The 62,038-nt window shown below is 35.0% G+C and overlaps 3 protein-coding genes across 3 annotated transcripts; 2 read left to right on the top strand and 1 right to left on the bottom strand.

Annotated features, from left to right (window-relative positions):
- Positions 1-4,021: 4,021 nt before the first annotated feature.
- LOC120635827 lies at positions 4,022-5,065 on the top strand. Its single transcript, XM_039906995.1, has 3 exons — positions 4,022-4,121; positions 4,546-4,634; positions 4,839-5,065. Exons 1-3 carry the CDS (start codon positions 4,040-4,042, stop codon positions 5,031-5,033), a joined length of 366 nt encoding a protein of 121 aa, XP_039762929.1. The 5' UTR covers positions 4,022-4,039; the 3' UTR covers positions 5,034-5,065.
- A 4,240-nt stretch (positions 5,066-9,305) lies between these two features.
- On the top strand, positions 9,306-12,640 carry LOC120635559. The gene is made up of 2 exons (XM_039906573.1): positions 9,306-9,465; positions 12,399-12,640. Exons 1-2 carry the CDS (start codon positions 9,306-9,308, stop codon positions 12,575-12,577), a joined length of 339 nt encoding a protein of 112 aa, XP_039762507.1. The 3' UTR covers positions 12,578-12,640.
- Positions 12,641-24,383: 11,743 nt separating this feature from the next.
- On the bottom strand, positions 24,384-61,837 carry LOC120635558. Its single transcript, XM_039906572.1, has 17 exons — positions 61,413-61,837; positions 58,623-58,885; positions 57,572-57,807; positions 53,765-53,928; positions 51,900-52,156; positions 51,008-51,243; positions 50,509-50,675; positions 48,826-49,007; positions 48,476-48,684; positions 40,387-41,245; positions 39,995-40,290; positions 37,288-37,908; positions 36,937-37,242; positions 35,081-35,196; positions 32,476-32,700; positions 28,410-28,542; positions 24,384-25,846 (listed from the first exon to the last, which is right to left on the bottom strand). Exons 1-17 carry the CDS (start codon positions 61,523-61,525, stop codon positions 25,634-25,636), a joined length of 4,596 nt encoding a protein of 1,531 aa, XP_039762506.1. The 5' UTR covers positions 61,526-61,837; the 3' UTR covers positions 24,384-25,633.
- Between the last annotated feature and the right edge of the window lie 201 nt (positions 61,838-62,038).

The following is a 62,038-nucleotide window of genomic DNA, read 5'->3' as shown; positions in this document are numbered from 1 at the left end:
TTTTTCATAGGGAAAAGGCAAAGGTATATCACCGTACAGCCATTGACAGCTATCAAACAAGGGCGGGAACAAAACTTAAAAAAATCATAATCGGAAGCAAGAGTTCTCTACAATTATTGTTTTATTTGTTTTTTGATTAAGTTTTATTAGTAAAATAATATTCAATTTATTATTATTAGTCATCTAAGTCTTACTTAAATGCCATATATACTTATATTAATTTATTTCTATATTACTTTACAAAAAACTGTCCGAATTAAGGAAATTTAATTTGTAATGTAATTTAATTTGTGAAATTTAAAATGTAATCAGTAATTCATATCGATTAAGGCGCTGATTGCTAAATGAGGTTGATAAGAACATTATATGTTAATAATCTCGTTATTTGTTGTTTTACAATTTGATTTGTCCCCTTCAGGACAGGCAAAGATCATTGACCATACAGCCTATGCAGTCGTATACAGTTCTTTACAGCGGAAAAAAGATATATTATTTTTGATCATATTTCTGACTAAATGTTTGTCCGCTCTACAAGATTAAGTAAAATATTATATGTAAACAAAATAACCTCTAAAAAAATTTTATTACGTTTTTTTTAGTTATTTATAAAAATGTTATCTTTACTAATATTATAAATGCATAAGTGTTTTTCTTTGTACTTTTTGATTTTTGGAATAAAGTTAGTTAAAAAGGACGGAGATTAAAATAGGTTACTTTTAATTCCAGAAAAAACATTATTAGATTTTAAAAAAAACCGTAATAAACGCGGACAAACAACTTACTTCAATAGCTACTATCGTTTTTTATTTAAATAACGTTCCTTAAGTGTTACCATGAATTTGAGTTTTAATTTCAAGTTTATAAGTTCGATTTTCCGATGACGTCAGTTTTTCGATACTCGAAAGCGACAGGCGATCATAAAAATCTCGTGCTGGGTTCTTTATATTTAATTTATTATATTATTTGTAAATAAAACTTAAACATATTAGTACCGGTGCTTAATTTTGCTTTAATTACGTTTTTATTTAAATTAGTTTCTTATATACTTTTTTATTTTACCTACCTACTGCAACACAGAGAAGGTGACCACAATAACGCAACGTACATTTTGATTATTTTAAATGTTTTGAATTTCGACTCCGCTTTCCATCTGTCTATCCTCTCTCATGACGTTATTATAGATAGTTAATGGTACGGAACTCTTCGTTTGCAAGCCCGACTCTCATTTAGCTGGTTTTTTATATTTGTATGTTTCTGTATGAATTATTGTGGTCAGTCATGTTTATTATTATTATTTTAAGTTACGAGTATAGTATTATTTTATTTAAGGTAGATATTATGGCCGCATCTCATATAAAAGTTCTCGACATATTAAATTCAACTAATACATGGTTAATTTGGCAACAGTGAACCGTCTAACCTATCCAATGTCTACTATTCATTGTTAAAAAATAATACTTTAAAAAAAAAAAGAATTTACTTAGAAATACGTTCAGAAATCAGGTATGCGTACGTTTAGAAATTTGTAAAGAACCGAATTAAATGCAACTGTAGAACTTTATTGCACACAACTCACTAATATAAAATGAAAATAATATAATTGAATATGAGAGATCTGAAATAATGATGTTCTTTTCACAATGTTTGCTGTGAAAAAGGATAGCAACATTTTTAGTAGTAAATTTTTTTTATATGTATGCACGATTCTGTATGTTAATTCTAAAATATTTAATTCATATTATAAATAATAAAAAAAACCCTGATTGATGATCTTCTTAGTCTATTTTAAGGTTTAATTGTATAGATTTGTAAAATATATGTATTAATGGAAATAAACTGTTTTACGTGATGACATTCTTATAGATTAGTTCTTGAAGTATATTTATGACGGATTCTATATTAAGTTTATTTTTGTATGTTAAATCATTGCGAACAATCGATTTTTTTATATATAAACATAATTTAATTTAAATTTAAATCTAACTATGATTATAGCTTATAAGTGGTGTACATGTAAACGAGATGGAGTAAAAATAATCAAATAATTTTAATTTGTTAATTATCAGAACAGTACAGTGAATAACTCACTACAAGTTAGCCAGTGGCGTGCATAAAGGTATTGCAGATGATATAAAATGAAGAAAATTTCCAGTTAGAGTTAAAAGACTTAAGGCTATGCAGTGTAAGAGTTATAAAAAGCCTACCCGTAAGTATTTATAGCTCGTCCTTAGTGGCGTGCACATCATACATGCACAAAAGCACTGCCTACCCTAAAATTGATATATAATTCGTATGGGAGGAGGATTTTTGACGTTTTATGAAATTTTCCTGCTGTATGCATACCCTGGTAGGAAACCCAGTGCACGTACTGGAGATTTTCTTCAATTTATTTCATCTGAATACCTGATGCATATATATACCCTGATTGGTTTCTACGCGACATCGTACCGAAACGCTAAATCGCTTGGCAGGTCGTCTTCGTCGGTTTGCATGTCTAAAGTCTTTGTTTTTAAAGGAGAATGCCGCAACACGGTTTCGTTTGGTGCCTCATTCAAATTAGTATCAAAAATTAAGTTTTTATTTTAAAGAAAACCTCTCAAATACCAAGCCATAACTTCGACGATTCAAAAATCTTTTAATGAAATAGATTAGTGGTTCTAATATATTGTGAACAGTATCATCAATAGGTAGGTACAATAACCGCGTGTGTCAAAAATAACCTTAATTCACGAACTTCATTTGCATGTAACACTGAAATCCGGCGAACTAGAGTTTTAATGTTTTTGGTTATGTATTGTATTTATTAAACCCTTCAAAATGAGATAAATTCCAAGAAGGCACCTTATAAGTACTATGTGAAACCAAATCCCATACTACATCCGGCATTCTCCTTTATATATGAATGTACAGCCTACGTCTACGTCTGCATCAATTTCCTCCATAGAGATACAACTGTTCCATTACAACACGGTTCGTTGCCTCATCTGGTGTCAGAAGGGCTGGCTAATTTTTTGCGCAAAGAATCAGCCTGGCTGTTCAGCAGGGAAATGCAGCCAGCATTCTTGGCACTATTCCACGCGGGCATGAACCTTTACATTTACAGTAATTAGTTGAGTTATAAGTTTAATGGTAACATTGACAATGTATAAACTGTCATTATTCAAATGACAGCTCAAAAAATACATGCACGCCACTTATACGCCCAGATGAATGTGTAAAGAATTATTGTAATTATGAAAATGTACTGATTTAAAAATAAAGATATTTTGAAATACCTATAGTATGTTTTTCTTTCCCCCATCATCATAAAAAACTCACATTCTTAAATAAGTATAATATTACTTGGCTGAACTGTAACAAATTATATTACTGCTGCCAAGATATATTACAGTATCTACGATGTTGTAAAACTTTTGTTTCACAGCTTTTTCTTGGGCGCAACTATGGCAACACACGCAAATCTGTAAACTGTACGAAATTGACAGGTGTTAAAAATAAAGCACCACCGCAATAATCCACCACTAGAACGATTGTAAAAAAGATAACATTAATCTTAGTTTTTTCAATTTAGTTAGGTTTGTGTACAACATTATTTGCAGCAATGTTCTCATTTAAACAAAATTACAAAAACGTTTATATGCAAATGTGATTTTGTTATGATAGGATCGTTAATTGTTTTCTTTTGTACGTAATTTTTGTAATTTTCTTATTACGGTCCTGAATACTATTACGATTATTATATCGATTTCAATTATAATCCTGATTTCTATCATTATGAATACTATCCTAATATTTCCTTGCATGCCCCATGAATTTTGCTCGATTTATAGGCGGTCGGTCAACTTAAAAAAAAAAAAACTTTGGTTCGTGGTTTTATAACAATGTTTTGACTTAAACCAAATATTAATAAAAGATTCAATTTGTAATTTTCTAGTCGTGAATAATCGATTAATCATCGCATTTTTTTACACCTAATTAAATACGAAAGGATAGTTGTTTAAGTCTCGACAGGTTCTTCATAGTTTTGCTGAAACTCAGAATGGGTAAAAATTTATTGTTTTTTTTATTTTCAATAGCTTTTGTGTCGTGTGGTTACGATTATAGCTGTGATTATGAATTTGGTAATCTATTTTTTTTTTACTGTTTATAGTTTAAGAAAATATTTGAATATGGACTACATATTGTCGGTCTGAAATAAAATATTTTAACGGTCTTTTTTTTTTAAATATTATTAAGGTCTAACGACATCCCTTGCGCTGCGTTGTGTGTTGTGTGTGAGCATAACTTGGAAGTACTAGATTCGATTCCCGGCGCGGCCAATTTGGGAATTTGTACTTTCTTAATTTTCTCTGGTCTGGCAGGTTGACGGCTTTGGCCGTTGCTAGTTAGCGGCTCGTCTTTTTCGGTAGACCCACCCTTACGGTAGATCGGAGATTCGATACGATGCCGCGTAGAAACTGATTCGGTATGTTTAATATAACTGCCATACTGCCTAACAGGTTAACCCGCTACCGTATTAGATTATGAGAATTTTTAACTTTTTAGGTGACCCCTCATGGAATTACTCCCAAGTGTTTCACGACAGAAATCATGTTATATCATCCGGAACGACGCATAAGAATATTTATTTGACGGTAAGTTTTGTTTTTACTAGACAGGACAGGACAGACAGGACATGACGGGCAGACAGGAAGGACAGACAGACAGGACAGCCAGGACAAGACAGACAGGACAGGGCAGGACTGGACTGGACTATATGATGTTAGGGCTGTATCTAATTTCTGTATATTAAGGCCTCCGATTATCACCATCAATTTTATGTTTTTTTTACGTTCCAGGATAGCAGTCTGATGATAAGCTTCGTTTGCGTAAACTTGATCCGGGCTAAGCCGAAGGCGGCAAAAGTGTCTTTTGCGAGTTTGTTCAAACGTATATCCATAGAACTGTCGAAGCCGCATAAGCACGAAATAACAGTTCATGTACTGGCGATGCATCACGGATACCTACGCAAAGTTCGACTATACAACGTGTAACAAAGTCAAAGTCAAAGTTAAAAATATCTTTATTCAAGTAGGCCCGGCCCATACGTGGCACTTTTGATGCGTACATTACATGAGAATTGCACGGTAGTGAGATGATGGCGATAACCATATTCGTAAACTTAAAACTAAAGCTACGAGGGTTCCACACGCGTCCTGGTCTAAGAAGAAGCTAACAGCAAAGTTAGCTGGGTGTTTTTTTTTTGTTATCACCATCTTACATTGTCATTTAAAATTATTAGTAGAGCAACCTGGTTAGAGCAATCGTTCACACCCAAGCTTTTTTATCGATTACGTAGTCCTTTATACTATTATACGGAATTATAAAACACTATTGAACGGTGCATAAGTATATTTCAAAAGGAATCACCCTGTAAAAATATCAAATGAAAGAAGCATATTTATTTTTCCATATAAACTAATTCAAAACATTCTAAGTTTTTACTTATGACAACCCTATTGAAGTTAAAAGACCGACACGCGCATAGTACCTATGCTACGCGACGCATACCTAATAAAGTGTCTGGCTTTGGACACTTGATTTTACTTTTGCATGTGATTTAAGGGCTGTATCTGATTTCTTTCAGTAAAAACTATGGCAGTTTACTCAAAAACTACTACTTTCGGTTTCACAGATAAGTTTCAGATACAGCAAATAATGTAACTTCTTAACGTAACTTATGATGAGACTGAAAACCTTATTCAATAATACATACAATCACACCCTCACCCACACCCACACCCACATACACATACGCGCACGCACACACTCATATTTAATTTTTTAAGTACAATTAATTATATATATTTTGACCGCCGATTGGCGCAGTTTGCAACACCCCTGCTTTCTGAGCCCGAGGCCGTGGATTCGATTCCCACTACTGGAAAATGTTTGTGTGATGAGCATGAATGTTTTTCAGTGTCTGAGTGTTAAAATGTATATTCTATGTATTTATGTATATAATTCATAAAAATATTCATCAGGCATCTTAGTACCCATAACACAAGCTACGCTTACTTTGGGGCTAGATGGCGATGTGTGTTTTATCGAAGTATATTTATTTATTTATTATATAAAAAGAAAAACTTATGGATGTATTTATGTAAATGTACAGAAAGAGAAAAAAAAATTTAAAGTACTCAGTATCGCTAAGCCTTGAATGAGGCGTTTGCTGCTGTCCGCTGAGGAGTTCTGTCCTCTATCTCCAACCGCAATTTGGACAAAATTAAACACATATTATAACCTCTATAGTACAAAAATAATTATTTAAATAGGTTATAATTTGTCGGAGTTATAGTATAAATCGTCAAACACTTTCATCCCCTCTCCCAAAGGAACCGAGATTAATGTCGGAATAAAAAGTATCCTATATTACTTCTAACACTTCCAAGAATATGTGTACAAAGTTTCATGAGGATCGGTTAAGTAGTTTTTGCGTGATAGCGTAACAAACAAACTTACATTCACATTTATAATATTAGTAGGGATAGGGATAAGGATTATTAACTCTAAAGCCTCCGAAGTATTATTTCGGTTTTCTAATACAAAAAGACCCTTGACTTTCAATATATTTTACATTATTCTACTAATGAAGCCATATCATTTGATACCGATATATTTTTTTTTGTTCCATTTATTTTAATTTCACGCCAGAACGTCACATTTGCAACACCAGAAAAAAGGAACACAGTTATAGTAATTAGAAATCAATCTATTCTTTTCTCTTCTGGGACACCAGGGATCGAGCCCGGTACCTCCCACCTAAAGCCATAACCGCGCAAGGGAGGTCGTCAAAATCTGACGTCTTTATGATGACAAAAAAAATACGCAAAAACTTAATATGTAATAAACGATCAACGATAATTAAAAATAGGCATCGTTAATTCGAAATACAATGTGTGTGTTATTTAATTACAAATGAATTTATAGTGTGAAATACGTTATGTTTTCATTAGTTCAGCATGAATCTAACGTTTTTTATAATTGGTAAGTCTAACTTAAAACTCTAAACTATTTCAATATTTATAATATTTATGTATCTTTTATTCGTAACTAGCTGTTGCCCGCGACTTTGTATGCGTTTGGTTTTGTTTTTTTTGATGTGGCGTTCAATTTAGTTGCAGTTCTGAAAACATTTGAAGTATTCAGTGTCGCTAAGCCTTAAATGTGGGTTTTGCTGTTGTCCGCTGAGGAGTTCTGTTCTCTATCTCCAACCACATTCAGATCCACACAAAGTTTGGGCAAAATTAAACACATAATATGACCTCTATAGTACAAAAATAATTATTTAAATCGGTTATAATTTGTCGGAGTTATCGTGTAAAATCGTCAAACACTTTCATCCCCTCTCCTAAAGGAACCGAGCTTAATGTCGGGATAAAAAGTATCCTTTATTACTTCTAACACTTCCAAGAACATGTGTGACAAAGTTCGTCATGAGGATATTCATGACGCTTTCAAGCAAAAACTACTTAACCGATGTTAAGTAGTTTTTGCGTGAAAGCGTAACAAACAAACTTACATTGACATTTATAATATTAGTAATAATAGGGATACGGAAGGGATTATTTGCGTCTACAGTTTTAATAAAGGCCGTAGTCAACCACGATGGCCCGGTGTGCATTGGTGGACTTATTACTCACAAGCTACCAAACGAAAACTTTTGGTAGCTTGTAAGTAATCATTTCTTTTTTTTTTAGATGTTATGTTGTTTACGTGTATTGCACACCCATGGAAACAATACATCGAAGACTTTTTTTTTTGTTGTTTAAATTAGATAAAGTTTTCTAAATGAATAAAAAAAAATCCTCGAGAAAACGAAGGTTCGCGCGTAAGCTACTGCAATAATATTTCCAGGTCTAGCGACACTTCATCTCGCCAGCTGTCACGTGCTCCGACAAGTACGTAAGAGCGACAACCGCTCCAACGTCGACGCGGTAATCCACAAAGTGGTACCAGCGAAAAAGTACGAAAAGATCGAAAACACCGCCCGCAAGCACTTCAAAGACTACAATAAGTTTAAAATCAAATCTCAAACTAGTGTCAATGACTTGGAGAGTTTTGTGCTTGCGATCAAAACTAATGGTGGGTAAACCAAAAAGAGGTATTTTGGAACAATTTCTATACCGATTCCAAAATAGCTCATTTTGACACTTATTTTTTTTAATATTCCAATACAAGTTAGCCCTTGATTGCAATCTCACCTGGTGGTAAGTGATGATGCAGTCTAAGATGGTAGCGGGCCAACCTATGAGAGTGTATGGGAATCCCTAATCGGTTTCTACGCGGCATCACACCGGACCACTAAATCGCTTAGCGGCATGTCTTTGTCGGTCGGGGGGTAACAAGCCAAAGCCTCCCACCAGACCAGACCACAGTAAATACAGAAATCATAAACTCCCAAATGCCCCTGCCGGAGTCGAACCCTGGACTTCCGACTCAAATTCACAGCGCTCACCGTTGCACCAGGGAGGTCGTCAAAATACGAAAAGGTGTTTGAATAAACAGAACGCTATTCTTTATTAATTTAGATTTATCAAGAAAACATTAAATTTCGATTTCAAAAAACGTGAAATCAAATTTTAAAAAAAATAGAGAATCTAAAACACCCATGTAACAATACGCTCTACCCAAATAGTTGAGTAGTTTAATCCTGAATGTTTTATATTTTTAGTTTGCGTAACTTTTATTAAACATTTAGACACCTGGCATTGGTAAATCTGTGTAAAGCCAGCCAACTGTGCCTCGCTGCGGTGTTTTCGAAGACGTTTTAGATTTTATTTAGTTTCACATAGTTTATTTTGCCCGCAAATCAATTAAAATTAATATGGCTATTATTATATTTCCGATAGACATTATTATAATTTTAAATGTTTTTTCTTGTATTGTGTGCAAATTTCAATAGCTTGGTAGAACAAATTGTTCATACCCAAGTTTTTTATCCTCTGTGCTATAGGATATCTAAAAACGACTCTTCGTGTCTATGAATTCTAAAGTAAAGGTATTTAGGTACTATAAAAATGCCTTTATCATCATCCTAAACTTATTACCAACTAACCGTGTATAGTCGTATTTTTAATTATTTCTAATTAAAAATACGACTATACAGGGCACGGTTCTCTCTCAAGGCGGTCGAAATAAATGACTTTTTTTTATTACCTAACTAGCCCAGTAACACATTCTTAATTTTATGAAACTTTATTAAATTAATAATGTAAACACTAGTGTTTACAATCACTAACCTTACCATCAATAACCAGTTATTGATGGTAAACTGTTATCCAGATGACAAGAAAAATTATGGCCGCCGGGAGAATAATAAAGTTGACAATGTTTGGACTAATATCAAAGACGTTGTGATGAATTTTATAGAGCCAGACGTCAACCGTCCCAACTTGAGATCGCGAGCGGAGAAGTACAATAAAAGTAAGTACGTTATTGGGGTACATTGCTGAGCACGTTAATTTTTCCTTATCTCTTTTATAATATAAGCAATCTTTCCATAACTTTTTAGTGCAAAGTTTTTATGAATAAGTTAATATATGATTTCAAAAATAAAAAAAGCACTCACCTATATAAAGAAAATACCATTCTATTTATTTATTTATTTAACAAAACAACTTAACGTTACTTGCTCCAGTTACTTGCACAGTTACGCGCGCCAGTTACTCGCACCAGTGACTCGCTCCAGTGACTTGCTCTAGTTACTCGCTCAAGTTACTAGCGCCAGTACACGCTCCAGTTACTCGCGCCAGTTACTCGCTCCAGTAGTCGCTCCAGTCACCCGCCCCAGTCACTCGCGCCAGTTACTCGCTCCAGTACTCGCTCCTGTCAATCGCTCCAGTCACTCGCTCAAGTTACTCGCTCAAGTTAATCGCTCAAGTTACTCGCTCCAGTAACTCGATCAAGTTACTCGCTCCAGTAACACGCTCCAGTTACTCGCTCAAGTTACTCGCTCAAGTTACTCGCTAAAGTTACTCGCTCAAGTTACTCGCTCCAGTAACTCGCTCAAGTTACTCGCTCCAGTTACTCGCTCCAGTAACTCGCTCCAGTGACTCGCTCCAATAACTCGCTCCAGTTACTCGCTCCAGTTACTTGCCCAGTTACTCGCTCAAATTATTCACTTTAGTTACTCGCTCCAGTAACTCGCTCAAGTTACTCACTCCAGTGACTCGCTCCAGTTACTTGCCCAGTTACTCGCTCCAGTACTTGCTCCAGTCACTCGCTCCACTTACTCGCTCAAGTTACTCGCTCTTACTCGCTCAATTTACTCGGTCCAGTTACTCGCTCCAGTTACTGGCCCAGTTACTCGCTCAAGTTACTCGCTCCAGTTAATACTCGGTTGCAATAATGATAAAAAACCGATCTGCATCAGAAAAATCTTTGAAGCTAGTTGAATTTTTGAAAGATTATTTGAATTTTATATATTATTAAAAAAAAGTCCTCAAACATTAACAACAAGATCCGGCACTAAAATTGCTGGAGTTTTTATGGAATGTAAACAATATTTGACGCAGTGGGCAGCGACCCTGCTTTCTGAGTCCAAGGCCGTGGGTTCGATTCCCACAACGGGAAAATGTTTGTGTGATAAACATAAGTGTTTTTCAGTGTCTGGGTGTTTATATGTATATTATAAGTATTTTATTTATATTTATAAGTATTTTACATAGGTAAAATAAAGAATATTTTTATGAATAGTCATAAAAATATTCTTCAGTCATCTTAGTACGCATAACACAAGCTTACTTTAGGGCTAGATGGCGATCTGTGTATAAATATTAAATAAATAAATAAATATATTGTACTGTATTTATAATACAAATAAATAAATAAATATATTTATTTATTTGTATTTATATTTCATATTTCAGTTACCATAAGCCATAATAATAATATTACAATTAAATTAAAGCTGTAATAATCTTAGTAGTAATAGTAATAAAGTAAAATTACATAATTGTATTATTTGTATTCATGTCCATGATAATAAAAGCCTTTTGTTAAACTTTATCTAATTTAACTTAATTTAACCAGTTTCTGTAAAGTTGCAGTAGATCATTTTCCGAAAAATAAGGTATTTAAGAAGTTTTACTTTTTACGTGTGTACACTAGTACACGCACACATATTTTTTTTTATATGCACAACTTGCAGTATGTTATCCTTTCGTTTTCCTTATCCTAAGGTTGCCTGGAAGAGATCGCTACAAAGCGATAAGGCCGCCTTTTGTATACTTCTTCTGTATGTTATTTTTTTTATACTTCTTCTGTATTTTTATTTGTGTGCAAATAAAGAGTGTAAATTAATTAATTAATCAAATAAGCGAGTCGCTGGGAGCCGCTGGAAATAATCGATCCTAGGTCATGGAATTTTAAACGCTCTACATAAGACCTATGCTCAGAAGTGAACGTCCATCGGTTGATTTGATGAATCATCATTATAAAGAAGTTTCTTATAATCAAGCTATAGCTTTTCTTTTCCACTCCAAGTGAATCCTTGATTGCAATCTTCCTTGGAGCATGGTAGTAGTACCCCTAATCGGTTTCCAGGCGACATCGCACCGGAACACTAAATCGCTTAGCGTAGGTACGGTAGTAACTAGCCACGGGCGGAATCCCACGAGAGCAGACCAGAGAAAATCTTAATATATATAAATCTCCTGTCACGATGTTTGTCCGCGATGGACTCCTAAACTACTTAACCGATTTTAAATTAAATTGGCACACCGTGAGCAGTCTGGTCCAACTTAAGAGATAGGATAGCTTAGATCTTTAATTATAGTTGCAATTTTATTCTATTGCAAATTATTTGTCTATAATTAATTGACAGTCACATGACAGTCATACTACTATACTCATTTAAGGCTTAGCGATACTGAATACTTTAAAAACAAAATCAAACGCAGACGAAGTCGCAGGCAACAGCTAGTAAATTATAAATTCCCAAATTGCTCTACCGGGAATCGAACACGGGACCTCCTGATATCTTCTTCTTCTTCTGGGCAGTTTCCGCACTTAAGCGCTTCGCTTGTTGTACGTGAAATTTCCCATTGTTGCTCGCTACTCCAGCCATCCAAGCTCGTTCTAGAATTCCAGCATGCCGCCCAGGTTGCTGAGGACTTCTGGGTTAGTGGCTGGTGATCCCAGGTAGATCTCGCGTTGCTCTGTCACGCCCGTGCACTCCAGCATCACGTGCGTAGGTGTTTCATTCTTCTCCATGCATGCTCTGCAAAGAGGGCTGTCGGTGACACCTATAATGGAAAGATGTCTGTTTAAGGAGCTATGTCCTGTTATGAATCCCACCACCTTCCTAAGTTCACACCTCCTGATATATTCACAGGGTCAAAAAACCATTTTTCCAGAACCGGAGTTGATCCAATTAAAAGGCAGCAATGAGAAACCCTCGCTGATGTACGAAATAGAAAGTGCTTCGGTCCTCGACAGCCTTCAGGATGTACTAGGTTCGCAGAAAGCGAGAAGATATTCAGACAACATCGCGCGCGCAGCCGCATATGTGTATCGCTTGATAAAGGAAGCCTAAATTGCTAGAAATAAACTAATGTAATTGTTTTTTAAACTACTACAAGTTTAGGTGCAATCCCACCTGGTGGATTTTTTTATTAAGTAACTAGCCTCTGCTTATTTTTATCTCAATAAAAGGTTATTATTAATATACTAAAATCATAATCCGGCTTATCCACGACTGACGGCTCAATGAGAGCAGGAATATCTAAGGTGGCAAAACCCCTTTGATCGTGTCGACAAAAGATTGTCTTGATAATGAAATAGACTCCATTTTAAGGAAGGAATAATATTTCATGCCTAAAAATTAATATTCTTTGATTGTTTTACATCTGCCGGTCCTGTGAGGCTTTTTTTTTATTACTCAGTTAATTATTTTTTATTACTACAAACCATACGAATATAACGATATTTATAATTGCTGCCATTCACACCTAATGTTACGTGCTTTCTACATACTAGATTGTGAAAAAACTTTGTGCTTTAGACCTCACGACTGAGTAAAATTCCTTTAGCCCCATCAATATTTATTTATTTATTTATTCCCATCTTACATTTTTGTCATTACAGGAAATCCTAATACGAAAAATTTTTAGTAATAATTATTATAAGTGTGTAAATTTTATAGTTTTAGTTTATCTATGTGTATAGGAAGAACAGCCTGGCCGATGTATCAAATCGCAGAAGCAGGGCTGTACTTTTTCAAAAATATCTCAAGTATCTTACGAAACTGTTAATTATAAGCATATAAAATAAGATAATGTAAGAAAACTAAATTAATAAAAAAAAATACGACAATGCAGCATGTTATGTAAATTTTAATAATATATATAATATGTATGTATATATTATACATGTTTATACACAATATAATACATAATTTTAACTATTTCCTATTTATACTTAAACATGTTTCAAAATACATATACAATGTCTAAATGAAAACCGAAATAATGGTTCAAGCTATTGAGGTACATTATTTACTGTGTCTGAGTCTTCTGAAATTGAAATTGAATCTGTGTGAAATTGAAACGCTAATAGTTCTTGAGTAAATCATTGACATCGTTTTATTCAGATACAGCCCTAAAATTAAATGCATAAGTCAAATCAAATGACTCCTGTCACTTTATAAGGTATGTCGCGTAGCGTAGGTACTACGCTAGTGTCGGTCTTTTATCTTAAACAGGGTTGCCATACGTAAACATTTAGAATGTTTTGTATTAGTTGGTACGGAATAATAAATATGTTTCTTTTGATTTAATATTTTTACTGGGTGGTTGCTTATGCACCTTTTGACAGTATTTCATAATTCAGTTAGTCGTGTAAAAAATATACAGTAAAATACAACGTAACTCTCTTGCTACCTTCCCTAACTTATATCTCCATCTCAACTTCCGTTCGCATCGCCCGATCACACTTTTCGTAACGCTCCGCAAAAAAAAAAAATTTGAAAAATAGAAAACCACCGACTTTAAATATAGTTTATATACATTATTCTACCAGTCTAGCCCTTTCATTTCACTTTGCAATCAAAAAATCAACATCAAAATCGGTTCATCCGTGTGCTATGCCACAGACAAGGCAAGACGAGACGTATATATATACGTACCCTTACGTTCCCCATTAATCCCCGTCGTTTTTGCGTCGGAGATTAATTAAAACATACGTTATGCCCCAAAACATTAAGACTACTTTTCAATGCTCTAATTTAAAGTGAGATCGTGTAAGGGCGCGTTGAGCTCTTATTGGGTGAACCAAAACCATGAAACTGTCGTTCACCTTCACCGAACGCTTTCTTTGAGCTATATATACTATGTACATAGATTTAGTTTTCACCTCTATCGAAAATAAAATGAAAAAAAATAAAAAAATGCTTTATTGTCATATAGAAAAACAAAAAAGAATGATAACTACTTAAACATAACACAGAATATATACAAACTTTGTTTTATTTTGCACAAATAATAAGTGTACCTAGATTCTGAACTTAGTTGAGACTGTGTCTCGGAAAAATTTCCAAAGATTGCCCCGCATGTTTTTATACGCTACAAACCTACGCTTTGGTTATCATTTAAAAGACGTTTATGTGAATTGTAAACGTAAACTCACATAAAATAACCATAACAAAATACACTAAATTTTTATTTGAAAATATGTTACGCTGGACGCAAACATTTTACTTTTTATTTGTATACGCAAGTAAGTACTAATTAATTTTATTTAAATACTAGGGATCCTACGCGACTTCATCTGCGTATAGGGCAACCTTAAATGACAGACATGCTGTCGCGGACTTTTTTTTAGAAATTTAAAGGGAGTACAACTTTGTCATACACGATTTTAACCGTTTACGCAACGCACGCAGCGGAATCTCTCAAAAGGAAGGAAGGCGTAAAAACCCCGATTTTGACATATTCTTCATTGGTGCTATGCTTCTATAGGTCTTAGCGTGATGATTCAAGCTTTGATTTGAGCCTTTCAAGTTTTTTTTATGTTTTAAATCGGACCAGTTAGTTCCAGAGATCATAGCGTTAAAGTAAACAAAAAAGGAAAAAAAAAAACACCCGGCTAAGTTTGTTGTGGGCTTCTTCTTAGACCAGGACGCGTTTGGAACCCTCGTAGCTCTAGTTTTAAGTTTACGAATGTGGTTATCGCTTTCATCTCACTACCTATTATGTACGCATCAAAAGTGCCACCTATTCTATTCTTGAATAAAGATATTTTTCATTTTGACTTTGACTTTCACATCGCCATGTAGCTCCAAAGTAAGCGTAGCTTGTGTTATGGGTACTAAGATGACTTATGAATATTTTTATGAATAATATACATACATACTAATCGGTTCTACGCGACATCGTATCGGAACACAAAATCGCTTAGCTGCACGTCACACAAAATACTCAGTCCTATAAAAGAAGATACCAGTGTCAGAAGTAAGATAGTAATGTGGTTATGAAGATGATTTCGAAATTCCAGGTTCAACCCTAAAAATGGGACAAACCAAACTGAGCGGCGTAAATATAAAAATGCCAAATAATACCGGCGTTCCAGTTAAATATTTAGACAAACAAGACAATTTTGGAGATTCCAACGGTAAAACTTCATTCATCGTCATTAGTATATTCATTGCTGGACTAAAAAGGCCAACGATCATCATTACTTCAACCGATTGACGTTCAATGCTGGACATTGGCCTTTTGTATCGAGTTCCAACATCCACGTTCCTGGGCCGCTGGTTTCCAGCTGCAGGCAGGTATACAGACTGAAACACTACTGAATAATTGATCATGTTTCATTTTATTTAACAACTTACATACCGCGGTTTTGACGCACACTCTCTCTTCAATAATAATAATCCCAATGGGATTCATCTCCCACAAGATAAAAAAAAAATGAATGAAACCGCAGGTTTACATAAAAATTATAAAGTATCACAAAGTAACCTATTACATAGAGATTCTTATCTAGGAACAACAGATGTTCAAAGAAAAGATAACACAACGCAAAACCAACTAGAAACAGACGGTTTACAAAGAAATTACAATATAACGCGGAGTAAAATAGAAATTGAAGATTTACACAAAAAGGAAAACACAACACAGGGTAAAATAGTAACAGCAGATTTACACGAAAATTATAAAATAACACAAAGAAACGCAGAAACAGCAGACTTACACAAAAGAGAGAACGTAACATGGAGTAAAATGGAAACAGCAAAGAGAAATGAGAATGTAACGCAGAGCAACGACGGAGCTCCTGAATTACATAAAATTTATAACTTAAATCAAAGTAAAGCAGAAACAGAACAGTTACACAGAAATAATAAAGTAACGCAAAGTAACGCAGAGTCCGTAGATTTACATAGAAGAGAGATCGTAATTGTAAGAGCTGGTGTGCTGGAGTCTCTAAGAGTTCATAATATGACGCATGTTACTTATCGTGACGCGTGGAAATTTGGCTTAGGACGTATGGTTCAAGAACTAACAGGTGGTGCAAAAGGCTTTTTAAAAAAAATATTTGGAAAGTAATATTAATCTGTATTCCGTAGAAATAAATTAAAGTGTATGTAAGTGTTAGATTCAGTACTAAGGCGAGCGCGTATCCCTGCAAAAAATATTGGGCAAAGCAGTTGTGACACAACGTAACTATTTTAATGGTAATAAATCAAAAACCAAACATTATGATTTTTACTAAAAAAAAACTTGATTACTTTTTTCACAAATCACGTTGGAACTATGTGTTTTCCTGGGATAAAACGTAATCTATTTTACTTTCCGTCCGTTCAACTTAATCTATGTGAAAATTCAAGTTGATTAGTGAGAGCGTGCAGAAAGGACAAACAAAATAGCAAATAAATACATTATAGCATTTATAGTATTCAATTTTCATAATAAAAAAAGCTTTATTAAAAAATTGCAATATTAGCTATTTCCCCTCAGATTGAAAGGACATCGGTCAAAATAAGCACCAGTTTCTTGAGTAAAATACAATAGAATATTTTTAGTTGCTGGAATGTGTTTTGCTCTTATAATTTTTTGTGTTTACATTCGAACAATTAAACTGAACGCATGCATTTTTTTAATTAAATTAATATTAGTAAAATTAATTCTAGTTTTCATAGGTAATTAAAATAAAATAATAATTCTTCTAATAACAAAAATAAATAAATCATTAGATCCATGTCAAGTATAGTTAAAAGTAAGTATAGAATCATATTGTGTCAGCCATATTCTAAAACTTTTAATGTTGTCTGATGTCTGGTGATATTAATAAATTTGGCAGCGCTGGGCAACTCTGGAGGAGGCCTTGATCTTGAAAATCAGTTTTTCATAACAAAACTAAGTTTTTATATTGTTCTTTTTTATTATTTTTTACTAGTGGGAATCTGAATGGATGACTTCAAATTAAAATAAAATAAAATACCTACCCGGTATCTTGTCTTATTGGTATATTTAAAGTTTTTTATATAATGTCAGTGTATAGTCAGTACAGTACGTGCAAAAATTTAAACATTAGAAGTAAAAATAAACTTACAGTGCAATATACTAGGTTACATAAAATTCATAATTCGTTAAAAGGAAATTACATAAAATTCTACTTTGAACTTTTTATGAGACAACTTGGAGATGTCTCATAAAAAGAGATGGTGATAACAACAATTTGATTGTTGTCGGCTTCTTCTTAGACCAGGACGCGTTTGGAACCCTCATAACTTTAGTTTTGAGTTTACGAATATGGTTATCGCCACCATCTCACAATAATTACTTCGACCCCGACGGATTAAAAAAAAAATTTGTGTGTGATTTTGTTTTGCTAACTCTTTGAATTTCACCTACCTTTTTTATGACACTGAATATTATGAAATTGTTCACAGCAAACGCAATTATGCTCGCAAAATATGAGGTATCACATAAAATAGACCAGTCAAAGTTGAGTAAAATAGAAACAGCAGAATTACATAGAAAAAATAATGTAACGCAGATCGATTCGGCGCTTAGAAAAGACAACTCAACGCAAACTAAAATAAAAACAGTAGAATTACACTGCAAATACAATGTAACGAGTAAAATGAAAACAGACAAATTACAAAGTAAAGATGACGTCAAGAGTAAAATAGAAACAGCAACTTTGCTAAGAAAAATCAACGCAACGCAGATGAAAATAGTAAAAGCGAATATCTGGGATCATCTTTGGGACAATCCCATATTAAAACTCCTAAGATTGCATAATATTACTCACTCAAGATACCGTACGGCCTGGATGTATGGCATTAAGTTAACGACCAAAGAGATCTCGGGTGGCGCGATAGACTTCGTGACGAAAGGAAAAATATTTTCTTTAATTAAGAGATTATTTTAAAATGGAGATTTTGGTATGTCAATAAAATTTAATCAGATAAATGTTCTATTAAGTGTATAATAATTATAATCAATTATTAAAGTCCGTCGCGCTCTGGCTTCTTCGTCTAATTGGAACCCCCCCGTTTGTTCAGGGATGATTCCAAGTACCGTGGTCGATGGGGCGTGCGCTGTTTGGGATGCGACCTGCATTGATACGTTGGCAGTTTCTCACTTACCGATTACGTCCCAAAAAGCGGGTGCAGCTGCAGAATATACTCCGTTTAGCGCCGTAAATACTCCGTTGTTTGTAAAGACTACATTTTTGCGACGATTGCTTTTGAGACTTTGGGCCAAAAATTTGTCTTGACGTCTGGTGACCTAAGAGCCGGCGCTTATTTAGGCCAACGTTTAAGTCTAGCAATTCGAAGGGGCAATCATCAGTTTGGTTACCATGCCCAAAAGTGACCAGTTAGTCTTATTTATTTATTCATAAGACACACCAGCAATTAATTGTAACTATGTATATTCATAAAAAAGAAAAAATAATGTGTTAGAATTACAAATTCTGTCCAGTGCCATTACAATAATCGATTATAGGTGTATACAGCATTATCGTTGTTATCTCCGGTCACAATTTAAAAAAAAAATTAAAAACTTTAATAAGTATTTAACTAAAGATTATTAAAAATAATAATGTAAATTTGAATTAAGCTATTATAACAGATTGATTAGTATCTAATATTAAATTAAAATTTATAATTAAGATTATTTATATTTAATTATATCTTAAGTAAATATTATTCATTATAACACACACAATGATATTGTGCGGATTGGTGGACTCCACACGTCTTCGAGAACATTATGTAGAACTCTCAGGCATGCAGGTTTCCTCACGATGTTTATCTTCACCGTTGAAGCAAGTGATGTTTTAATTACTTAAAACGCACATAACTTAGAAAAGTTATATATGCATGCTGGGATTCGAACTCGGCCCCCCGAAAGTGAAGTCGAGCTCCTACCCAATGCGCTATATCCGCTTTGTTTGTTTGTTTGTTTTAAGTCTTTATTGCACACACACATTTTATATAAATTAAACACAAATACAGAAGAAACTTAAAAAAAATTGACGTTAGGAAAAAAAACGAAGGAACCGCTTTATTTTATTTATACCACAAAACCTTGAATTTCTTATATTTTATATAAATATTTTTTTTTGATACAGTAAATGCTTTCGAACTTATCTTTGGCCAGTTTCTCAAAATAAGTCACCATGCCCTTTGATAGTAAAAATAATTGATATGAATAAAATCTTTGAACTTAAACAAAAAGTGATTATATTATCTATACCAAATATAATAAGGTAATCAAAGTTCAACTTAAAAAATATTTAACCCTGTGACTGTGTATTTGTGTCTTTCTCAAGTTATTTATCTCAAACAGTTGATAGAGATTTAGGTACCCTCTTTCACATTGGATGTAACAAATAAAACGAAGCTATTAAAGATTATTTTCAACATTTTTTTTATCAAAATACACTTAAAACGTACATTTAGTATAATAAACATTATTACATAAAATAGGTCGATCATTATAATAACTCTTCATAGTAAAATAAAACATTCATATAATACAAAATAGAGACTATAAATGCAAAGTTTAATATAAAAATTAAACAACCGTGTTAGGAAAACTCTGAACGTAGTTAATAGCATAAAATATTTATTGCATTTTACACAATTATAATGAAAATGTGGAGATTCGTAGAAGAACCAAAGTTACCGACATAGCTCAACGAGTCGCGAAGCTTAAGTGGCAATGGGCCGGGCACATAGTTCGGAGAAAGGATGGACGTTGGAGTCCCAAGGTGCTGGAATGGCAGCCCCGTACTGGTAAGCGCAGCGTTGGTCGACCCCCAACGAGGTGGACAGACGACATTAAGCGCGTCGCAGGTAGCCGTTGGATCCAAGCGGCTCAAAATCGTGGAACTTGGAACTCCCTACAAAAGACCTATGTCCAGCAGTGGACGTCTATCGGTTGATGTGATGATGATGATGATGATAATGAAAATAATAGAAAAATTGTGTTTTGCAAGTAATTACGTTGCTTTCTTAGTTTATTTTCTACACACACAGATAAGTACATACATTTTTATAATTCTTATTAGTTTTTTTTACCTACCTTGGAGGAATTATCAATTTTATAAATAATAAAATGCATATAAAAATTGTTTCAAACATGTCACATTGTAATATGGACCTTTGAAAAAGTAGATCGAAACTGCAACGTTTCCTACTAGATGACGCTACAGTCGCTATAAGACTGATGTGAAAGGCATATACTTTGGCTAATCTCTGTAAAGCCAGAAGAGAGAAAAAAAAAAAAAAGGCATATACTAATTTCGGCATCGACGGTAGGAGAGCCGTAGCTTAATTGGTGAAAGCGCTCAGGCCGCGATTGCCCGAGAGGCGCAGGTTCAAATCCTGTCGGTTCCGAAAATTTTTATATGCATTTTAAAATTTATAAAAAAGTACATAAATTATTCACTTTTCGAATACTAATATTTAATAAGCTAGTTCACGATGAAATTTAAATCTTAGAGCTTGAACTATCAGTAATTCTATTGCTACAAACATTGATAAGAACATTATTTTTTTTTGATTGGAGCAAAAATATTTTGTCCAATCAGAACGCACCACACATAAGCATGTAACAGCTTCAGCTAATAAATAACGTTTTATTCGTCATTAATCCTTCCTACCGGTAACGGACAGTCAAAGAGAATATAAACATAACGATGACAATGTTAGTATATATGTTTTGTGTGCTTTTTTAATTGGCCGTGCCTATATTTTTTTTTAAACTTGAGTATTTTTAAAACTAAATTAATAGTATATTTTACGGTGTTTTCGTGTTATATTTTAATTAGATCACAACAGTTCATCTATGATTCTTAGTTTTAATAAAATAACTTACTTAAAGCATGTCACACCAGTGGATATAAAACAATTGTCTGATCAAACAGTAAAATCGTTTAAATAAGTAATAGACTTAAGGATGTAAGGTACCTCCCATTCCTTTCTTTTATCTCTTAACTTCGATCTCTTTTCTCCTTATCTCATACCAAGACTATCTTATAGTCTATTTCCTAAAATATATTCTATAATTTCTAACATCATTTTTTTTTTCTTAATCGTAATAACAATAAAATGTAAAACCTTTTTTTTTTATTACTTTAAAGCTCCTAAATCTAGGCCATGCGTACTAAACGTAATATGACATTTGCGTATCAATAAAATATAATTGTTTTGTAAGATCAATAACTTATTTAATTTTAATTATTATATTTACAACTTTTGTTTTTACTTTAATTTGTGATTTGTCTCTTTCTGTCGATGGTAAAATATTTATTTAAGTACGAAATAGTATACATAATAAGTTAATCCATTTTATTTTTTCTTTTAATGTCATGTATTTTAGTACCCAAAGAAATGTCGAAGTCTTTACGAGATCTTTACAAGTGAGAGAGGCTGCAAAATAAACATTCAATAAGTTAGTTAAAATTCACCCATTACTGGCCCGCTACAAGGCACGGTTCTCCTCCCACAATGAAAAGGGTTTAAGGCCGTAGTCCACCACGCTGGCCCAATGCGGGTAGGTGGACTTAACACACCTTTGAGAACATTATGGAGAACTCTCAGGCATGCCGGTTTCCTCACGATGTTTTTCTTCACCGTTGAAGCAAGTCATATTTCAATTGATTAAAACGCACATAACTTAGAAAAGTTAGAGGTGCGTGCCGGGATTCGAACACGGCCCCCCAGAAGTGAAGTCGAAATCTTACCCACTATACTATCACTGCTTTCAGACTTTTCTAGTAATAATACTAACATTTAGTTCTTACAGTTGATAGTTGGCCTATAACGGTATACGTGGTGATCTGTGGCGATGGTTCAGATCGTACGTAAGAAATCGCAGTCAGAAAGTTTTTGTTAATGGTCATGTCTCGAAGACGGCTGTGATAACTTCTGGTGTTCCACAAGGGTCTATTCTTGGGCCTCTTTTATTCATTATATTTATAAATGATATACATAAATGTTTCAAAAACAGTAAAATACTCCTTTACGCAGATGACCTTAAAATATTTAAAACTATTGAAATGACAGAGGATCATAGCCTTCTTCAAGCCGATCTTAATAGATTCACAGCATATTGTACAGACAATACGCATCTAGTACAGCGAGGTTACTATACATTTGATGAATTCCTCAATGACAAGGTAGAATGGAAGCAGCCAGCCTCGCTCTCATCTCCCGCAAGATAGCAAAATGATTGTAAATGTTGATGTTGGAAAAGAGCAACTACTGAGTTTCTTGCCGGCTCTTCTCGGTAGAATCTGCTTTCCGAACCGGTGGTAGAGTCACACAAACATGCATACTTGACGTTTCAAAAGTGCTTATAAAGTAGGCCTACTTGAAATAAATGAATTTGAATTTGAATAAATTAAATTTAAGCCTGAACAAATGTAAACATATAACTTTTACTAAAAAAAATATTAGTAGCAATTTTACGTATTTACTTTGTGGAGTTAGTCTGGAAAAAGTTGATTTAATTAAAGACCTAGGAATAACCTTGGACAGTAAACTACACCTAGATTCACATGTCATAAATATTATAAATAAAGCTTATAAAATGTACGGTTTTATAATGAGAGCTAGTAATAATTTTAAACGAGCCACAACGTATATACACCTGTATAAGACATTAGTACGTTCACAAATAGAATACGCCGTTTGTATCTGGAACCCTTATTATGACAAATATAATAAGAGCCTTGAGACTGTGCAAAAAAAATTTTTACGCAGATTGCATTACAAACGTACTAAGAGTTACCTCTCGTATGACCAACTGCTTAAAAAGTATAACCTACTTGACCTTAAGTCTAGACGAAAACAACTGGAAGCGATGCTCTTATATGACTTGTGTCATAATAAATATGACTGTATTACCTTAACCCGAAAACTTTGTTATAGAATACCATTTAGAACTCCAATACGAAAGAATCGAATGCATCAGCTTTTTGCTACTACTATGTGTCGCACCAATGCAGGCAAGCGTTCTCCATTATTTAGAATGACACAATCATATAACGAGAACTTTAATAATATAGACATTTTTTCTACGCGAATAGGCGCCTTAAGAAGGCGGTCATAGATCGTTTAAAATAGTCTATTTCTATCCTATCGAAATTTAATTTTAAATTAAATTTATATACCAGTATTCCGGGTGATAATCAATTATTGTTACAGGCAAAGTTTTGCGATCACAGGGTATTCATAAATAATATTACAGATCTCCTTCTTATATTTTTTTTTGTTTGTATTTTTGTAGAAAATGTTGCAACAATAATGTTTTATTAGCTTTTGAATAAGCCCCATTAACAAATATTTCTTGTAATATGTGGTTTACGCAGTTGACGCCGCAGTGAGTAATTATTTGTACTATGGATACCATTGTGTAATGTGATACTGTGATGTTGTTTGTGAACCCAAATAAATAAATAAATAAATAGCAAATACTACAAAACTAAAGTATATCCACTTAACTTAAAACTCTAAGCACGAATTATTAAAATAGTTAATAGTAATTTTTTACATCAATGTAATATTTGGCATATTGAGCGCTTTAAATCGAAATATATCGAATTATAAAATAATTTATGGCAACGTGAATTTTGAACCTCTTGCTTGCGGTATTTTTATTCTAACAATGCCCTTTTTATTTATTTAATTATCATAGGTAGGTACATGTACAAGTAAAGTAACGTAAATTAATTATAACTATTATACAAAAAAAAAGTTTACCTCACATCTTATATTGGTGTGTATGTAATGGTGCAATTTAAAATCTACTGTCCCTGATTTAGGTTAAAACCTGTATTTATTGTTTATTATATATTTATCATTATTTATTTGCATTTATAGCATTGTTGATTTTCTTTGTAATTTTTTGGGACAAATACTTTAAAAATAATCGTTTTTATCTATTCTAAATTATAGAAGAGAATGTAATATTAACAGGTACAGTTTGTGAGTTACTGAGATGGTCATGGGTAATCTCAGGAACTACAGAGACGATTCTGAAAATTCTTTCACCAATGTAAAGCCACATTATTTATGATTGCCACAGGCTATATATTAACCTTAAAACTGTAAAAACTTTTCACGGTAGTCAGAATTGTAAAGTAACCCGGAGAAAAAACGGTAGAAAGAAAATGTTTCTTACGAACGCTGCCTTAACGGTGAGAGACATATAATTGAGTTATTAAAATACTAGTATATACTAAAAATTTATGTTAAATTGTAAAATGTAAATTTTTGATGTTGGAAAAGAGCAACTGCTGAGTTTCTTGCCGGCTTCATCTCGGTAGAATCTGCCTTCCGGACCGGTGGTAGAGTCACTACGAACAGACAGATTGGAGTGCTTATAGGCCTAATGGCCTACTTGAAATAAATGAATTTTAAATTTGAATTTGAGTTTATTTGTAGTTTTTTTTTTTTTTTTAAATATAGTTTTGTGAATATTTTTGTCAATCTGCGGGCCGATGGCCTTTTTTTTTGTATTTATGACATTTTATACCAATGCATTTTTTTTTAAACCTTTAATAGTAAATATTTTAATGTAAATAATAGTTATAGCCTTTTTATTTAGTCCATTCCTCTTTATTTTTTAATATGGCGCTTGTGAATCATGCCATCGTAGTTTTGTTATGTCTTGCCGCAGAGACATTTGTAAGGTGTCCTTTTGTTTTTTTTTTTTAATAAATGTCTATACTTAATTATTTTAAAAAGTAAGTTTTCTTTTTTTTTTCTTTTCTCGGATATTGAATGCAACGTTGGCCTGTTTTTTTACAGTTCTTTCATCTAATAGTAAGTATTTTAATGTAGTTAATAGTAACAGCTTTTTCATTATTTAATATGGCGTTTGTGAAACGGCATAACTGTCAGTTACGAATTTTAAATTTGAATTTGAATTTACGCAGATTTGGAAGGTGTCTTTTTTTTTTTTTTTATAAACATCTATAATTATTATTTTAAAAAGTATGACTTTTTTTTTCTTTTCGAGGACATTGAAGGCCTGTTTTTTTACACTTAAAGCAATTCTTTGAACATCAAATAGTGATTATTTATTAATGTACATAATGGTGATAGTGTTTTCATTTAGTCCATACCTCTTTATTTTTTAATATGGCGTCTTTGGAATCTATTGCTATGGAGGTTTAGAACGTCTTCGTTGCAATCGGCGTAACTGTCAGCAGTGGCGTTTTCAAGCAGTATGCCATCATAATTCTTCTTGTGTCGCTTGCTGCACAGATGTTCAGTAATAATATGCTCTTTATTCACCACTTCCACGTTGCAAATAACACAGTTTAGCGTAGATTCGTTCACCTGTAAAATTACGAGATATAATATCAATAATCGGGAGATAATAAATAGTTTTAAACCCCCGATGCATAAACAACGGGGTTTTATAAGTTTGACGTGACGAGTGCGTGCGTGCGTGCGTGCGTGCGTGTCTGTCGTATTTCCCGGACACATTAACCGATTTAGATATAGTATTCTTTTTTTTTTTTTGGATGGTGTCGCAATTGTTACCAACTACTCGGATGTTTGATCAAAATGGGCTTAGACGGCCGCTGGCACAAAATGGGAGTTTACTTATTGTTATCACAATTTTCTCAATATGGGTACCTGACGAGTGCGTGCGTGCGTGCGTGTGTGCTTGCGTGCGTGCGTGCGTGCGTGCGTGTCTGTCGTATTTCCCGGACACATTAACCGATTTAGATATAGTATTCTTTTTTTTTGGATGGTGTCGCAATTGTTACCAACTACTCGTATGATCGATCAAAATGGGCTTAGACGGCCGCTGGCACAAAATGGGAGTCTACTTATTTTTTTCATAAATTCCTCAATATGGGTACCTGTAGAATACTATACTCAAAAAAACTGGAATTCGCCATTTCGTGGTGGCGGCCATTTTGGATTTGAAATTTAATTTTTATAATTTATAGAAATTATATTTAGATATACTACAGAAAAGAGCTGTGCGATCGATATATAAACTTATATAACACCAATCCCTTCGTGACAAATTTAAAGAAATAGTTATACTTTTAGTAGCTTCGCAATATGTTGATAATATCTATAAATGTAATGTTGGTTTGTGTACGCTTCAAAAACTCATAAAGTTCAGCACCGATCGAGCTGAAATTTTAGCATGATATATAATACGCATGAAGGATTGTTTTTATCTATTTTTCTCAACCATTCAATCACAATGTGTCACAGCGAAGCGTGACAGGGTACAGCTAGTAATATTATAATTACAAATGTTTCGTTTATTACGGTTTTTATATCTTTTTAAACGAAACATTTGTAATTATAAACAAAAAGACGATATAAACAATCGACATACTAGAAACGGACTTAAATTAGTGATATCTGCATATCGTCTGAGAAAAGTAAAGTATTGCTACAATAACATGATACCGAAGATAATATTAGATCTACCTTTAGCTAAGTTTGCAACAAAAAATAAAGAATATATTAATAAGATGAATACCTGAACGACAAGGCTGCTTGCAATCAGGCAACCCCGCTCTCAACTCTCCTAAGATACAAAAATAATCTTTCTCAAACTATAAAATGATGTTGGAAAAGAGCAATCTGCTGAGTTTCTCTCAATAAGTTCAAAGTTTATATAAAACGTAAGCTTATAGAAAAATTCTAATATAATATTAAGGATATATTCAAAATTCATTTATTTCAAGTAGGCCCAATATAAGCACTTTTGAAACGTCAAGTCTGTCCGTTAGTAGTGACTCTACCACCGGTTCGGAAGGCAGATTCTACCGAGAAGAAGCCGGCAAGAAACTCAGCAGTTGCTCTTTTCCAACATCAACAATTTACATTTTACATTCTAATATTCATTTCCTACCTTGTGAGAGCTGAAAGCGGAGCCGGATGCTTCCAAGCAACCTTGTCATTAAGAATGAATGATATGAATTGCTCTAACTTCATAGCTTAACATTAACTCGACTGTGAGATGGTGATAACAAAAAAATACCTGGATAAGTTTGTTGTGAGCTCTTCTAAGACCAGGGCGTGTTTGGAAACCTCCTAGATTTAGTTTTAAGTTAATGAATGCAGTTATCACCATCACTAACATTAGTGCAATATGTTAAATGTATGAACGCTTCATAAGTGCCTGCGTAAAGGTCTACATTAATAAAACTTTTTCTTGAATTTGCACTGTTTCGTAATTCGGTTACCAATTGTTAAACTGCCATACTTCCTAACAGTTAGCCCGACATCATTTTAGGATGCATCATCGTTTACCACCAGGCAGTGGCGTGCATAGAGGGTATGCACAGGGTATGCAGATGATATAAAATTAAGAAAATCACCAGTACGAGTTATAAATACTTAAGGGTAGGGTTTTATAACTCTTTCTGGAGATTTTCTTCATTTTATATCATAATAAACTTAAACCTAAACTTTTTTTTTTTCTCCTCCCAAATAAAAGTTTATTTGGGAGGGCTTATTTGGGAGGAGAAAAAAAATACAACAGCAATTAACATATAAAGCACACGTTACACCAAAACTTATCATTGACAACTTAAACTATATAAAAAAAAATCTTAGAATTAAGTAACAAAATAAACTTATTTTTTTTATTTATTTTACGGCCTTGGATTCAAGTCCATTAAGGCCTTTCAAAAAAAAAAAACCTTAAATAAGCGAAAAACAATCAAATATAGTTCCATGTTGGCAGTGACATATCTGTGGTGTTGTTTCTCCCAAACAGAGTATCGCCTCAGCGTTATGCTGTATCTGCATACCCTGTGCATAACGTCTGTGCACGCCACTGGCACCAGGTGAAGTTGCAGACTTGCAGGGGAATAAAAAAAAAGGGGATCAAGATGGTATATGTTTAAATAAACTGTGGTACCTTCCGAATCAGCTGCGGCAGATGATTAACTTCGAAATGGTCGAGGTGTCCCCGGTGAATCTCGCTACCGATATGGGCGCTCAGTTCGTAACCTCTGACGTCACTCACACACAACATACACCGGTTGCCGCCCCTGAACACACACACAATCGTACTTTTAGATCAATAATAATGTACCAGATATGCAGTGGAAGCGGTGATAGCCCAGTAGTTAGGACTGGACTTGCGGGGGGCCGAGTTCGAATCCCGGTACGCAGATGTAACTTTTCTAAGTTATGTCCGTTTCAAGCAATTATTATTGGACGGCCGATTGGCGCAGTGGGCAGCGGCCCTGCTTTCTGCGTCCGAGGCCGTGGGTTCGATTCCCACAACTGGACAATATTTGTGTGATGAACATGAATGTTTTTCAGTGTCTGGGTGTTTATCTGTATATTATAAGTATTTGTGTATATTATTCATAAAAAATATTCATCAGTCATCTTAGTACCCATAACACAAGCTACGCTTACTTTAAGACTAGATGGCGATGTATATTTATTATTTATTTATTTAACTAAAAAATATCACTTGCTTCAACGGTCAAGGAAAACATCGTGAGGAAACCTCCATGCCTCAGAGGTCAGTAATGTTATCAAAGGCATGTGGAGTCCACTAAACCGCACTGGGCGAGCGTGGTGGACTACGGCCTAACCTCTTCTCACTATGGAAGGAGAACCTGTACCCTGTAGTGGGCCGCTAATTTGCAGTCCCTTAAAGTTTGTTGGCTTAAATATTTTAAGATATTATTCGATGACCTCCGTGGCGCGGTGATAAGCGCTTTCTTCTAGTATGGAAATATTTGTAAATTTATAATTTCTGAATTTTACCTAAATATGCCGTCAATTGTCAAACGATTAGGGGTATATGTGCACATTTTACGTCACATATAATTGGAATACTACCTAACCTGACAAATGTCTACATTAAATTATCTTGGTGTATAAGATGACCAAAATAATTCTCGTAGCAGCTTACAAATAATTATAAAAACGCAGTAAAGGAAAAAAGACTACTCTTTAAAATGTACGTTTGCGACATTGTTGACACCTCGTCAGCTCTGTGTTGGAACACCCTGGCAGCAGGTTGCCAAGGAGTACTGCAACGCAGTTTTTCAGGGACGCAAGATCATACCACGGACAGGAAGCGACATGATCTGACGTAGTGGTTGCATACTCTTTGGGTAAGGTGATACCACGGACATGCAGCTACATGGTCTGACGTAAAGCTTATATACTCTTTGGGTAGTGACATCACAAACAGGAAGCAGCATTGTCTGACGTAGTGCTAGTATACTCTTTGGATATGGTGATACCAAGGAAAAGCAATATGATCTGACGTAGTGCTTGTATACTACAAGCACTACGTCAGATCATATTGCTTTGGGTAAGCTATCGATAACATACAGAGATAATACAAACACAACTTCCTTTTAACCTAATAATTTAATTAATTCATGTTAACCAATGAACTAATTATTCTTGTTATTTTTATTAAGCATTAATTATTGTTTCAAATTTTGTGCTTCAATCATTTTGAATATTGCTTAGTAACTGTCAACCAAATAGATTTTCATACGGTTATAGCCTACTGGTTACAATTTGGCTTCCGGGGTACACGCACTGAGCAAGTTTTTTTTTTTTAATTCCACTACAAATTGGCACTTGACTACTATCTGACCTGATGGTAAGTTATGATGCAGTTTATGCAGCCAGACCAACCAGAGAAATACAGAACACTAATTGTACTTATTTTATCAATCAATATAAAAATAATTCAAATTGCCCCGGCCGGCAATCTAACCCGGGTTAGCTTAAAAAAAAACAGAAGTAGACCGGTCCCTTTAGTGGGCCAATAATGATGAAGATGGATATTCTTTCGTGCTATAGGTTCGTTGATTTCGAATAAGAACACCGGATGACTTTTTGTAAGGCTTTAATCTTTTTTTTTTAATAAATAATAAATATACTATAACAATACACACATCGGCCATCTAACCCCAAAGTAAGCGACGCTTATGTTATGGGTACCAAGATGACTGATGAATATTTTTATGAATTACATACATAAATAATATGCAATTAAACACCCAGACACTGAAAAACATTCATATTCCAGAACACACTTCCAATCGCAGTTCAATCGTACTCCATAATGGTAAACCTCTAAATGACCTCATTGTACTTAACACTTTTCACTAATATCAGCAATCTTCTGAGTTTCTTGCTCTTCTCGGTGGAATCTGCCTTCCGAACCGGTGGTAGAGTCACTACAAACAGACGTGACTTGACGTTTCAAAAGTGCTTATAAACTGGGCCACTTGAAATAAATGAATTTTGAATTTTGAATATTTTGAATATCACTTTGATGTCACTTCACTTCGCTCTCAGAGCAGACTGACTCAGTCCATCGTAAGGTCTACGCTCACGTTTGAGGTGGGCGTGGGGATATCCGGATGGTATTTCGTCCGCGTGCCGTCTTGTCGTTGGATTTGCTCGTCGATGGGGAACTTCTCTTGTTTTATGGGGTCCAATCAGAGGGGGAAAATCCAGTCGGGGTGAGAAGATGATGGGTGAGATGGGCTATCCGGCCTCTATCTCATCAACATCTTCGGTTCATTGGGGGCTGGGTTCTGTAACAGGTCCCTCGGGCATGTTTTCCTGTGCGGTGGTGCCACGGGGCGATGTCCCTTATGTGGGGGAAAGAGGATGTATCCGCCCGGTCAAACATGCGCCGGGTGAGGCGGGCGATGAAGTTGTCCAGTAGCTCGATAAGTCTCTTAGGATAAAGGAGTTCCTTATGAATCGAGGCGCGCTCTAAATATAGGTTTTATAAACACCGAGCTTGGTACGCGGTGGTAGACGGGACTGGAATACCAGGTTGACTTTTGCCCTGGCGGACACAGTCTTTATATGCGGTTGCATTGTGAGGGGCTGATCTATCGTTAGCTCCAGGTAACAGTGGCTGCCATTTGAAGGCCTGGTCCATAAGTTCCAATTGCGGTGGTGGCGTCTTTGTGTGGACGAAGTAAATGGCTTGCGTCTTTTGCACATTTACATTCAGCCTCCATTTTTGGAGCCAGTCAGGTCTGAATCAGTCGCGACAGGCATCTTATACCGCCCCGGATGCCTAGACCCTTCTTTACTTGTAAATCATAAACAAGTAAACAAGTGTTCTCGGATTTATACTTTAAATTTAAATATGAGTGACGTGAGTGACGTGTCGTGATGTGACGCATCAGAACTGAATCGGTATCATACATTGCGTATGTAAATGTTAACTGATGTGTTGTGATGTCGTGATGGCTTCTGATGTGACGCATCAGAACCGAAACTGGTTCGCGTCAGAGCGGCGGGTTGCGGTTTGCGGAAACGGCGCCATCACGACACGTCAGATTATTGTGCGCGCGCTGCAGAGCGTTGTCAGAGTCGCATCGCTTGTATAATTACGTAAATTATAAATTATTATATAAAAATATGAATAATTTTTCAGCATCGCACACAAGCTCTTTAATGAGACAGGGAAACTCGCCATTAACCTCTATTTATCTATTTATTGGATGACTCCAACTTTTTTTATTCTTCCTTGACCAAGGTTTATCAGCGTACAGCCATGAAAATGGATGACACCAAAATCTTCTTCGCTTCCTTTCTTTTTGAGAATTGTCAGCATAAAAAAAAAATATTTTTCGAAATCTCAATTAATCTAATGAATCAAAGAACAACATTGTAAACGTTTGACCTTTCCTAGAGATGAGTTTGTATTGATTCAAAATATTGTCCTGATGCGTTAGAACATGACATATGTAATCGCTTGTGATCACATAAGGTCACAACACGTGCCGTCACGTCATGTCAGTTAAATGTAAAGGCCGCATGGAGGTGCTTATTCGACACGAAAACGTTAAGTGCCTGCATCACGTTACGTTCACGCGCGATTATGATCTTTACGCTTCTAGTATTAAGGTTCTATCTAACAATATATTAAAGGGGATTTCATGCTGATATCAATGTGTATAAATGCATCATACCTGTGTTTACTAAAACCGTGATACGAGTCCCAGGATATCTTCAACACTTTCTGACCAAAGAGAATGATTTTATTCTTCTTTTGTATTTGCTCTACGTTTTGGGAGTTCGCTTTAATTTCTATTTTAACCAATACTTTGATGTCGGTCTCGTTCTCATTGGGATATATCGCCTCGTTTTGGAACGTTATATTTTGTATTTTGCCGCCCGCTTTTATATGGGTCCTCCTAAAAAATTACATAATAAATTTAAAAAACTCGTTAATAATTGACGTTTGCTGTCTTGTCAGATCAGATGTCACCACCGCTTCTTTTTTTTTACTACGACAATACACACATCGCCATCTAGCCCCAAAGTAAGCGTAGCTTGTGTTATGGGTACTAAGATGACTGATGAATATTTTTATAAATAATACACATAAATACTTAGAATATACATATAAACACACAGACACTGAAAAAAATTCATGTTCATCACACAAACATTTTCCAGTAGTCGGAATCGAACCCAACGGCCTTGGGCTCAGAAAGCAGGATTGCTGCCAATTACCTCTTATTTATTTAGTCGTATAGCATTGTCAACAAATAAGCGGTTTAAATTATGATATTATTTACAAATTAATAAGTTACAAGTCAATATCCAGATTCTCCAACCGTGAAAGTCCGAGTCTAAAAGTTCATAAAGAAATCCCTGGTATGAAAAGATGGGGCAGAGCTGGATTATGTGCTCCATCGACTGATCTTCGCCATAAACACATGTAGCAGATGGTTTCCAACCCCACTTATGCAAAAGATACTTGCAGCGTCCATGACCTGTTCTTAGCCGGTTCAGTCGACACCAAAGGTTACGAGGCAGATGGTAACCCTTGGGTTGCATTGTGGGATCGAAGAGATCTGTTGTCCCCGAAGAAGCCATTGAGGTGTCGAGATCATTTCAACTTTGCGTCCATGCCCTTTTCTTAGCCGGTTCAGTCCACATCAAGGGTTACGAGGCAGATGGAAACCCTTGGGTTGCATTGTGGGATCGAAGAGATCTGTTGTCCCCGAAGAAGCCATTGAGGTGTCGAGATCATTTCAACTTTGCGTCCATGCCCTTTTCTTAGCCGGTTCAGTTGACACCAAAGGTTACGAGGCTGATGGAAACCCTTGGGTTGCATTTTGGGATCGAAGAGATCAGTTGTCCCCAAAGAAGCCATTGAGGTGTCGAGATCATTTTAACTTTGCGTCCATGCCCTTTTCTTAGCCGGTTCAGTTGACACCAAAGGTTACGAGGCTGATGGAAACCCTTGGGTTGCATTTTGGGATCGAAGAGATCAGTTGTCTTCAAAGAAGCCATTGAGGTGTCCAGATCATTTTAACTTTGCGTCCATGTCTTGTTCTTAGCCGGATCAGTTGACACCAAAGGTTACGAGGCAGATGGAAACCCTTGGGTTGCATTGTGGGATCGAAGAGATCTGTTGTCCCCGAAGAAGCCATTGAGGTGTCGCGATCATTTCAACTTTGCGTCCATGCCCTTTTCTTAGCCGGTTCAGTTAACACCAAAGGTTACGAGGCTGATGTAAACCCTTGGTTTGCATTTTGGGATCGAAGAGATCAGTTGTCCCCAAAGAAGCCATTGAGGTGTCGAGATCATTTTAACTTTGCGTCCATGCCCTTTTCTTAGCCGGTTCAGTTGACACCAAAGGTTACGAGGCTGATGGAAACCCTTGGGTTGCATTTTGGGATCGAAGAGATCAGTTGTCTTCAAAGAAGCCATTGAGGTGTCGAGATCATTTTAACTTTGCGTCCATGTCTTGTTCTTAGCCGGATCAGTTGACAGCAAAGGTTACGAGGCAGATGGAAACCCTTGTGTTGCATTTTGGGATCGAAGAGATCAGTTGTCCCCGAAGAAGCCATTGAGGTGTCGAGATCATTTCAACTTTGCGTCCATGCCCTGTTCTTAGCCGGTTCATTCGACACCAAAGGTTACGAGGCAGTTGGAAACTCTTGGGTTGCATTGTGGGATCGAAGAGATCTGTTGTCCCCGAAGAAGCCATTGAGGTTTCGAGATCATTTTAACTTTAGAGATCTCACGATCACGTAGTTCAGAGTTATTAATCAAAATATCAGGAGAGATGTTGGAAAACAATTTTTTAAAGCGAAGACAGGCTGACACTGTTCGTATTAGAATCAATAAATTCCAGCAGATCAAACTGGAATAGACTTTTCCCGCGCAGAAATGATGTTGCACGCAGCCTAGAACACTCTTCGCGAAGTCTTCTTTCTACTTAATCAAGAATATTTACCGCGTTAAAAGCTTTTTCTCTCTGAAAAAACCTGTAACAAAATAGATTCAGACGTCCCAAAGATGCTAATCTTGAGACACATTGGACATGAGGCGGACATTAAAACTTGTGTAATCTTTCAGTTCAAAATAGAGCTTTTTGAGCCAGGACTCGTCCGGGGAAGTGCATATTTCTGCATTCCGGTCTGAAGGGCGTGGTGGCCGGTATAATTACAGGCTGATGAGGCTTAACGACTACGCCTCTTCTTCTTCTCCTTTCTCCTCTACAGCTATTTCCTAGGTTAAATTGCCTTTTATGAGCCTCGGAAATGAACATGAATTTACCTAGTTTTCTTGTCTGTCTTTGTGTCTGGCTCGTGCAGCGGCCATGCTATGTGCTGATTTACATATTTCCTTGTAATAATTATATTGCATACGCTACAGTGGTAGTTAAGGAACATCTGTGAAAAGACAAAAAAAAAATCAAGTGAGTTTTAAGTTGATTGTCTTATGGAGGATAACAGGGTCGTGGATGTGGGTTACACCGGTTCAGAAGGAAGATTCTTCAACGCGTCTCCATAAAAGAGCGAATAACAAAACCTTTAAAACATGCTGTTGCCCGCGACTTCGTCTGCGTTTGTTTTTGATTTTTGATGTAGCATTCAATTTATTTATTTATTTATTTTTATTTATTTATACTCTTTATTTGCACACCACACAGAAAAACGAGACAAAAATAAAGAAAAAACACATGAAGCATGAAGCAGGATACAAAAGGCGGCCTTTCTCTGCCAGGCAACCTTAGGATTAGGAAAACTAAAAAGAAGACAGGAAAAAGAGGACAAAATTTAGTTGTAGTCCTAAAAAAAACAAAGTATTCAGTATCGCTAAGCCTTAAATGAGGGGTTTGCTGCTGTCCGCTGAGGAGTTCTGTTCTCTATCTCCAACCACTCCAACCACATTCATCTGATCTACACAAAGTTTAGGCAAAATTCAACACATATTACAACCTCTATAATACAAAAATAATTATTTAAATCGGTTATAATTTTTCGGAGTTATGGTGTTAAATCGTTAAACACTTTCATCCCCTCTCCCAATGGAACCGAGCTTAATGTCGGGATAAAAAGTATGCTATATTACTTCTCACACTTCCAAGAATATGTGTACAAAGTTTCATGAGGATCGGTTAAGTAGTTTTTGCGTGAAAGCGTAACAAACAAACTTACATTGACATTTATAATATTAGTAGGGAAGTGGGGATAGGGATAGCGTATAATAATAATAAAGCTGAAACAAACTTTCGCTTGGTTGTTGGATCAAGGGTCCGGATACAGAAGGCAGTAGTCCTTGAAACGGCGCGTATTGTGAGGAGGTTCCTCACTCTGGACCCTGACCGCCGGTCGCTTGGGCATTCAAAAGCTCCGCAAGCGGGGGTAAATGTTTTTTTTTATAAATTTTTAAATAGTTTATTTTTTAAATTAAATAATCAGTGTTAAGAATTAAAAAAAATTACCGTTGTATGACGAAAAAAAGTCACAGTTTATACAATGATGAAAACCAAAATATAATATAAATTTACTGCCTCTAAAAATTATCCGCGAAGCAGAAACGCTACTAATTTCCGAGTAAACCACTGCCATAGTTTCACTGAAAGTTATCAGATAAAGCCCTAACATCACATGCAAAATTAAAATGACACCTGTCACTTAATTAGGTATGCGTAGTGAAGATACTTCATACTATGCGCGTGTCGGTATTTTATCTTCAATAGGGTTGTCCTAAGTAAACACTGAGAATATTTTAAATTAGTTTGTATAGTAAAATATATATATATATATATGCTTCTTTATATATATATTTTTACAGGGTGATTCCTTATGAAATATAATTATGCACCCTTTAACAGTATTTCATAATTCGGTTACACGCTGTATACTTACAATAAAAAAATATCCGAACTGGTTTATTAATGACAGAGTTCTGAGTTAATAGACATAAACACAGAGATCCATCAATTTACTGATATCTATGGTACGAGTTTTTACTCAGTTTAGGTATCAGTAATTCAACCAAACATAGTAGGTACTAAGCTATGATTTCTGTCACTATTTAATAATCGAGTGAATAAATGATTTTTATTATATTATTATTAATTTGGATCCTCATCAATTAAAAAAAAAAAAAAAAACCAGACGTACCTGCCGTAAAAGGTGTCTGTCATACTTGTTCACAAACTTGCATTCGTCCATACATTTTTCATGGTTCTTACTTTCGACGTGTTTCTTCAAAGAGCCGCAAATACGTAGCATACATACAAAACAATATCTCGTACCGTCCCCAGTGTTAACCAAACTATTGTAAGAAACCAAACTAACTTGTATGAATGTATTTTTGAATTTTAAATAAACGAATTTTTCATTAAAAAAATCATAGTCGTCATCGGCGTCGCTTAATGATTCATCCACATCCAACATGTCCACTACGGATTCTATTTTGCCGTCGTCTTTTTTGGATGAATCCGTTGCACGTTGATTCTTATCAGTTTTCGGTTTTTTCGTATCTATTTTAAGCTTGGTGACTGTATGTTGATTGTTTTCATTTAAAGCTAGACCAGTCGCGCCTTGATTCGTATGATTTTTAGGTTCGACAATTTTCAATATAGGCAAACTAGCATTGCGTTTATTCGAATCGATTTCACGCTGTTCCGTATCTAATTTAATTATGCTGTTGGTGCGATTCTTAGGCTGTCTAACTGGGGCTTGATTCATAAATGTTTCGGACGGATTCTTATAATTTTTAGGAGCCGTTGTGGGCTGTTTTGCGTTTCGATTTAAATCCTTTATTGGCGAATCGAACAAAGGTTTCGTGCCCCTTGGTGGCGGAAGTGTTGGCCATTGATTGATTGCCAAAGTGGGAGGAATCATTGGTCGTACATTTGTTAATACTGTAGGATGGGGTATTTGTTTTTGGTTGTTTATGATTATTGGCCGGATCATTGGTCGAGGGATTGGCAAAGGATACACGCCCAACGCAACAGGATGCATTGTAGGTTTGTTTATTGCCAGTGCTACGCTCAGACATTTAACGTGATTGCTCTCGATAATGTGACTTTCTGTTTGATTCGATTTGAATATTATATTGCATATTGTACAGTGATTTTGCAATCCAACCTGTGAACAAGAAAGATTTTTGAAGATTTTTTTTTTTTAATTCTAATAAAACATTTTATTAACCCCTCATGCAAAAACGACGGGGTGTTGCAAGTGTGTGTATGTGTGTGTGTTTGTGTGTGGGTGCATGTGTGTGTGGGTGTGCGTGTATGTGTGCACGTGCGTGCGGGCGTGCGGAACCAGGGTAGGCAAAAGAAGCAAGATCGCATAAAATTGAAGTCTCCTATGCAAGTCCAGTTGGAAGAAATTTTTAGGGTAGGCAGTGCATTTGTGCATATATGAAGTGCACGCCACTGCTAGCCTCCAATGTGTGTTGACGGTAGATCCAAATACATAGTTTAGGAGTATGGGTATACCTCCTGTACCCTTTGGTTTCAATTTAAAGCGGAAAAAAAAGTGTGCAATTTATTTACAGACAGCCAAAGACTCCTTCAAAAAAATTTTATGCCACCCTAATTAGTTATTTTTTTTTTTTTTTTGCTTCTGAGTCACTTTTCTTTGTGTTGTAGGCTTGTACTTTGTATGATATAATGATTGATATATATATTTTTTAATTTGTTAACTGCTCTGCTCTTGTGTACAACCTATGGAGGGTAGAGGTAAGGAGAGTCATCTTATATGGGAGAAAAGTTGAAAAAGTGTCCAGTTGTTGCGCTAAATAACAGTTCAAAAATCCTCCACAATGGCGCTGGTGGATGCACAGGGTATGGTATGAATGTAGCAATCGTAGATGAATTGAAGTATGCAGAGTTAAAAAATTTAATGTCATTATAGACTAAAGTAGTTAATTATTGAGAATTTCAACAACTTACGTTGTACAAAATATTGTGGTAAATATAACCTTACTTCCTTGTATCTCCACACTTCCTTGTTTATTTTTCAAGCCTACTCTAACAATATTTATATTTGGCGCTTCTTTTAAGAGATACCCTGATGCCAATGTGGCGCCATCCTAATTTAATACATTTTGACGACACTTTTTCATATACACAGATGACTCTCCTTACCTCTACCCTCCATAGTACAACCTAACCCTTAAGTCTGTGTTTTTTTTCCTTAATTTCTTTTTTTTTAATTTCCACTACTGGTAAATGTTTGTATGATGAGCATGAATGTTTTTCAGTGTCTGGGTGTTTATATGTATATTCTAAGTATTTATGTATATTATTCATAAAAATATTCATCAGTGTTCTTAGTACCCATAACACAAGCTACGCTTACTTAGGGGCTAGATGGCGATATGTGTATTGCCGTAATATATATATTTATATTTATTTATTTATTATATAACATATATTACATTATATTCAGTTTACATGGTAACTAAAATAGGCAACAAAGTGTGTAAAGTGTTATTTCTCATTCTCTCCTATGCAATTATGTCTATATTTCTATCACCATAATATCAACTCATTACCGACCCATTACACCTTCTTCCTCCCACAATGAGAAGGGGTTAAGGCCGTAGTCCACCACGCTGGCCCAGTCCGGATTGGTGGACTCCACACTCCTTTGAGAACTTTATAGAGAACTCTCAGGCATGCAGGTCTCCATAAAATTGTCGAGGGGGTGTATTTTAATTTTTTTTTATTGTATTTATTTATTTCTTACTACTTATAATAAAGTAGGTATACATAGGTGACTTGATGTCCTGAAACTCCATTGAGAGTGTGAAGTCACCTAACCGCACTTGGCCAGCGTGTTGGACTATAGCCAAAGTCAAAGACAAAAATATCTTTCTTCAAGTACGCCCATAGGTGGCACTTTTGATGCATACATAAGAATTACAAGGTAGTGAGATGATGGCGATAACCGCATACGTAAACTTAAAACTAAAGCTACGAGGGTTCCAAACGTGTCCTGGTTTAAGAAGAAGCCCACAACAAACTTAGCCGGGTGGTTTTAAAATTATTAGAAGAGCAACCTGGTCAGAGCAAAAATACTATAAGCAATAATTAACCCGTTCTCATTATGGAAAGAGACCCGTTGACATGATTGACATGGTATTGCAGTAAGGACCCATACATAAAAAATAACATTATAACAAATTAACAATTATATTATAACAAATTACAAATTAACTTACCGTTCTGATCAAATTAACGCAGGATTTCTCCTGAAAAGGTAATTGCTTGAGCTTTACTACATGACAAGGCTCTTTAATATGACATGTCATATCGGTATCACACGCCGTCTTATCACACATAGAGCAATGATAAACATTTGGTCTACGGCTAACCAAGTTATACGATATAAATGACACTCGCAGTGTAGTACCGAATTTGTTTATTAGTATATCATTAAAAATACTGGGATTTTCGTTATTGATTTCATATTCCTTATCGTTACATTCATTTTCGTTACTGATTGCCAGAGCGTTATTTTTATTTATATCAATTTTCATATTGTTATTTGTGTTTGTTTCTTTGTTAATTTGGTTCTCGTTACTTTCATTTACATCAGTTTTTATATCGTTACCTTTATTTGTTTCTATGTTAATTTGGTTATCGTGAGTTTCATTTACACCAGTTTTTATATCGTTACCTGTATTTGTTTCTATTTTAATTTGGTTATCGTTACTTTCATTTACACCAGTGTTTATATCGTTACCTGTATTTGTTTCTATGTTAGTTTGGTTAACGTTACTTTTATTTATATCAGTTTTCATGTCGTGTTTTGTATTTGTTTTAAAGGAAATTTTGTCATCGTTACTCACAATTATATCACTTTTCATATCGTTAATTGTATTTGTTTTCATGTTCATTTCGTCATCGTTACTTTCATTTATATCAGTTTTCACATCGTTAATCGCATTTGTTTCTATTTTAGTTTCTTCACCTTTATTTTCATTTATATCAGTTTTCGTGTTGTTACTTGTATTTGATTCTATGTTAATTTGGTCATCGTTATTATCATTTATATCAGTTTTCAAATCTTTATTCGTATTTGCTTCCGTGATGAATTGGTCACCTTTATTTTCATTTCCTATTTTAATATCGTTGGTTGCATTAATTGTTGAGATATGTGTTACGTTATCATTACTTTCATTTATAGTTTTTTGTCTTTCGGTTTGATCTTCATTAACTTGATCAATTCGTACATTTTCATTGAGTAGAACATTAAAATTCGCTGGTGGCGTAGTTCCTTTTTGGGCATCAGTAATTTCTTTTTCAGTTATCGCATTTGTATTATCGTTTGTACAATCATTCCGACTTTCGCGAAAGATTTCTAGAGCGTGTATAATTTTAGTTTTATGTTTGAACCTTATATGTTCATCTATATCCGATATAGTTTGTAGATTATTGCATACACCACAGTGGTAATAATTCGAACCAGTCTGAAAAAAAAAACAACTGATTAAAATACTTATTTGCATTGATGACATTACATACATGAGCTATTGTTTATTATTGTATACTCAATCCGCTGACGCCATTTTGAAATAAAAACCTTAATTGGCAGCCTTTGTTATAAAATATGCCATGATTTTAAAATGGGGCCATCGAAATATCAATCAATCATGCAATGAAGTCATTTGTTACAGAAAAATATGTTACTGTTTAATTTTTTTTTATATACTACGACAATACACACATCGCCATCTAGTCCCAAAGTAAGCGTAGCTTGTGTTATGGGTACTAAGATGACTGATGAATAATTATATGAATAATATACGTAAATACTTATAATATACTAGCGTACCCAGGGCTTGATTTTGCTTTATTTTATTTAAACAATAAACTTACATCAATAAATTTTTAATTAAGTCTCATAATATATTAAATCATTTATTTCTCTCCGTATTCATTCTCTTCTATTCTCTTCTCGAGCGGCTGAAGATCATTATCTACACCCATATACACCCAACAATAGAATATCATCAAAGTAAATAAAAGCTATATTTGACATTTCAAAAATAGGAATGCTCCGATCGTCACCAAACTTTACAGGATTACTCGCCAGGTCAATCCGGAGATTCCCTGAAAGTTTCATTGAAATCGGTCCAGCCGTTTCGGAGCTTATACGGAACATACCCACACACTTTCTCTTTTATATATATATAGATAGATAAATAAACACTCAGACACTGAGAAACATTCATGTTCATCACACAAACATTGTCCAGTTGTGGAAATCGAACCCACAGGCTTGGCTCAGAAAGCAGGGTCGCTGCCCACTGCGCCAATCGGCAGTCTATAAGAAGCCATATTGTTGATAAGAAGCCAGTGCGAAGGCGTCCGTTTAAACAGTTTCAATTCAATTCAATTCAATTCAATTCGATTCAATTTTATTTATTTGCTGATACAGGTAAATTGGTGTTACAGAAAAAAATATGTATGATCTTAACTGTACCACGCCAAATTGGCATGCAAAGTGTTGTTGTTCTATTGGTCGCTGTCAAGCTGACATGTCGTATAATCAGCTGCTCGTATTTTATTTATAATTTAAGTTTTAATTTTAGTCTTAATATTCGTAAAACTGTGAAAATTATTTGTAAATAAGTGTTTGTTCATTAGATAAATAGTCATAAAAAGTGTAATCAACTCAGCGAGCACAAAAAGCGAACTATCCATGTGACAGGAGATTCGTTCGGCGAGAATTCAAAATCCAACGTCTGTAACGACGTATGATTTACGTTCAAAGGATTTTACTGGGGAGTATTGCTTTTATTTTCTTTATCGTTCTCTGTTATCACGTTATAATATCCCGCTAGCTATTAAATACATTACTCCCTACACAGTACATTCTCGTTGATCACGAGACACGTCCCTATATACACTCTGACAAAATCATTCTTGCTTTACTTGACGGATTTGTGGAAGTGAAGAAAAAGAATTATTGAAACTGTCTCAGACAACATTTACAGCATCTACTCATGCACACCTTATGATTAGGTCACTGTTCTAGTAATCTACTTTAGTAATTAATACATTTTAGAAATAACTTCAATAGTCAGCGCAAAAAATAGTATTTGTAACTGTTGGATATGCCAAACTAGTATGTTTTTATATTTCTAATCAGATCTTTAATATTACTCTGTTTAATATTAATTTGAATCCTACTTTTATTCCTTTGGTCTCTCTCTTCTGTAGGTCATCTATTTTCCTTCACTTACATACACTGTTTGGTGTGTTTCAGAGACAAGTTCTATAAAATGGCTCCTCCAATGTTAACCAGAAGAGCGGCTGCATTGGAAGAGCAATTGAAACTAAAGAATGCCCTCCGTGAACTCAAGTCACTCAAACAAGTAAATGCTGACTTGGTGAGGGAACAAGATGACAGTGAAGTTGAACTGAGAGCAATTATAGCCAAGAACTCCCAACTGAAAGGTGAACTAGCAGAGTTAAACAGTGCACACAATCTGGTCATGGAGGAGCGCGACCAACTCCAGAAGGCAGTCAGCTCATTTGAACAATGCATATCAACCTATGAAGAAGCTCTAGGGAAAATTTCAATGTTGGAGGGAGAATTAAGTAGGGCATGTTCAACAATCAATGCCCTTCAGTCACAATTACACAGTGCTGAAATACTATCAACAAATAATCTGTACGATGAACTTGTTGCTTCATCCTCAACAATGCCAATGTGTATCGATCTGACTTGTGATAGTCCTTGTATTAAAAACCCCAAGCCTCAGCAACATTCCTGTTCCTATTTAAATAGCCATAACAAAATAAAAAAATACATTAAAATAAGTAAAATAATTAAAAAAACTCAAACTTTAATAAAAAACAAAGGGCTGGCACAAAAAACCTGGTATTAAGAAAGGAACGCTCAGTTTTAGTAAATAAATTAAACACCCTTTCATTATCCTCTCAGAGAAGTAGAGAAAACTATGAAAGTGAAATTCAAAGCCTCAATGATGTAATTAAACAATTGGAGGACTCACTTAAAACTGTAACCATTAAATATGAGCTATCACAAAGGCAGATTGATGAACACATTCTGGCAGCTGATGAGTTGTTAGCCCTAGGTACTTACAACATGGCTCGCTTTGAGTCTTTAGCAAATAAATGTAACTGTACTCATGAGATACCTATGACTAACCTAAAATTATGTGATACAGTATCTTCCAACCAATTAGAAACATGCCTGGAGCAGTGCACAACTGTCATACCAGACCCTTCACCTTTATTAAAAAGTATGCCTGAAAAACAGACAATTATATTTTCCGACATGTTAGGTAAAGGTTTTGGACCTATTATGAACCATTACCTTGATCACTCCGTGACTAATAGATGTTCACCGGGGGCTAGTTTCGATTATCTTATTAATAGTTTGAATAGTGACTATTTAGATGTAAATAAAAATGTTGTTCTCTTGATAGGAGACAGTTTGAATGTCAAAAAGCATCAAATTATAAGATGCATTGATAAATTACTAGCTTTACATAGTAAAACTCAATGTAAATTCGTTATGTGTGCCTTTCCTTACTGTGGCACATTTAGTTCAAAGCAGAATGAACATATTTATAATTTAAATTTATTAATTTATAACCTGACATGCCGTCATAGTGACGCAGTTTTTTATTTTGACATCAATAAATCCATGTCATCCCTATTGTCTAGAGATAGTTTAATTTTATCTAAGAAAAGTAAGCATCACTTGGCATCTTTACTAGCTTACAACTTAAATGATACTGTTACAAGTATTGTAACTAAGTCTATTGACACCTCTACATATTGTACTTCAAGTACCACCAATATTTCTAATATTGACCCTAGTACTTGTTCTAGTACTATAATTAATAGTTATTTAAACTAGACAGTGAGACAACGGGGAAGCTCTGTAATATGAACATTGTACATCAAAACATACAGAGCTTCACCGGCAAAGAATTAGAAATAGAACTGTTTGTTGAAAAATTCAATATACACATATTGTGTATAACTGAGCATTGGCTCACTGGAGCACAAATAGCAGTTAACATCAATAACTTCAAAATGTCAAGTGTGTTCTTTAGAAAGACTGCTATTCATGGTGGATCCTTCATTTTTGTACGCAATAATATAACATGTAAGGAGCGAAAAGATATAGTTAGTCTTTCTGTGGAGCGCATAATTGAACTGTCTTGTGTGGAGCTGGAGCGTTTTATAATAGTGTGTGTGTACCATCCCCCCTCAGGTGATTTCAACCAATTCGAGGATGTAATGGAAGATGTCCTTAAGCGATTGTGTATGTCTACTAAAAATGTAATAGTATGCGGGGATTTCAATGTTGATATCTTATTACATAATACTACTACGACTAGGTTGTTAAACTTATTTAAATGCTTTAATTTGAATAATGCTTTCGATGAACCTACTAGAATCACAGCAACTTCAGCATCTTGTTTAGATAATATTTTTTTTAACTGTGATATCTTAGGTAAATCGATATTAAACAATTTAAGGTCAGATCATTGTGGCCAACAAATTACTGTTGTTGGTACAAATAGAAATAAACATATTGTTAAGTACAGGCCGATAACTCAGAGTAAACTGACGCGATTTGAAGGTGAAATATCAGCCAAAATTCCTGCTCTCTTTTTTGAAAACTGTCATCCCGACAATCTTTATCGTACGCTTTTCAATGAAATAGAAAGTGCATTTAATAAAGTATTTACTTTTAAATACATAGATTCTAATAAAAAAATGAGGTTTAGTGATTGGGCGACAATAGGCATTTACAAAAGCAGGGATAAGTTATATGATGAAAAACAATACAATCAGACTCCAACTTTCCTTGAATATGTAAAAAGTTACTCCAAAACATTTAAAAATGTTTGTAGACAAGCTAAGTCGCTATACATTAAAGATCGGATAGTAAAATCTGAAAACAAAATACAAACAACCTGGAAAATTGTTAATAATGAATCTGGGAAAACTAAATCTCGAGACGGAAATTTTGAACTAATTATTAATAATAATATGGTAACTACTGATACAGAAGTTGCTAGTACTTTTGAAAACTTTTTTCAGAATGTTCCTATTTTGTTAACAGATTCACTAAATTCCTCACCTACTGCAGCTCAGAATTTATTAAGAGGCAACATTAATGAGTGCAAAGTTTTATTTCATTTCAAACATATAGATGCATCGGATATCAGTAAAAACTTCAAGTTGTTAAAATTAAAGAAAACAGGTGATATATGGGGAATGTCGGTTAAGGTAATATCTCAAATTATTGACGTCATTGCTCCTCTTTTAGCCATAATTTTCAATGAATGTGTTGATTTAGGTACTTTCCCGAACCTAATGAAACATAGTAAACTCATTCCTCTATTTAAATCTGGTAATAAAAATGATATAAACAATTACAGACCTATCTCAATCTTACCAGCTCTTAGTAAGATATTTGAAAAAATTATATTAAATCAACTCTTATATCATTTTAATGTAAATAACTTACTACACCCTGAGCAGTATGGCTTCACTAAAGGTCGTAGCACAACGGACGCAGGCGCTAAAGTTATAAAACATGTTTATGATGCCTGGGAATGTTCACAGAACGCCATGGGTGTTTTTTGTGATCTATCTAAAGCTTTCGATTGTGTTGATCATAAAACCTTGCTTCTTAAGCTAAGCCACTATGGTATCCAAAACGTTGCACTAAATTTGGTTGCCTCGTATCTCAGCAATAGAACCCAAAGAGTTTGCATAAATGATGCAAAGTCTCAGGGTTCAAATACCTCAATGGGTGTCCCACAAGGCTCGATTTTGGGTCCTTTTCTATTTTTAGTGTATATAAATGATCTACCGTACCATGTCAGTGGAAAATGCGACATTGTATTGTTTGCAGATGATACATCTCTAATTTTTAAGACTGATAGGAGTAAAGATAACTCTGACGAAGTAAACCGTGTTATGTCGCATGTGTCGCACTGGTTTACAGTTAACAACTTACTTTTAAATGCAAACAAAACAAAGTGTGTCGAATTTATCTTACCAAATGTAAAGAAAATTGATAAAAATATAATGATAAATGGTGAATCACTAAAAATAGAGACTTCCACAGTTTTTCTGGGCGTGACCTTGGATAATAAGCTACAGTGGGGTGCCCATATAGATTCACTAGCGGGTAAACTAAGCTCGGCTGCCTACGCAGTCAGAAAAATTAGACAGATTACTGACGTTTAAATAGCTAGGCTAGTTTATTTTGCGTACTTTCATAGTGTTATGTCCTATGGAATCTTGTTATGGGGTAAAGCAGCTGATATCGAAACTATATTTATATTGCAGATAAGAGCTGTACGGTCAATATATAAACTTAAATCACGCGAATCCCTCCGTGAGAAGTTTAAAGAAATAGGCATACTTACTGTAGCTTCACAATATATTTATAACAATATAGTATTTGTAAGACAACATATTAGTCTTTATAAACAAAAAGTGGACATAAACAGTCGACTTACAAGAAATGGTCATAAATTAGTGTCATCTGCATATCGTCTGCGTAAGGTACAGGGATCATTTGTGGGATTGAGTATACGCTTTTATAATATGATTCCTAAGGTGATTTTGGACCTGCCAATGCACAAGTTTAAAGAATTTGTTAAAACACATTTATTAGAGCGAGGTTACTATACAATTGATGAATTTTTTAATGATAAGGTTGCTTGGAAGCATCCGGCTCCGCTTTCAGCTCCCACAAGATAGAAAAATGAATGTTAAAATACAAAATGTAAATTGTTGATTTTGGAAAAGAGCAACTGCTGAGTTTCTTGCCGGCTTCTTCTCGGTAGAATCTGCCTTCCGAACCGGTGGTAGAATCACTACAAACAGACAGACTTGACGTTTCAAAAGTGCTTATATTAGGCCTACTTGAAATAAATGAATTTTGAATTTTGAATTTTTTGAATTTTGTCACGGTAGTATCTAAATTTTAATTGATGTTAATACTAGGTACAATTAAGATATTGGCAATTATAATGATATTAATTACAACTATGAAATAAGGTTTATAATAAATCAATACAATTAATAATAGTATAGGATCCCGATATAAAACGACCTTCAACGAGATGGTTATTCAATGAAACATATTTTATATTTAATTTAACATGTCAATAAATATATTGCATATGGTTTGTCTAACAAATTTCAGTCCAGGATATGATTAATAAATAATTAAAAAGAAGTGTTTTTTGAACATTTATCCGGTTTGATTATTCATAGAATATGCAAACGTTAGGTTGCCTATTCTTTTCCGGTCACAGCTCTCGGGCAGCGAGGTATAATCAGGTAAGACGATACTAGCATTTTGCAACGGTCTGATTATTGAATTAAATTTAAATGAAAATAAAGATTATTTAATTATGAACAGGATGGTATAGGGTTGCCTATTTCAAATATTTTAGAACATTTCTCATATATTCAAAAAATAAATTTGGTCATTGTTTCTCCAATATAAACCTTCCAAAAGTAGATTTTAACTATCGAAACTGCAAGTTCACTATCAGTTCTGTTTTTTTATAGACTTGTGAAGCAAATGCAGTCACGTGATCCCAAACGGAGCGTTTTGGGGGCCCTGATGCCTAAATCGAGGACTCTGACCTCGGCTCGGTTCCCCCGAGATGTCAACTCACCTGCCTTACAAAGCTGCAGCGGTAATCCTCAACAAATTTGAAGCTTTCCAGTTTCGCCAAGTGCCCTCCTTCTAGACAATGTTTCCCCTTCTGCGCTTTCTCTATATACTTTTTGCACGCCATGCAATATTGTTTGTGGCTTTTAAATGTTATTATCATATGCCAATGGTCGAATTTCATTTTCGTCGGTGTCTCGAATATTGTAACATCTAAAAATATTTTATTTTTTTGCTATACTTCCTTCGGCGCGTCAGCCCAATGGAGTAATTGAAAAAAATTAAAAATATAATAGTGGAGTAATTATGGTCAAACAATTCCGTTGGGAGAGGCTTTCATCGGTCAGCACTTACCTAAATAATCCGGAGTGCCAGATGTTCTCTTGGCTACCCATGCGTATGACCCAATATTACCGTATTCGTTATTTTTATAATCCACATATAAACCATTGTCGATGTAGTAGCCATAGAAACCTTCTTCGCTGCTAGAACTCAATTCGCTCAGAGTTTGTTGCCTTTTTGAACATATTGTACCGCTGAAATGAAATTCATGATTTCATAATTTTTTTATTAGTAAAAACACTAATAAAAATTATAAAAAAGCAATCTGTCATCTCTTGTTTCAAACGTGTCTCATTGTAATATGAACCTTTGAAATAGTGGATCGAAACTGCAACATTTCCTACTAGATGTGAAAGGCATATACTAATTTCGGCATCGACGGTAGGAGAGCTGTAGCTTAATCGGAGAAAGCGCTCAGGCCGCGATTGCCAGAGAGTCGCAGGTTCAAATCCTGTCGGTTCCGAAAATTTTTATATGCATTTTAAATTTATAAAAATTGATAATTCCTCCAAGTGTAGCTAAAAACGCTAATAAAAATTATAAAAAAAAAACAATATTAGTGTATTTAGCTACACTTGCAGGGCTAGCACGGGCAGGGGACAAAACTTATATCCGTGAAAAGGGATATAACGAACGTGTCCACCTGCTAAATCATGGGACCATGGAATAGGAGAAGTTAACCCCAGTTTTTTATATTTCTATTATTTATTATTTTTCTTTTTTTTTTTAAATTATTAACAATGCTTAAGAATAAATTAAAAAACACTATTAAAAATTTTAATAAAAAAAAAAAAAAAAAATGGTTAAGTAACGTCGACTGGCATCAAACTGGAACTGTCCACGTCCGGACGGATTGCACAACTTCTGGCTAAAATGGTTCCGTAGTGCGCATTTTGTCTTGGCAGCGCAATTTCAAAATGCCATTGACACTAAGTCGTTACCGACATTTATGACAACTGGTGTCACGTTCCTACTACACAAATCCGGAAATACCACGGACCCTAAAAATTAAATTAAATAACCCCAGTTTATTATTACACATGTATTATTTGCATGTTATTTCCACTCGTGCGCCAGAGCTCTGAAAGCTGTTGGAGAAGAAAAATTTTTATCCTTTCCCCTAGCCGTGCTGGAGGAATTATCAACTTACCCCAACCCTTGTTCGCTTGGCGGCACGTCTTTGTCGGTAATTAGCCACAGTCGAAGCCCACCAGACCAGTCCGAAACCGCTCTCTCGAAACCGCCATAAAAGTTGGTCAGAAAAGTGTTTTTTTTTTTGTCATGTTAATACTACGTAGATTTTCATATTGCACTTTAGTACGGTAACCTTCTGGTGTAAGTTTTTTCGCTAGTCGTTAGTACTAGAAGAGATAAATACCGCCAACGCACCGCGTCGCTCGCACTCGCTCTACGGTGTTTTTATACACCTTTTTTTAAAAAATACATATTAATGGGCAGAAAATTCAGATAAACATCGCCAACGCACCGCATCGCTCGCATTCACTGTAGGGTGTTTTAATGCACGATTTTTTTAGTTTTTATTTATGAAGGTATATCCAATTTAGATAAACATCGCCAACGCATCGTGTCGCTGGCATTTTTCGTAGTGAGTTTTACCTACTGTTTATTATTTTAATACACCATTTATTTCTCTTATTTATGGACTGGGACACAGGTCATTGCATGTATACATACTTGTATCTATCATAGCCATAGTGGGTGTCTAAATCGTCAATCACGTCGGACATCCGATTCTGCGCAAACAACATGTTTTGCACGTGACTTTTGCTAGCGAAGTGTTCACTATCTTTATCTATATCGAAGCTTTCGTTGCATACGCTGCAGTGATACATATCCTCAATCTAAAAAAAAAAAATGATGTGAGATATAATCAATTTTTATAATGTTGTGGTGGTGGTGGCTATGGTGTGTTGGTGGTGCTGGTTAGAGGTTGATGTTTAGGTGGTAATGGTGGTGGAGGTGGTGGTGGTAGTGGTGGTGGTGGTGGTGGTGGTGGTGGTGGTGGTGGTGGTGGTGGTGGTGTAGGTGGTGGTGGTGATGGTGGTTGTGGTGGTGGTGGTGATGGTGGTTGTGGTGGTGAAGGTGTTTATGGTCTGGTGGTGGTGTGGTGGAGACAGTTATGGTGTGGTGGCGGTGATGATGAGGAGGGACGATGATGGTAATATAAACCCACCAATCGCGTGATATTCAAATCAAATTCCTTCAACGGCTGATATTTCTTCAAATTTCTCTTATGTACATCCGAATTCACATGATTGCTTGTATCGCTTACTGTTGTACCACAGACTATACATTTCTGAGTATCATTATGATCTACTAAAGTATTCCATTGTTTGGTTGTTAGTAGCACTTTGGAATTTATTATTAAACCATACGGAGTCTCTTGGATTGAAATCGGTAAATGTTTATCTGAAAGTAGATAATATTCAGATATTAAATTACTTTCTATCTGTTTTATATAATAAATTAATATTTATTAAAGAATTTTATGTTTTCAGTGTCTGGGTGTTAATATGTATAAATAAATAAATATACTACGACAATACATCGCCATATGTATATTATTTATAAAAATATTCATCTCTCATCTTAGTAACCATAACACAAGCTACGCTTACTTTAGGGCTAGGAAGCGATGTGTTTATTGTCGCAGTATATTTATTTACTACTAAATGTTTTAACATAGTAAAATGCATAGTATTGTGAATCGCATATTAACCAACTATATTTATATAGATTAAATTGCTATCGTAAATATTATACGATCGATCCGTCCCAAAAAATAAGGTTGCCTGGAAGAGATCGCTACAAAGCGATAAGGCCGCCTTTTGTATACTTCTTCTGTCTGTGTTTTCTTTTATTCTTTTTTTGTATTTTTATTTGTGTGCAAATAAAGAGTACAAATAAATAATAAATAAGAAATAATTAAAGGGATATTTTTTTTATTTTTATTAGTAATTTGTTTCAAAAACTTTTCGTAAAAATTATTGCTACCAGTGCCACAGAAAAAGACTTTTTTTTTAAAGTCTAAAAAAAAAATTTTTTTTTTTTATTCTTTAACTCACCAGAGGATTCCAAAATTGTCAGCTTCATTTTTCCACCTGTTCGTATTTCGAACGCCGTTAATATCCCTTTATCTCTCGATTTCGTGACATACTCGCGGAAGATGGACCCGTTTGTCTCGTAAACTTTATCATTATACAATGATGATTCTTCAAGGTCGTCCTTTAAATAATTTAACATTGTCGGCTTGAGAATGTGTTCATCGACGTAAACTTCTGGAAGATTGTAACTACCGCCATCTGTAGTCTGTGGTGTGCATCTGTAACAAGCGACTGTGTCCGTGCACTCCCGATCGTGAAGTCTATGTAGTAAAACCATGTGTTTTATCACGTATGCTGTGAATTGCATATTAACTATAGAGGGTAGAGGTAAGGAGAGTCATCTGTGTATATGAAAAAGTGTCGTCAAAATGTATTAAATTAGGATGGCGCCACATTTGCATCAGGGTAACTCTAAAAGAAGCGCCAAATATAAATATTGTTAGAGTAGGCTTGAAAAATAAACAAGGAAGTATGGAGATACAAGGAAGTAAGGTTATATTTACCACAATATTTTGTACAACGTAAGTTGTTGAAATTCTCAATAATTAACTACTTTAGTCGATAATGACATTAAATTTTTTAACTCTGCATACTTCAATTCATCTACGATTGCTACATTCATACCATACCCTGTGCATCCACCAGCGCCATTGTGGAGGATTTTTGAACTGTTATTTAGCGCAACAACTGGACACTTTTTCAACTTTTCTCCCATATAAGATGACTCTCCTTACCTCTACCCTCCATAATATTAACCCACTTTTTTTTTCCCAAATTTTATTTCTTTGTAATATTTTTTTTTTAATAATTTTTTTTCTTTTTTTTTTTTTAGCCATTACCGGCTACAGAGCACGGGTCTCCTCTCAGTATGTCAAAATCAAAGTCAAAGTCAAAAATATCTTTATTCAAGTAGGCCCATAGGTGGCACTTTTGATGCGTACATTACATGAGACTAAAGCTAAGAGTGTTGTCGTAAAATAGAATGATTTTTGCATTTTCTGCATTGTTTCTGTATTATGCCTAGCTTGTGCACGCCACCGCCTCGCTAGCCCCGTTTGTCCCAAATGATTGGAAGTGTTAATAGCACCACCGCAATGCGACGCTCTCAGGCCTAGTAGGGTATTTCTTATCCAGTTTTTTTTATTATCGAGAATCTGAAATGCCCTTCCAGCTTCCATTTTCCCCAGTACCTACAATATGAGTACCTTCAAATCAAGAGTGAATATGCATTTTCTAGGCAAGCGCGCTTCACCGTAGGCTGCATCATCGCTTACCATCAGGTGTGATTGCAGTCAAGCGCTCGTCTATATACAAAAAAAAAAAAGAAAGAACTGTTAGACACCAAAGTCTAAGTCAAAGTCAAAAATATCTTTATTCAAGTAGGTCCATAGGTGACACTTTTGATGCGCACATAAGAATTACACGATAATAAGATGATGGCGATAACCACATTCGTAAACTTAAAACTACAGCTACGAGGGTTCCAAACGCGTCCTGGTCTAAGAATAAGCCCACAATAAACTTAGCCGGGTGTTTTTTTTTGTTATCACCATCTCACAATGTCATTTAAAATTATTAGAAGAGCAACCTGGTTAGAACAATAACGTAGTCGTAGTCGATTACGTAGTCCTTTATACTATAATAGGAATTTCTATAAGCTTACGTTTAATACAAACTTTGAACTTTTTAAGAGACATCTCCAAGATGTCGGCTAAGTTTATTGTAGAATTGTGTGCAATTTCCTTTGAACGAATTATGAATTTTATGTAACCTAGTATTGCACTGTAAGTTTATTCTTACTTCTTATACATCGTGTTTATACATACTTGTCTGTGTGTGTGTGTATTGTGTTGGCGTCAAACATGACGTCACGAGCCTTTTTTCTCACAAACAACATGTTTTCGCGATGACTATTGCTCTTGAAGTGCTCACCAACTTGATCTGTACCAAAGCGATCGTTGCACACGCCGCAGTGATACGTATTCTTAATCTAAAAGACATGTTAATAAAAAATATAAACAAACAGCTGGTCAACATTAAATTAAGAGTGTTTTTTTTTTAAATCTTTATTTATTTGGGACTTAACCAACACAGATTAAAAAAAAAAAATATTATTGCACTAGCCCGCGACTTCGTCTGTGTTTGATTTTATTTTTTGATGTGGCATTCAATTTAGTCGTAGTTCTAAAAAAAAATTAAAGTATTCAGTATCGCTTAGCCTTGAATGAGGGGTTTGCTGCTCTCTGCTGAGGAGTTCTGTCCTATCTCCAACCACATTCATCAGATCTACACAAAGTTTGGGCCAAATTGAACACATATTATAACCTCTATAGTACAAAAATAGTCTACTCCCAGAAAAACTGAGCTTAATTTCGGGATAAAAAGCATCCTATATTACTTCTAATACCTTCAGGAATATGTGTACAAAGTTTCATCATGATCGGTTTTGTAGTTTTTGCGTGAAAGCGTAACAAACAAACTTACATTCACATTTATAATATTAGTAGGGATAGGGATAGTAATTTTATAAAGTGGGTAAATAATTAAAATATACCAGATACGATAACATATAGATTACGACCGCCGATTGGCGCAGTGGGCAGGAACCCTGCTTTCCGAGTCCAAGGGTTCGATTCCCTCAACTGGAAAATGTTTGTGGCGGAACCCCGCGCGGTAGGTATTCGGAAGTTTTCGTGTTCGCTCGATTCCGTTCGGCTATCGGGATTCGCCAGTGTGTTCGGGACTCTGCCGTAGGTAGCACGCGCGTACGCACCGCGGTAACTCGCACACCACACCGCGCGGTTAACCGATTATTGTTTTGTTTAGTCATTTAACTTTGTAACTTAACTAAGAACTAAATATAACGATACTTCATATATGTGGGTTTCATTTACTACCGGAACCCCTATATGTTTGAGTGATGAGTCGTTAATCTGTATATTATAATTTTTTCAAGTATTTATATTATTTTTTATATTTTTTTATTTTCTTTAAGTTCGGTGTTCCTAATGTCATGGTTTCCGATAATGACGTAAAGATATGTTCTGCGGAATTTAACACATTTTGTCGGATGAATGGAATCCAATATCTTACTTCACCGATCTACCATCCAGCTAGCAATGGGCAAGCTGAGAATTCCGTTAAAACTTGTAAAAAAATGATAAAATGCATTTTATCTTAAAGCAGATGTCAAAGACATGTAAACGAGAAATTACTCAGTTTTCTTTTTAACTACAGGAATACTGTCCATTGCACTACAGGTGCCACACCAGCGATGCTGATGATGGGTCGGAATTTAAGATCAAGATTGGATTTAATATTACCGCCTAAGGAAAACTATTCTTAACAAGATATGGCTGCGTTAAACCCCAGCCGAAATTTTCATGTAGGTGAAACTGTATGGGCTAAATGGTTTATTGCAAGAAAGGCAATATGGTGTGTAGGCGTTGTTAAAAGAGTTATAGGTAACCGAATGTTTGAAATTTATTTTTAAGATTATAAAACTATTTCATAAAAAAATATTCATCAGTCAGCACACGTAACACAAGCTACGCTCACGTATTCATATTTTATTTAATTGATCAGCATTCTTTTTCATTCGTCTATAACGATAATATAAATTTAAATAAATAATTTATATTCGTACAACTCACACATCGCCATCCAGCCCCAAAATAAGCTTGTGTTATGGGTACTTAGAAGATACGGTAGACGATTGTCTACTAAGCTCATTTTTAATAATACCGTGTCAGCTATGTGTCTGTGTGACCCATTTACGAGAAAGTCTGTGTGAACATCTAAATTTTGAGCAGTGTCATAAGAACCGCACCATATTTGCCATGCCACTACTAACCTTCTATAATATATCTGTATGTTATGTAAAGAGGAAGTATTAAGTATCGTGCGGTGCTGCCGGTATTGACTGACGGATCTGAAATGCCTCTCACTAATAATCAAAATCTCGCTCACTATGGGCCTTATAAGAAGGCTCAGAGTCACTCAGCGGGCGATGGAGAGAGCTATGCTTGGAGTATCTCTACGTGATCAAATCAGAAATAAGGAGATCCGTAGAAGAGTCGCGAAGCTGAAGCTTAGTTCGTAGAACCGATGGACGTTGGGGTCTTAAGGTGTTAGAATGGCGACCGCGCATCGTTAAACGCAGCGTATTTCGGCCCCCAACGAGGTGGACAGATGACATCAGGCGAATAGCTGGGAGCCGCTGGAGACAAGCGGCCTAGGACCGTGTATTGTGGAACTCCCTACAAAAGACCTATGTCCAGCAGTGGACGTCCATTGGTAGAGGTGAAGATGATGATGACCAGATCGCTCTTCCAACGATGGCTTCGTAGGCGGTTTTTCATTTAAAAAATCCAAAAAAAACTTCGTACGAAGCCGCGGGCAATAGCTAGTAAAATAAATAAATATACTCCGACAATACACACATCGCCATCCAGCCCCAAAGTAAGCGTAGCTTGTGTTATGGGTACTAAGATAGCCGATAAATATTTTTTTATGAATATAAGACACATAAATACTTATAATATACAGATAAACACCCAGACACCGATAAACATTCATTTTCATCTAGGGTTGCCAGACGGTCGGGAATTGGCGGGATTCTCCCGAATGTTTGTATGTCCTCCCGACTCCCGACAAAGCAAATAATCTCCCGAAAAACAAGTTCGATAATTTTAAGTTGACATTTTCGTCAAACGAAACTTGCAAACAACACACAAAAAAATAATGACAAATACTTATGGCAAGAACAAAAACAATAAACATGCTCATTCGGTTCTTATCTTATGTGTCACAAATACCTACTATGTTTTTTTTTCTTATATCTACAGTGCTATGCAAAAATATGTTTGTTTACTTAATATATTATGTATAATTAAAATATAAATATAACCGAAAATAAACTATTTAAAACTAAATAAAATCTAAAACGTCCTCGAAACCACTGCAGCGAGGCACAGTTCCTAAGATGCTGGCAGCATTGCCCCTTTGGACGGCCAAACTAATTCGTTGGCCAAGGTAACTGCCCGCTCTAGGATCACCGGTAGACTCGATAACCCTTTTCGATAATTCTTTGAATAGGGCTCTTGCCTCCGGACCCCACGGTCACAAAGCCTCTACTCCAAAAGGCACAAAAATGAAGCTGCTATCCAGGTTTTCATATTTACGCCTCTTGGCCTGCTCGGCACTGGAAGCAGCCGCACCTACCATTGTATAATAAATATTTTTAACTTATTTTTTTATTTCTCCCGACTTTGGTCGGCCCTAAAATCCCGAAAAATCGGTTATTGATCCCGATAACAGGAAGAATCGATCTGGCAACCCTGTGTTCATCACACAAACACTTTGCAGTTGTGGGAATAGAACCCACGACCTTGGACTCAGAAAGCAGGGTCGCCTACAGCGCCACTCCGCCGTAGTAAGCTATAGCATATCAAAATACGACTAATAGGAACGGCTAAAAATATTCCATATGAGAGCTTCCGACGCTGACGCTGCGTGAACGGTTAGAGTTACCGTTTAGGTAAGAGATTAGGATTCCCATCATATCCTCACTCCTGCAAGGAATACATTCTGTAATCCTATATGATATATGATGATGGTGAAAATATACTCACCAATCGCGTTATACTCAAATCAAATTTCTTCAACGGCTGATGTTTTTCCAACTCTCTTTTATGTTCAAACGAATCCATGTGAGCGTTTTTATTGTCTACTATAGTATCACAGACTAAACATTTGTGAGCAACACTGGATTCCACTAATGTATTCCATTGGTCAGCTGTTAGTAGAACTTTGGTATTTATTATAAATCCATATAGAGTCTTTTGGATTGTAACCGGTAAATGTATGTCTGAAATAAGATATAAAAATTAGAATATAACAGTTATAGTATTAAGGATTATGTCAACGATAAAAATGCTTGGTTGTAAATTATTGCTCTAACCAGGTTGCTTCTTTAATAGTTTTAAATGACAATGAGAGATGGTGATAACAAAAAAAAAACAACCAGCTAAGTTTGTTGAGGGCTTCTTAGACCAGGGCGCGTTTGGGACCCTCGTAGCTCTAGTTTAAAAATTACGAATTATATTATCGCCATCAACTCACTTCGATGTCATATTTTACATGTATGTGTTTCGAAGGCCGATTGGCGCAGTTTGCAGCGACCCTGCTTTCTGTGTCCAAGGCTGTGGGTTCGATTCCCACTACTAGAAAATGTTTGTATATTATAAAAAATATTCATCAGTCATAGTATATTTATAAAAAATATTCATCAGTCATCACAGTACCCATAACACAAGCTACGCTTAAATTGGGGCTAGATGGCGATGTGTGTATTGTCGTAGTATATTTTTTTTCTTTTATTTATGTAATGCATGCATCAAAAGTGCCATCTATGAGCCTATTTGAATAAAGAAATATTTGACTTTGACTTTTGACTTTGATTAACACGAATTTAGACTAGACATAAACCAGGGAATGGAGTAGACAAACCATAGTTTACAATATTTGTTTTATTTATGTAATGCATGCGTGCCATCTACTGAGCCTATTTGAATAAAGAAATATTTGACTTTGACTTTGATTAACACGAATTTAGACTATAGACATAATCTAGGGAAGAGAGTAGACAAACCATAGTTTACAATATTTGTTTGGAGAACTCACCTATTGATTCAAAAACTGTTAACACTGGTTTTCCACCAGTCTGTACTTCAAATGCAGTCAATCTGGCATCTTCCACTTCTGTGAGTCCTTCTCGGAAAATTGTACCATTAATTTCATAAACTTTTTTATAATATCTGCATGGTTTCATATAGACTCTCTTTGAAGGTTCTATTATCATTGGTTTAAGGAGTTCTACATCTACACAAAATGCAGGAAGACAATTGGTGCCCAATGCCATTTTATCTGTGGTATGTTGGATACTTCTGTAATAAGGAAAGTTTACCAATGTAGTTATGTATGCAAGTTTAAAATCAATAAATCATATAAGCTACAAAAGCAATTAAAAATGTTACTTTTTTTCTATACATTAAAAACTTGATTGAGAAAACCAGTTCTCTGAAAACTATTTTTTTTTTTACTCCTCTACAAGTTAGCTGATGACTGCAGTCTTCCTTTTGGTAAGAGATTATGCAGTCTAAGATGCTATTGGGTTAACCTGTTAAGGGTAGGTGTACCAGCTGCAGCACAAGTCGATTATATAAAAATAATAATAATAATATAAAATCTGGGACCCAATCAAGTTGTGATTTTATAATGTCTAAGAATGCAGAAGCTTACGGGCCGCACATCAAAACACAACGCTAATACGCCCATATTTATATTAAAATACCAACCAACACAATGTCATGAACATTCGCAATGAATCAAATATAATTTTTAGTTATTCATTGCAAACTATTCAATACAATAAATAAGAATTGCTGACACATTCGCAAAAATGCTAATAAGTTTAATAAAATATCTGGAGTAAATTAATTAACCACTTCACAAATTGACTGCAACAGATTGCTGCCTAGTGCTAAAATATTTAAAATAAAAAATTGATATTAGCATGTAGCGAGGTCATAATTTCTTAGTTACGTATATGCAATCTAAGTTGGTCAGCGTGAAGTATGTTTTGATTGGCTGCAATGTCAACTTTTTAGTCATTCATATAGTAGTCAGAGGTGAAATTTGTCATCCTCATCAGGCACAAGCCTCCAGTCTCAGAGAATACAGAATCACTACCCAATCCACCCACAGACCTCACTACACCGCTGAAGAATGAATGAACGAATCTACTTTTATTGTACACCACAAAAAGCATAACAAAACAGTATGTATGATTTGGCGGCCTTATCACTTCATAGCAATCTCTTCCATTACCAATGGCAATAGAAAAAAAATACAGAAAATAGGTAGGTTGTGCATATATACATATATCTGTCAAAAATAATTTATTACTTAAATAAATATATAACTAGCTGACTGAGCCACGAGTTGCATTGCCTTGTTGTTTTCCATATGTACTAAACAAATAATTCGCAAAAAAATAATATTGCAATTATAAATTGAGATAAATAAAGTATCCTATATTTTAAGTAGAAACAAAACACACGTTTAAAAAAAAAAAATCGGTTTAGTAATTTCAAAGTTCGCCCCTGACAAACATTGTGACACGTGAATGATATATATTGGATATTTAGACAACAATATTTAAAACTAAATACACAAAATGAATATGAACTACCAATTTAAAACTATGTATTATATAAAAATTACATTTATATACTCAATGTAATTTTTGATTGTAAGGTTGATGGGCTTGTTTATTGTCACATAATAGGGATATCAATTATCATGCTGTCAAGGTGGGTGGGTGGGTGGATGTGGTTGTGATCCAACAATAACCACAGCAAGCTTTACTTTGCAGAAATCCTTGATATATTATGAAAGTTACGCTTACTCTGCAAAAAGCAGGAGAATCAATATGGTGTAATTTATAATTACTTCAATCCTTATACTCCACACAGTGGCGTGCACTTCATACATGCACAAAAGCAATGCATACCCAATGGTTTATATTGATATATAATTTGGATAGAGGAGGACTTTTGCCATTTGATACAATCTTCCTGCTGGATGCATACCCTGGTAAATAAATCAGTGCACGCCACTGACTCCACACCAAACAGATCTTTGGCTATGTGCAAATGTACAATGAATAATTGTAAAGTCATCTCCTGAGGATGCTCCGGTTTCGGAGCGAAACGTGCATATAGGGTACTTTGCAGAAGATCTGTTAGGTATGGAGTATAAGGATTGAAGAAATTATAAATTACACCATACAGATTCTCCTGCTTTTCGCGGTGTATCGCAAATTAAGCTTCATTTTTGTAACCGAGTCAGTTGTACAAATGGTATCATTAATCGTGACAAATGGTCAATAAGGGCATGTTTTAGAGTCAACTTTGCTTGCGTTAGAATGTAGGAACAAATCTTTAGTACAAGCCCATAGTTTGGTTAGTTCAGTAATGTCCGGCACCTAGAAGATTTGTTGCTTTTTTTATAGTTAACATGTTATTAACACATACCCTAAACAGCCTTACAAGTCCATGAAGTTTTGCTGAATAAATACTTCATTTTTATGGAGTCCTGGTACGTCCAATGCAAAAACAGAGCAGCAGGTTCTATCTATTGTGATAAAAGTTGATTGAATATGTAACATTTACAAGATTATAAACTTTATGTAGAAATACGTTATTTAGTTGAATGTCTTCTTAAACGTGTGTGTTATGGACAGTTACCAGCCAATTCCACCATTGGAACTATATAGAACCACCTAAACTCTAAAACCACCGTCTGCTGAAAGGACAGAGGACTGGTAGATAACTGGGAGATAATAAAAAACATGCATAAATATCAGTGTACACGCAAGCCATTGCATAAAAGAATATAAAAAAAACTTACAAATTAGTTTTGCGTTTTCCATTCCTATACACATCGCACATGATGCATAAACTATACATAATAACTATACCAAGAAGATAAGAAAAAAAATTTAATATCAACCATTCTAACATCTTCAGTTAAGCATTATTTATCACTATAGTATTGAAACTTAAGTACCGCGAGAAGTGTTGAATATTTTGATATCAGTTTGGACTTCCAAGTTTGAATAAAATTTATGGTTTGTTATAGACGGAGCAAGTCACAACATATGACTTCGAACTGGTATCAATCCGTTACAGGTCAGCACAGCACCATTAAATTACATCCATTCACATAAAAACAATAAATTTGTAAAACGAAATCACTTGTATTATTTTAAAAATTTGTTTATGAATTTGAAGAATGTTTGAGTAATTCCCCGTCTCTAAGGCGGAAGGCCACTCTACGACCTTTGTTACCCACTGTAAGATGTTTGTGGTAAAATAAAACTACCTCTATTGATTATTCGTCTGTGACGGAACAGAGCTGTCGATGTTGTCAGTAAAAAAATAACAGAGAATACAAAATAACAAGTGTTTGTATCCTCATAGTCACGAACTTTGTGAGTCAAACAAAAAAGGGTGCCACCCAATGGCCAGTATAGG

The sequence above is a fragment of the Pararge aegeria genome, chromosome 27 (assembly GCF_905163445.1).
Source record: "Pararge aegeria chromosome 27, ilParAegt1.1, whole genome shotgun sequence".
Taxonomy (NCBI): Eukaryota; Metazoa; Arthropoda; class Insecta; order Lepidoptera; family Nymphalidae; genus Pararge; species Pararge aegeria.
Note: the sequence above shows the minus strand (reverse complement) of the source record. Positions and strands in the feature narration are given on the sequence as shown.

Excerpts from the sequence above, each read along its gene's own strand:
- LOC120635827 (XM_039906995.1), top strand. The coding sequence starts at position 4,040 with ATGGGTAAAAATTTATTGTTTTTTTTATTTTCAATAGCTTTTGTGTCG. Across the intron at positions 4,122-4,545 it reads TAGCTGTGATTATGAATTTG|GTGACCCCTCATGGAATTAC; the intron begins GTAATCTATTTT and ends TTAACTTTTTAG. Across the intron at positions 4,635-4,838 it reads ATAAGAATATTTATTTGACG|GATAGCAGTCTGATGATAAG; the intron begins GTAAGTTTTGTT and ends TTTACGTTCCAG.
- LOC120635559 (XM_039906573.1), top strand. The coding sequence starts at position 9,306 with ATGGTAAACTGTTATCCAGATGACAAGAAAAATTATGGCCGCCGGGAG. Across the intron at positions 9,466-12,398 it reads AGCGGAGAAGTACAATAAAA|AACCGGAGTTGATCCAATTA; the intron begins GTAAGTACGTTA and ends CCATTTTTCCAG.
- LOC120635558 (XM_039906572.1), bottom strand. The coding sequence starts at position 61,525 with ATGTTAGAATGGTTGATATTAAATTTTTTTTCTTATCTTCTTGGTATA. Across the intron at positions 58,886-61,412 it reads GGAAAACGCAAAACTAATTT|AAGTATCCAACATACCACAG; the intron begins GTAAGTTTTTTT and ends TCCTTATTACAG. Across the intron at positions 49,008-50,508 it reads TATGGCTATGATAGATACAA|CGGTACAATATGTTCAAAAA; the intron begins GTATGTATACAT and ends ATTTCATTTCAG.